Genomic DNA, 61,002 nt, shown 5'->3' on the forward strand with positions numbered 1-61,002 from the left:
CCCCCGGCACATGTCGGGCAATTCGTGCCCGTCAGCAGCGTCTAATCCAGCTGTAAGCCATCGAATGTCAGCCACAGACCAGTAGCAAGTGCAGCTAACCAGAGAGATTTGAGATAGTACATTGTACTCTCCGATAGTCAGGCTCTAGTTTGAGAGAAGAACGACTTGTGCGAGGAAAAGGAACAAAGGGAGAACGTAGATTTCCTTTCTATAGTTTCCTTCAGAATGACTACCTTAGGTCGGAGAGTTTCATGATTACTTATATACTACTTCTCCTTCCCTAGGGCATGCACGGGAGATGCAGTGATGTCCATGCCGCTGAGATAATTGGCATGAGAATCCGGGCATTCCATCGAGTACTTCACATTATGTAGAAAAGTAGGAATGAGCCGTAACCTCGAAAATATCTAGTGTGGGAGTCGGTACTGTGCCACTCAGCTCCATTTCAACCAGCTCGGTAGGAATTGGACATTATTACTTACATGACGGACATTTACATTTATAGAAAGGATACGACATGTGGTAGTACTTCGTTGAGAGTTGTAGGGGTTTGGAAATAACATAACTGGCTAGTAGATTATTGGAGCCCCTGTCGCATATGCATTGCATTGTTCGGGATTTCTGCATATGAACTTTATGTGTAACGTTTATGAGCTAATTTTATGGGGAAGTCATAGCAGACAGAGGCTGCGATATGTATATCCTTTTCTTTTCCCCCTTTTCACTATCTTTCTTTTTTGGGTTACAATGCTAGGGACAGCACAACCATACTCGTACGAGGCCTATCGGCATAACTGCGTAGTACTTGAGATGATCGTAGACTAACCACTACGCCTACACCACTTATAACAGTTAAAAGAAGAAGAGTAGGCTAAGAAAAAAAAAAAAAAAAAAAAAAAAAAAAAAAAAAAAAAAAAAAAAAAAGAAAGAAAGAAAAGAAAACAAAAAACCAGATGAAACACCAATAATCCTACGATACTTTGCATGATCACCATAATTTCGGGGAAAGCCGAAAGTGTGGAATAATGTCACAGCCTCCGCGGAGCCGCGCTGAGTTTCCGCTTCGGTATGCTTGGATTGTGGAAAGATCGTTTTATGCTGCAACATCTTGTGGATACATTTCAAGTCCGCGGATCCCAGTATTCTATACTCATATGCACCGACCAATGGTTACCAAGACTACTGAGATTGCATGTGCTAAAACGCCATCTCCAACAACATCCGAAAAGTATTCTCGTTTTCAATACCAGAGATATGCGAGTATGGCTGGTACATATGCATAGATCATGACTACTACGCGCTCGGATAAACTCCTGAATGTACCTGGTAAGTGATTTACTCGGCCTGGAGATCTGGTACAGATCCTAGTATTCCCCACGGATGCAACCCTAGACCAGCACGTTGCTTTGAGCATGAATAAGGGATGTTACATCGATCGAAAGAGCCACCCAAACATCTCACAGATCTGCATCGATACGAGTGGGTGCAAGTGTTACCCACATCGCTGTTTCTACTTTAACTACTTGGTCGTCTGTTCTAGTACCGTGGATATCATCGATGGATGATTGATCTGCCAAGATGCACATTCAATGCCCACGGAGGGTCTACACTGATGATGTACTACATCCGTCTCTTCAATAGAATATAGAAATAGGGTACTAATCCCATAGATCCTGCTCCCATCACTTCGTTTTCAAGAAATTGCATCTGATTCTGGAAACCCCATTACTGCTGCATCTGAAAGCAACCCATAATGAGAGCTCCCTCCATTGTATCGGCACTTCTGTCAGGAGTCCCACCTTCCAATAAAATCATTCCAGATGTACCATTGGCAGCCACAGAGCGTCCAGTCTTTGCGGAAGCAGACACGCACGATAAAGAGGCTTCTGCTCCCGATATGTCCATCGTGAGCCCGTCCGGATTATCCCATCTAGCGGAAGACTCTGTCCCGTTTGTGGCTCAAGCAGCTGCACATCTGCTGTTAATGGAAGCTATGTGGGTATGGAAGCAAAAGGCAACTAGTGGAGAGACTGCCATTGACCTGCTTGCCTTGCTCTCGGCGAACAGCATAGACCTGCAGCCAGACAATGTGAAAACTCCCAATCAGTTACTGGCTGGGCTTATGGAGATTGCTGTTCCTCGATTCTACGCGTGGTGGCACGCAGTTAACCAAAAACTTTCAAATACGATTCCTGAGGAAGGTTTCTTGGAGCTACCAGCCGATCTATTACCTCCTATGGGTAGCTGTTCCTATTTACAAAGACATGCTTTGCACAGGCCCCACTGATACTTGCTCTAGATGTTATGATAATCTGGCATGCGTATATGCTACAGCCTGTTATCTACGAGGACGACTGTTCTCGGCTGGACGTACCTCATATGCGCCGCGTTCTCTTCCCCTGGCAGGCAGTGGTAAGTAAGATGATAAAGAACCGTCTTGAAATGTTAATATTTAGGCTAATTATTCTAGGTTAATGCAATCGACATCAGGACGACCGAATACTGCATCCCTTCTGCTGCCAGAGACTTCTTCGAAAAGTCATCCGGACAATCAGCCGATCTACTTGAAGAGCTCTGTAACAAAACACATCCGCTAGTTTACGATATAAACTGCCCATACTGCCATACTACCAGAAACCTACCAATTATACCCACCGCTCAAACCGAAGATATCAACTATGGCTTCGAGCTAGAATGCGACTGCGGCTACGCACCGTCCGTGGACGCACTCCGCAGCGATCTTCTTCATCTTCGCCAAACCAGGGAGTCCCGACTACGGGGAACATATTCAAATCCTGCTCTCGCTCAAGCATTATATCCCCTATCAAGAGCACTACCACTGCCTATCCTAGAGTCCTGCACTACGCGCGAACGCTTCCTCCAAGCTATCCACACTGCAAGCTACGAAAGCAACACACCAAAATGGGCAGTAGAGACATTGCTATCACTCTACACACCAACCTCCCCAGTGACACAAGCATCATCAGCTCACTACTCCTCAGTACTGCGCGGAATGCGCTTCGTCGATGAGATGCACAAGCAATGCTGGCTGCGTTCACCGGCGCTCTGTGTTCAGTCTCCTACTAATCCATCAAAATTAGTCGGTACCCTGCCACGAGCACAGCAGAAATATCGAAGCTTTCTAAAATCAGCTCGTCCGTCAAGCAATCTATCCGTTACCCCAGCACCAGACGTGGATCTATTCTGGCACACGCATCAGCTCTCTCCGGAACCTTATCGCCGGTTCTGTATTCGACATGTAGGGAAGTCTATGGACTATAGCGATAAACTGATTCATGAAAACCTGAGTAGCTCGTTCAAAGCTACTCAGAAGGCTTACTCGGAGAAATTCAAAGGAGAGTATGATGCTTGTCTTTGTTGGTCGTGCGAGATAGAGCGGAATGACCAAGAGGTTGCTATGTCTGATGATGGGACACCATCAGCATCATCAAAGACACAGGACTACCAGGAATGGGCACGCCGAGTAGTTGTTATGTTCTGGCAGGGGGTCGAGGCCCGGCGCGAAAAGGGACTGCCGGGCCTGAAAAGGGAGAGTCTAGAGGAAGTTTTGGCGAAGGGACCCCGCAGACGGAATTTTTGGTCTCCCTATCTTCTCTCAAAGCATGGAAATATTAGCAAGCACAAGGTCAAAGCTGGCTAGGGAAAATCTTCCAGCCATAATAGATTAAGACCTACGGTTGGATCCCTAGCCTGTATGATCTAAGCAGCGTGAATGGCAATGAAATATGGAACAATATATGCATGTGGTATTAATATACATGGATCACATCAAGCTCGTCCGTCCTCCAATTTCTTGGCTGCCCTCGCCGTTGGGCATCTCACCGTTCCGTCCGAAGATGAACTCCCGGTAAATACCTTCCAAGCGGCGTCTTTCAGCTGGACTGAGGGAGCTACGCGTAGTGTTCAGAGAACGTTCCATGTGCTCCCACCGCACGATGATCTCCTCGCGCGGTTCCTCGTGCGCGGTCCCGTTGGGTACTGCGGTCTGAGTGTTGTTTGCTGTGCCTTGCTCCGACTGTCGCTGGCGTCGTCGTGCGCTCTTGATTGCGTCGAGCTTAGACGCGACAACAGCTGGAGAAGGCATCGATACCTTTCCGGCCTCCTGCTCGGAGGCGGAGTAAAGGAACTGGATGAATGACTTGGTGCTGGTGGCTGTTGATGAGGACTTGGTGCCATTCTTGGCCGTGGACTTGTCGTTTACGGAGTGGTCGCCCAGGGCATCGTGGACTGCCTCAAGATGGGCGTTGTATACGACAGCTTGCAGATCAGCTCCGGAGAAGCCCTCTGTACGGGTGGCCACTTCGTCCAGACGAGCAGCGACTTCCTCGTTCATTGCGAGCTTCTCGCTCACTGCTCGGATTATGTCGAGTCGGTCTGCGTGGTTGGGCATGTCGCAGATCAAAGACTTGTCGAGACGTCCTGGTCGGAGCAGTGCGGGATCGATGAGGTCTGGTCGGGATGTAGCTGCAAGGACGTACACTCCGGAGAGACCTTCGGCACCATCCATTTGTGTTAGAAGCTGGTTGACAACGCGATCGGTGACACCTGTAGAGTCGTGTCCACGCTTAGGTGCGATACTGTCGAACTCATCGAAGAAGAGGATACATGGTCGAGCAGCTTGCGCCCGTTCGAAAAGATCTCGGACACTCTTCTCACTCGCACCGATATACTTGTTCAAGATTTCAGGACCCTTGACGGAGATGAAGTTCAGGCCACACTCTCCGGCTACCGCACTGGCGAGCAATGTCTTTCCACATCCAGGGTATCCGTAAAGTAGCAGACCTGAGCGCAGACGCAAAGGACATTGTGCGAAGATAGGCGCGTACTTGGTGGGATACTGCAACGTCTCGAGGAGCATTTTACGAGTCTCCGTCAACCCACCGATGCCTGCAAAGGTCGTAGTAGACGAGGTGAGCGTAACGTTTCGAAGAGACGCGGGAGTAAAGCCCTTTATAGCGTTTTCGAAATCATCTGCCCCAAGCGTGATGGCTCTCGACGATGATGACATATCCTGAACAGAGCGAATAAGAGCCTCGTTTCGCGCGCGGGAGACTAGAAGGACCATATCGCCGGGCATGTACCCGTCTGTCTTGCCAGCAAGTTCCAAGAAATCCACATCCCTACCAAGCACGAACCCGTCAGCACCGGCTGAGCTGGGACGACTTCCTGGATTGGAAGGGTTTAGCCAGGAGTCTTGCGTAGAGGAACTGGAGTTCCGTGCATGACCGTTCAACGCAGGTGGGACACCCCTGTCCTGGCTGGTAAGTTGCTCCAGCACCTTCCGGCGACCTTCCTTGTCCGTAGCTCTCAAGTGGATAATCTCTCGGACAACGTGACCTCCGATAATGACATTGTTCAAGGACTCTTTCGACTGGGCCGTAGCCAGCAGAACCACCGAAGAGTTCATGGTGCAATACTCGCGCACCATCGAGCAGATTACTTCACTGTTCTGGCGGCTGCGGCCATTGTCCCCTCCAACCTGAAGCTCTGTCTCGACAGGACACAGCTTGTCAAGATCATCCAGAATCACAAGCGACTGTCCGCCAAGACGTGCGCACCAGGAAGCGGACATGAAAAGGCGGTTCAGCGTTTCTTTGATGTTTGAAATCCGGGTCTCGTCGGTAACCAGTTTCCGACAAGAGAAATACTTTACGTTGAACAGATAGTCCGTCCGCACACAGTGAGCTAGTAGATGGCTCAAAGCTGTCTTTCCAGACCCCAGACCGCCTGTGAGTAAGATAGAGGAGGATTTGGTCAGGTTATCGATAGACTGAGAAATAATGCGGTCGATCCCGACCAGTTCAGGAATAGTAAGCGGTATTGCGTCCTCAGATGGATGGGCGGAGGAGCTTGATTCCGCTGGACGGGGTATTTCAGCCTGCACTTCCAGCGACAGCTTAGCATCTGATCCCAAGAGCCAGTTTGTTGCTGGTTTTGCCGTTTCGGAACCATTCTTCAGCGGAGGGTCAAATCGGAGAATAGCACCGTCGAAACTGGGTCCTGTTGCCTGGTAGTCTGTATTTGGCAAAACCATCCCATCAGTCAAGGGCCCTGCTAGTAGCCCCTTATCCGATCCAGTACTCCCATAGATCATCTTGATACGCTCTGCCAATGCATCTCTCGCTGCCGCAGTATCGGACCCGAATTTCAATCCATCTTTCTTCTTTGTCGTATCAGCCATAAAAGGATGTATCTTGAGCGTTTTCACCGTGGACCGCTGTAGCGGCGGAGGGGCCGCCTCGACTCGAATAATACCACCCACCATACCCTCAGCACCGAGAGCAGCAGACAACAGAGTGGATACTGCAATATGCTGAGTGTCCGGAGCATCAGTCCACGGGATCAACCTTGCAACCAGCTTGGCCGCCGGTGTTCCGGCATCGCTACCTTTTTGTTCCGTTTGTTCTACCTGTTGCTGCGGGTCGGGTGGCGCCTTCAGGCCAGCAGGCTGGACAACCGAAATGCAAGCCCATCCTGCACCCCGAAGCTCGTTGGCGGCAAGCATGTCCGGATCAAGCCAAACACGGAACCCATCATTGTTGTCTTCCTCTGCCTCTTCATCAAAGTACTGCTCCGACAGTTGGCGGTCGATTCCCCGGAAGAAGAGGGAGCCCCTGCTCGTCGAGTCAGATCGACTGCCCTTTGCCCGGGCGGTGCTTCCACTACTCCGTCCCCCAACACTTCTTCTGCTGCTTCCAGTGACACTCCGGCTATCTCCCCGGGCGCCTCTGTTGGCCTTCGGACGAGTCTTCGGAGCAACAATGACTTCCGCATCTGGCGCTATCTTCGCGAAGGGCGAGGTATTTGGGGGAGCAGGAGTCAAAGATGTGATGACAATGTTGGCCGTGGATGTTGGAGATAAATGCAATGCAAGAGGGTGCATGTGATCAGGTTGAGGCGTCGTGTATGTGGGGTTGGGGAGAGCTCGGATCTGCGACAGAAGGTTAAGCTCGAGGAAGGTCGCGTGAAGCTCAATAACTGCAAATGATTAGACGAGCCGGTAAATCATAGAAGGGGACCCAAAACATACTCTCCCAATCTTCCGGAGTCAGAGGTTCAATATTAATGGTATGCGCAACGGGTGGATCAAGATGGATGTATATCCCGACCTAGGCGCATTAGCATCTGAGGGTCCTCGTCGCGACCGGCACACTTACCCTTTGGCCATCAGCAAGACCCAAGAGTCGCCCAAATGTTGTGTCCAGCTCTACAGTAGAGATGTCCTGCTCCCTGGCGGCAGAAGCACTGCTGATACCGTCCCTTCCCACGACGGGAGCCAGCTTCCGCTTACTCGGCATTCCAGTCCATCCCAGATAGCATGACCGCTGCGCGGGGTTGCCATTGGCCTTTCCCGTAGTTTGGCGATATTGTAGTTCGACAATTACATTTTGTGCAGCCTATTTTCATGTCAGCTGGGCTAGATTATCACCGTGCTCTGTTCAGGTGGAATGACTAGCTTACAGTATTGGCATTGACCAGCAGTGCGACCAGCGACGGTGGCAGGTTTACAAGACAGTTCTTCAAAGGTACCAGGGAAACTTCCGCGGTGGTGGAGGGCTTTCGGGGCGCCATTCTCAGGCGCAGGATCGCAAGCTCGTGCGGTCAGCGAACACAGCGAAAGAATTGGAGTCGGGGATCGGGAGATCTTGGGGAGAATGAGAGAAGACCAGACCTCAGCATCTCCCCGGACTCATTAGACTCGCATTGACTCCGCAAACCAACCAGATGCCGTTGGCCGAGGTGGCCCGCCGCCGATGTTCGGGCCGAGAGTTGTTCCTCTCCGAGAGCACGTGCTACACTGACCAATCTACGCTAGACCCGAACTGGCAATAAAGTAGAAATGGCATGAAAGACGCGAAATCGACGCGTTTCGCGACGTGTTGCTGCGGCAGCCGAAAAAGGCAATCCGCCAACTGGGAAGAAACTCCGCCAAGGGACGCTTTGGCCGAACCGCCGCCTTTCTTTTACCTTCTCGGCCCCAGGCAGTTTTAGCACCATCACAAACCCGCTTCATCGCCAGCTGTTGGTCAATTGAACTGGCTTGTTGCCCTACAGCATCATGGCTTTGAACGCTTACACCCTTAACGTCAACTACGAAGCGCAGCTCGATGCCTTCAAGGATTTTCTCAAGCACTTCAAAAGTTTTGAGTCTGCTTCGGAATCGGCTGCGACAGAAGCCATTGAAGACCTTCGCATTGACGAGGATGGCACAAGCGATGAATACGACTTTATGGATGATGTCGCCCAGGAGGGCAGCGCACAGCGCGCTGGTCGCAGACGTCGGGAGCCTAAGCTCAAATACATGCAGGTATTGCAGGAGGTCGCTGACCGGGAGCGCACAAACATTCTGATTGAGCTGGACGATCTCGCTACTGTGAGTGCTTCCTTATTGCGACTGATCTCCCGACCAAGACTGACCTGCTACAGTATGAGAAAGGCCTTTCGGATGACGTGGACCTGCGGCTTGTTGAATCCGTGCAGAAGAACACCTACCATTATATCGATCTTTTCTCTCGTGCGGTTGATGACTTGATGCCGAAGGAAAGCAAGGAGATCACGTAGGTCGAAAATACTATCCTTTGGGGCTTAAAGCTAATCGCGCACAGTTTCAAGGATGATGTACTCGATGTCATCATGTCGCAGCGTGAAAAGCGCAACGAGGCCATGAACATGGCTGCAGAGGCCAATGCCGACGCCGATGCCGCCCAGTCTATCTTTCCACCCGAGCTGACACGCCGGTACACCATGAACTTCAAGCCCCTCACCCCTTCCGGCTCGAGCAGCGACCGCCAATCCAAGGCCCTTGCAGTGCGCAACGTCCGCGCAGAGCACATTGGTGGCTTGATCACCGTTCGGGGTATTACAACCCGTGTCTCGGATGTCAAGCCAGCTGTTGAAATCAACGCCTACACTTGTGATCGCTGTGGATGTGAAGTGTTCCAGCCGGTTACTACGAAGCAGTTCCTTCCTATGTCCGAATGTGTGTCCGAAGAATGCAGGACGAACAACTCCAAGGGGCAGCTGTTCCTCTCCACTCGCGCTTCCAAATTCGTTCCTTTCCAAGAGGTCAAGATCCAAGAAATGGCCGATCAGGTGCCTGTTGGCCATATCCCGCGAACCATGACTATCCACTGCCATGGAAGTCTCACACGCCAGCTCAACCCGGGAGATGTTGTTGACATCGCAGGAATCTTCCTCCCCACGCCTTACACCGGTTTCAGAGCCATACGTGCGGGCTTGCTGACTGATACTTACATGGAAGCCCAGCATATCACGCAGCACAAGAAGTCATACAACGACACGGCCATGGACAGCCGAACTCTCCGCAAGATCGACCAGTACCAGAAGTCCGGAAATATGTACGAGTACTTGTCGCGATCAATTGCCCCTGAGATCTACGGACACCTTGATGTGAAGAAGGCACTGCTTTTGCTCCTGATTGGTGGTGTGACGAAAGAGATGGGCGACGGCCTGCACATTCGTGGTGACATCAACATCTGCCTCATGGGTGACCCTGGTGTTGCCAAGTCCCAGCTGTTGAAGTATATTGCCAAGGTTGCCCCTCGTGGTGTGTACACAACCGGTCGAGGAAGCAGTGGTGTTGGTCTCACTGCCGCTGTTATGCGGGACCCGGTGACAGATGAGATGGTTCTGGAGGGAGGTGCCCTGGTCCTGGCAGACAACGGTATCTGCTGTATCGATGAATTCGATAAGATGGATGACTCGGATCGTACGGCCATTCACGAAGTGATGGAACAGCAAACCATTTCCATCTCCAAGGCGGGAATCACGACCACCCTCAACGCTCGTACCTCTATCCTGGCAGCAGCCAACCCGCTTTACGGCCGTTACAACCCCCGAGTCTCCCCAGTTGAGAACATCAACCTTCCCGCGGCTCTCCTTTCGCGTTTCGATGTCATGTTCCTTATTCTCGATACCCCTTCGCGCGAAGCAGACGAGGAGCTGGCTAGCCACGTCACCTATGTCCACATGCACAACAAGCACCCTGAGCACGAGGATGCCGGCGTTATGTTCACGCCTCAGGAAGTCCGCCAGTACATTGCTAAGGCGCGTACCTTCCGTCCTGTTGTTCCCTCCGCTGTGTCCGATTACATGGTCGGAGCCTATGTAAGAATGAGGAAGCAGCAGAAGAAGGACGAGGCAGAGAAGAAGCAGTTCTCCCATGTGACGCCCCGTACGCTTCTCGGTGTTGTTCGTCTGTCGCAGGCCTTGGCGCGTCTCCGATTCAGCAACGAAGTTGTCACCGAGGATGTCGACGAGGCCCTGCGCCTGGTCGAGGTCAGCAAGGCTTCGCTGGCCAACGACGGCCAGTCAAGCTTGGACCAGAGCCCCACCAGCAAGATCTACTACCTCATCCGCAGCATGATGGAGAGTGGTGCTGCGGCTGTGGGCGATGGAGACGGAAGCGAATTGAGCATGAGGAGAATCCGGGAGAGAGTACTTGCCAAGGGATTCACGGAGGACCAGCTCAACGTGACGATTGACGAGTATGAGCATAACAACGTAAGTTCATCTGCTTTATACTACGTCTATATGAGCATCTGCTAATCATTCTATCTTATAGGTCTGGCAAGTTCTGGGCGGTGGTACCCGTCTCGTCTTTGTTGATGCTATGGACATGTAAACGGCTATTACTTAATTTAGCACGAGTCTGCAGTCATACGTTCCTGCTATCTTTCATCGATTATTTTTTAACTATTTTTCTTCATCCGAGAGACGTGCACGAGGCCATGTGAGATTCCTGTGGGAGGGTAGAACCCGGACCGGTGTTTGGTGTTTATTTCTTGATATCATCACAACTAAATGAATGGCATTGAATAATCAAGCAGTACAACATGCATCATATATCTAGTAAAGAGTGTAGTAGTACCCAAGTTGCAAACAATTCTCCAACACGAACACATCACCCAAATCCCTTCCTCCCCAAACCCCCCCAACTATCACACCCTCCCATTTCCCACCCAAACCTTCCACCTCCTCCAAAATGAATTCAATATCTCAAACCCCACACTGTCCATAAATCGGCACCTCAGAACACAACTGCGCACTCGCTCCATACGGATTATCGCACAGAGTATCACACTGGGTATATTCAGGCGTGAAGACCAGAAACTGATAGCCGGGGACATTCAAGCGGAACTGTTTAGTGATGTCGTTGTTCTGGTGGGAGGCTTTGTATCCCGCACGACAGGCGCAGTGGAAGCGCGTGCCGGTGTTGATGCATGAGGTTGTCACGTCGCAGTGGTTTTCGCCTGAGAGGGGGTTGCAGGTTCCGCATGTTGGGGGGGATGCTGGGGATGCGGATTGGGGAGCTGGAGCTGCAGCTGGGTTGGGGGAGGCGAGGGTTAGGGTGGTGGTGGTGGCTAGGAGGAAGGTGAGGGTGGTTGAGAAGTACATGTTGAGGTGTGGGTTTTGGATGTGCTGGTAACTATATTGGTAATGATAGTGGAGTTGATTTGAGGTTTTGATGGTGTGGATGAGAGGGGATGGGAGGGGATTTTATATCCATCTTCTAGTTATCTACCTAACTATCTGGAAGAAAGTAGATGTATAGTTAGTATGGACTAAAACTTGAAATAGAGTATTTAAACAAGTCTACTTCGTATAGATCTGACCATATCATCTGGGATCCTCGTTGCCGAAGGACGGAAAACATGGTGGCTGGTATCTCACTATCGCGACTACGACGTCACGAGGGATAACATCCAAGATTAGCTCAGTATGCGGTGATGGTTTGGTTTCTCTGAGACATACCAGGACATCGAAAATAGACCATTAAGCTCCCTGTTATATGGGCTGTGCCGGTGGTGGAGGGCGAATACGAGACAGCCCTGCGGACCCAGCATTGACGGGAGGCGATTGTTGCTTTCTTTAGCAAGGTTGGAAGTATGGATTCCCTCACTACGGATGGGTCAGAGTTATCTGGGAGATGAGTTGTGCTATTTTGAAAGGGTCTCATTCTTTTAGTTTTGATATCGCTCACGGTCAAGTGAGTGACAGGGCTAGTCTGGCAACAAGGACGTCATGTATGTGAAAATCTTCGATAGTGGAGGTCAAAGACAGGGTCTATGGTTTGGATGTCCGTTTGGTGGAGGCTGTGATGTTTCAGTTGGGCCAAATTGACTATTGAACGTTTATTATCAAGAGAGTCGAACTGTCCAAGATCGTAGAGTGTCGCATATACATTCATCCTATCTCGTGACATCCGAACATAAGACAATGGTTACCTTTTGATGTCTACCAGAGCATAAGCGGTGTAGATGTGACTGTTCGATCGGGCAATTTATCTAGTGTTCATATAGTAGGGTTAATGCCATCACTATGGCAAAAGCAACCCTTGGTGCTATTATCTGCTGACCGCTGTTGCAGAAGATACTCGCATCCAATGCTGGATCAACCTTGGAGAAAAGAAGTCACGGGCCCAATGCGACAGCAGAGATAGTAAAAGTGTGTGGTATGTCTCTAGACAAAGAACTTCCACTACCTAGTAGATATACTTTAAACCTATAAATAACCTTTCATTATGTCATTCCTATACATCTCGACACGAACATTCCGATCACTTCGTAAATAAACCCTACAAGCGCATTTTCGACGCCTCTGGTTCCCCAATCAGCTGCAGGAAGCTTTCATGGACCTCATCGGTGAGATCGCTAGCCTGCATACTCCGTCCCTTGGCCAAAAAAGCACGACGAGAGCACTCCCTCGTGATACTGCTTCCCGCGAACGCCGCAAGAAGCAATGTCGTGGCAGGGGACATCCTCTTGTTCTCGGACTCTAGCTCCGCCTGAACATCTTGCTTGGTCTCAGCCTCCTTCTTGTTGTCCTGCTCTCCCGAATCCCATAGTCCGTTATGGTAAGCCGCCCTCCAGGCCAAGAGGGTGCCCAGCGAGCCAGTAAGCGTATCTCCCTGGCCACCACTCCGCTTCAGTCCGCCCTGAATGTCGGAGACAATGCTGGTGACACCATTTGAGATAATATCATGAGGACCCTTCTGAATGATAGTAACGCCACCCAGAGCCTGAGAAAGCTGTTCACAAGCCCTAGTCTCCTCGCTAGTCTTGTCGCCGCCGCCAGACTTGGAGCCAATCTCGGCCTGACTGGGGACGTCAATGCCCAGGGCCTTCGCCAGACGACTGAACTCATTAACATTAGGTGTGAGAATGCACTCCTTGTAGCCCTTCACTAGATCCGGGTCCTCCGTGACAAGGAGCAGACCGTCCGCATCCAGTACAAACGGTATCGATCGGGACCGCGCTTCCTTCATCACCTCCGTGACCACCTTGAGTGTGACTCCGTCGCGACCTAGACCCGGTCCAATAACTAGGCAATGGAGGCGGGAAAGCATGGAGATGATGGGACTAGCGAGTGACGGGGCGTCAATAGACTCGGGATCTTTGACGTTGTCGCTGCTTGGCAGTATCGGGTGAACCATAAGGTTCGGAGAATAAGTTTTGATGACCTAGCCACGGTCAATGACAACAGACATGCTTGAGTCTAGCAGACTGCAAACTTACAACTGCAGCAGACTTGTCACAAATTACGTGACTCTGTGATCTGTCAGAAAGTGTATACAGCGGCTAACGTTCTGGTGAACAGCCTACCATATCGCATCCTGCAATGCCATGTCAGCTAAAAGCTAGCTATACTAGCATTGAATAAGTATCTTACCCAGTCTAGCCGACGCCATTGAAGAGAAGTAGGGAGCCCCTGTGTAACTTGGACACGTTCACAATCCGTTCGCATGAAGAGGAGCGGGGTGAACATACTCTATACTTCCTCCGATGACAGCAACACGTCCCTGTTGTCCTTTGATCTGTCAGAAGAAAATTCGTAAAGTGAAACACTGAACTGTAATGTCAAAGCCCACCTTTGTGGAATTTCTCAAGCATCGGAGGCACCAGATTGCGCGCCTTCTTCAGCAAAACCTTGGACGAGGTTGTAATGTGATGAACCGACGACTCCATGATGGCGAGCGAAATAGCGACCGATCAGTATGCTGAATCTGTAACTGTAGAATGGTATACTATGCGTTCTATAATAAAGAGCAGATCGACTGTGTAGCAATTGAAGAGAGAAGTAGTAAGTAGAGAGAAGAAGCAGCAGCAGCTGTAGGAGCAGAAGGAAGAGTGATGTCACCGCCTACGGGTGGGGCAGATGGGGTCATTTCTCGATAAGAATCCGGTCTTGATTGCTTTGCTCAATCCTTACTATATATTAATCACATTACCAGCAATGACGATGAGAGTGGTCAATATTTGCAGCTATCCAATCGCAATCAATGCTACCACGAGAACAGTGACAGTAACAGACACGCCCGCTATTGTATGTAACTAGCAATGTTAATATGTGAAGTGAAAATGAAGATAATCGCCCTCCATCTATCGACACCTTGACGCTCGCTGATGCTCATCCAAAATTGGTACAGAAATGAACAAATGAAAACAGAGAAGACCAGTAACGTCGTATGTAACGCACCCTCGGGGTATTCCTCGCTGATGCTCCGTATCCAAACAAGAAAACAATGAAAACAGAAGGGGAAATCCAAGAAATTTGTGTGAGTCCGGGTAAGTCGGCTTGCAGGGCTAGCAAAAAGCTTGATTAGGTAGGTATATCGTGGAAGCAAAGGACTTCTTCTTATCGTCGCGATGCCAACGAAGCGAGCTTCTTGCGACGCTCCAGTTTCTGCTGCTTGGCGGCAAGCTCTGCGCGCCATTCCTCCTCATCTTCCCGTCGGGCGGCCGCCAGTGCAGCAGCCTCCTCTTCCTCCACATCGTACAAGCCCGCCTCCATATCGGAGGATTCTGAATAGTAGTCGTCGTGGTCATCGGCATAATCACCCTCGTCTTCCTCATCAGTTCCCAGGTATTCATCCATCCGAGGCTTGGAACGAGACTGTGCTTTCCGGTCGCCAAGTGTTTTGCGTGGTGGCAGACCGGCGGTTCCTCGGTATTCGGGCTGGCCTGTAGACGGAGGCGGTCTTGCGGTTCCTTTGTAGGATAATGGCTCGGGTTCCCTCTTCTTGACGACCTTGCCGTCACCGGATTTCGTGCCTGCAGCTCCACCAGTAGTAACGCCTGCCTTCTTGGCCGACCGCACATCTTTGTCCTTGGTCTGCGCCTCCACTGCCTTCTTCTTGCGTTCGACTTTGCTGAGCTTCTCCTTGGGGGCAGATTGGTGTTTGAACATGCCAACTTGAGTCGGGGCCTTCTCTTGTAGTGCTTTAGCCTTGGCCATGAGATCCGCAAAGGAGCCTTTAGGGGGAGGCTTCGATGACACTGGAGGCGCCTTCTGCTGGGGGGTTGAAGAGCGGCTCTTGACTGCAGTGGTCGCTGTTGTAGAAGGCGCGCTCGGACGAGGTCTAGGAGCTGTAGATACGGTAGACTTCGCCGTGGTAGTGGTATTGGTTGTTGATGATGTTGCTGTCGCCCTGGTAGGTGCTGGAGTAACAGATTTTGCAGGACGAGCTAGCTGCTCCTCGGCCTTTCGCTTGATTCCAGAAACCAGAGGTTTGCGCTCTGAAGCGCCATCTCGAGAGACGTTAACCGGTTTGCGGACCTCGGTCTTAGCATTTGAAGAGGTTACAGGAGGCGACGGTGAGGCAGAGGTGGGGGGGATTGGAGACGGTTTACCCGTCTCGATAGACGAAAGAACGGAATCGAGAAACTGTCGTATGATCAGCAAAAGCCATCAAACAGCAACCATCCATAGAGACCTTACACTCATTTTGTCACCTCTTAGGCAAAGAAAGCGCCAAAAGCTATCGAATATGAGTAGTAACGAAGGGGGGTAGTTTCACCGTCGGTGGTTAGTATGACGGGGTACCTTCATGACTTGTTGCGGAACCACTAAAAATCGATCGTTTTCAGATTAGAGATAAGCCAAATTCACGTCTTAGTGCCAGGCATAAAGCACGACGTGAATTAAGGCCCAAAGCCGATGCCAACAAAGCGATAGCTGGATACAACGAGGTCGACCAGATAAAGCCGCCGGGCAAAAACGGTGCAAGAAGTCGCCATCCTGTCTTCTAGAAGCAGCGACCCCACGTGACCGGGGCCCAAGGCATGGGAGTTACCGCATGCGCCACGCCCGCTCGCTTAGCCGGAACTAGCACGATCTGCACTAGCCACAACCCACCAGCCGCATCGCACTTTTCTTGATTTTCAACTTCGGATTCCATTTCTCTCTTTTTCCGTCCATCACATCGCTCAACCCCCAGCGAACTCGACGTGTCAGTCTCCGCCCAACTTTGCGGTTAAATCGATTGATTCTCGTGTTCACCACCACAACTGTACGTTGCCCTCTTGATTGCTTCGTTGCGCATTTTCGACAGTACGACCACGATATTCCCGGCGCAGTTGTTCTGACAGGTTATTGTGCAGATTCAAAATGAAGTACCTCGCTGCCTACCTTCTGTTGGCCCTTGCTGGCAACAACACCCCCTCCGCTGAGGACATCAAGTCCGTCCTCTCCGCCGTCGGCATCGACGCTGAGGAGGAGCGCCTCCAGAAGCTCCTTGCTGAGCTCGAGGGCAAGGACCTCCAGGAGGTTAGTTAACGCCCATATAAATTTTACCAAGAATTGCGATTCACGAGATGGAATACTGACAATGATTTTTCAACTACAACAGCTCATCTCCGAGGGTTCCCAGAAGCTTGCTTCCGTTCCCTCCGGTGGTGCCGGTGCTGCTGCTGCTGCCCCCGCTGCCGGTGGCGCCGCTGCTGAGGCTCCCGCTGAGGAGAAGAAGGAGGAGGCCGCTGAGGAGTCCGATGAGGACATGGGCTTCGGTCTCTTCGACTAAGCGCCTTCACTCCGAACACCGAGAAAAACGTAACAGTTCGTGGGGGAACAGAAATCTGGCGGTTATTTTCAGTCTAGGGAGGAAAATTACCCATTGGTCCAGTCAAGCCGGTGTTTGCCAGGCTTTTCTGATGCAGTTACGAATTATGCATGCGTGAGCTGGAAAGAGCTTTAGCCAATACAGATTCTCTGACCTCCCGATTGATTGAGTGACATGACATTTCGTAGAACGTACGTAGTATGGGATTCTTTGCGCGGGTTTCTCTGTAACTACTAGATACGCTTTATAAAACTACTACCAAAAACGGTAAGTGCTGGTCAAAATTTATAGAAGAGACCATTGAAATCATTACAACAAGCCAATAAGCTCCAAAAGAACCATGATTTCAAGCCCAATCGATAATTGATCCATTGATAGTCCGTACATACCCCATATAAATCTTTAGGGCAGCTGGACCGGCGGCCCTATAGATGGGTTCCCAAAGCGGCCTAGTGTAGTAGGGTCGCAACCCTAGACGGGTCGCTTAGACGAGGCTCCAGCCCACCTCCCAACCCAGCGCAGAGGCACAAGAGACGCCCGACGTACGTTCATCAGCGACACGACACGACAACCCATCGTCCTTTCGCTTTTCGAGACCCGTTCGGAAAGCGACCTTGAGAGGAACACCGCAAAAATGGCTGACGAGCACTACGTGAGTTTTCCGATATCAGAATATATGTTAGAGAGGACTAGGAAGAGTTTGAACTAACGTTATCTTGCCTATAGAACGCCGAGGAGGCTGCCGGTACGTTTGAAATTTTCACCTGAATCACCTTTCCCTACCCTGGACCCCGGAAACAGAGACGAATTCGCGTTGTGGGATACGGTATTTGGTTGGACCCGCGATATAATATGGATATATTTCGATGATGCGACACTTGAGAAAATTTGAGGAAGGGATGGGGGGCAACGGACCGAATTCTCTGTCGACGTTTCTATTCTTGCTTTTTCCGCACACCAACTACGAGAACCACGCAACAATGAAGTGAAGGGAACATAAGGCGCTGACGTATCCGGGATACAGAGATCAAGAAGAGAAGACAGTTCCGCAAGTTCACCTACCGCGGAATTGACCTCGACCAGTACGTTTCACCATGAACATCTATCATACCCACACTGCACTCCGATCCGACGGCCTCGACTCCGACCGAGCGATATCAGCAATATGGACATCTATGGATATCTGCGGAATATCCTCGTGGGAGTCGACGGCCGAAGGACGGCACATGATCACGCTATCGAAAGAACCGAAAGGAAATGATATGGAATGGAAATCTGACCTGTTTATCTGCACAGGCTCCTCGACCTCTCCTCCGAACAGCTCCGTGATGTCGTTCACGCCCGCGCTCGTCGTCGCTTCAACCGCGGTCTGAAGCGTAAGCCCATGGGTCTCATCAAGAAGCTCCGCAAGGCCAAGCAGGAGGCTCGCCCCAACGAGAAGCCCGACCTCGTCAAGACCCACCTCCGTGACATGATCGTTGTCCCCGAGATGATCGGCAGCGTCATCGGTATCTACTCCGGTAAGGAGTTCAACCAGATCGAAGTCAAGCCCGAGATGGTTGGCCACTACCTGGGTGAATTCTCTATCTCCTAGTACGTACCCACAACTTTCTTCATCTTGCACACTCGCAAGAAAACTATACATATGAATAGATATGTCTAACAACCACACAGCAAGCCCGTCAAGCACGGTCGTCCCGGTATCGGTGCCACCCACTCTTCCCGTTTCATTCCCCTCAAGTAAAGAAGAAAAGCTTTATTGGATGGAGTGTCTCGTCGTGTGGAGGAGGAACTCGGGCGTACGGAATGTTGCTGGGAGGATCTACGGATAAAGGAAAAAAAGAATTCAAAATTGGATGGATACCCATATGGCATTTCTTTGGGTTCTCATCTTCTTACCTTGTATGTCCAAGTGCGGGTCAGCTGTTTGCATCTCAATATAAAGGTCTTGTCGGCAATCATGAGAACGAAAAAAGATACAAAAAACAAAGAAAGAAACCCAACCGGATCCTTCCTAAATGTTTTTACGATCCAAGCCCTGGGGATGGGAGAGAGGGGGGCGAGCGCAGAGGCTAAGTAGGCTTTGCTGTCTTCGGCAGTCAGTCTAATTTTAACGATTTCAACTTTTCATCATTTTCACTCGTTAAGGTACTCGTGTAGACATCACCACCCATCATACTATTATATATCCTATATACTAAACTCCAACTCCCTAACTACCTTATCCACCTTCCCCCACTCCCTCCCAATCTCCCTCTCCAACTCCTTCGAACCCCTCGGATCCAACCCCGCAGCAACAAATTCCCCCCTCACAGCCCGAAACTCCCTCTTCACCAACCTCCAAAACCCAGGCCCTGTTCCCCCGGTGCCTTCCATCCCAACCAACGCCGCCAACACCGACCAAATAATCAGATTGAAATTCAACTCGTACTTCTCCAACGCAACCTCCCCATCAACACCACCACCACCACCACCACCACCAGCAGCAGTAGATCCCACTTCAACGCCCTGCGACAAATGAATCGCCAACCTAGCCAACACCCACGCATGGAGCAACCGAATGGGATGGCCCTTGAGCGGGTACACCACGGGATCGACAGCACGGTATCGGGCCGCTGCGTAAGTGAAGGCAGATTTGTATTTCTGTTGGGCGAGGAGGGAGGTGATGAGTTCGTCGAGGAGGGAGATGGAGGGTTGGGTTGTTGGGGGGATGGGGGTGCTTTTGAGGGTAGTGAGCGCTTTAAGGATGGATTGGGTGGGGTTCTCTAAAGTAGATAGAGATTGGATGATGTCGTAGGCATCTTGCTGAGCTGGGTGGAGGGTCGTTGCTGTTGGCGAAGCTGCTTCGGAGGTACATTTCGAGCAGTGGCAGGTGAAGTAGTATCGGGATTGGAGGTTATGTTGGCGAATTGGATAGGGGTCTGTTACGTCTATGTAAGTGATGAAGATTTGCTCGCCCTTTTGGATGGGGCGGAGGGCTTTGATATGTAGATTGGGACCGTCGAAACTGACGGCGGCGTTGTGGTCGCAGCTGTGGTTGAAGATGGCGGCGTAGGGGTGGAGGTAGACGCCGAGGCGGTCGTAGACGGCGTTGGTGAGGTTGAAGGAGTTGAGGTCGAGCTGAAGAGGATGTGAGTTGTGTGTTCGAAGGGTATAAGTATAGCATTGTGTGTGGGTGTATGTATGTACGTACCTTAGCTCCCATAGCGGATATGACCTCTTCACTCATATCCGTACCAGAGTAGGCCTTGATCGCCTTCGAGGAAAGGGATATACGCTCCCATTGCGACGCATTCTTGTCACGAATGTCCTTGATATGAGTTTCAAGCTGTAGGAATTGGTCCAGCTCCTCGTCGGAGTACTTTTGGCGTTCGCTGCGCAAGACCATGCGGAGCACGGCTCGTGCGTTGATAGGTAAAATACGAGGCTTCAGTTTCTGATAGATGGTACATTCGAGAGAGTGGCCCAGTTTCCAGTCTTTTGCTTGACATGTCTGCGAGGAGAGTTAGTGATGGTGTTCTGAGAGTGGAGAGGGCAAGTTTTAACCTTATCACAGTACTTCACAACACCGCATCCTCTGCACCCTTTCAGAGCAATCCCTTCCTCTTCGAGCTGTCTTTGACCGAAGCAGCCGGAACATACTTCTCCTAGGTGTTCTGTGTCTAGGACTGCGACGAATGGAACGGGGAGGTGTAGCACTTCTTCGCCGACAGCAATGTCTGTCGAGGCGAAGAGGCCTCGTCCTAGACCACCTGGGGCGGGCTGGGGTGTGGTTTTTGTGTTCATTGGATCTTGTTGGTTTCCATGTACTAGTCTGGAGTATTGGTTAGATTACTCAAGGCAGGATAATTAGTTGGTAGGGTCCTGTGTTTGTATATCATTAAAGTTATAGAATTATTTCCCTTTTCGTCTAAGCTTGGCGTGGACGAGCTCGGAATGGAAAAATGTTTCTACTCGGGGGTTTCTTCTATACAATTAAACTGTGGTACGTTGCTGATCAAAACGTAATAAGATGGAATTTGAAGTAGTATGATGCTAACATAGGTTACGCATACTATGTCAAGCTCAAGGTTGTCTGAGACGCCAGAGACCGGGGTTTCTACTTGTGTGGCTGAGTCAACCGCCTCGCAGGCCAACTTTGGTGGATTACTTCTCTCAATTATGATGGCAGATAGCAGTAGTTTACAGTGTAGATCTATGATAATCACATCATAATGAAGCTGCTACAAGTACAAAGCACGGAATTGACCAAAATCATCTCAGAAATCGGAATTGGATATAATTGACAGGCTATACTACATACAACTAGAATCAAGAATAATTGACCTTTCGCTCAAGCACAAAGCCGGCCTACAAACCTATAGACTGCGAAGCAGAAGGCAACAGAAGGAATCATCCACAAGGCCAACAAACCAGAAAAGAATAACCACAGAGCGCATGACCGTATTCCTCATATCGTCTTTTTTTTAAAGACGGAGTAAAAAATATCTATCAACATGGAGCCTTATCCGCTACGCCAAACACGGCGGCTTTTCTGTGCCTGGAAAGATGAACGAATACAAAACCGTGATTATATCTATGAAATCAAACTTTTCGTCCTTTTGGTGGGTAAACTTGCGTTTACAGCAGCTTGCCGCCAGTGAAGTCGGACCAGGTGCGGACCTCGGAAGGAATGCCATCGGGACGGGGCAGCTTCTCGCTCATGGCCTGGGCGAAGAGGAGGGCAGTCTACAAAGAACAGTTAGCATCAAAACAAGTGGAGAGGAAGAGGAATGAGTTGCATACCTTGGTCTCCATGAAGAGAGGAACGCCGAAGTCAACGGCGTTACGTCTCATGACATAGTCCTCATCGAGGAGGGACTTGCCACGGGTCTTGGCAAGGTTGAAAGTACCACGGATGTTGTACTTCTGGAAGACTTCACGCAGAGCACGCTTGTCCTGCTTGGGGAACTCAATGACCTGCACGGGAACCTTGGTAGCAGCCTCAAGGTGCTCCTTGACAGCGGGGCTAGCAGCGAAGAACTGGAAGTCGAGGGGCTTGAGGTACTCGACGATCTGGGCCAGGGCAGGGTTGGTGATATCACCGCCGAGCAGGATACCCTCACCAGCCTCAGGGCAACGGAAGTTCATGGTAGCCTGCAGGGAAGCCCAGTAGGCCTCAACGACATCCTTACCGAAGCAAGCAATCTCACCAGTACTGGCCATCTCGACACCGAGGAAAGGATCGGCACCAGCAAGACGGGTCCAGCTGAACTGGGGAACCTTGGTAGCGAGGTAGTCGCGCTTGACCTTCATGAGGTCAACGGGCTCAGGGACGTCACGGCCAACCAGAGCCTTGGTAGCAACATCGATGAAGTTGGTACCCAGGACCTTGCTGACGAAGGGGAAGGAGCGGGAGGCACGAAGGTTGCACTCAATGACCTTCAGCTCAGGCTCAGCACCCTCCAGATCAGCCTTGATGATCTGCATGTTGAAGGGACCGGTGATGTTCCAGGCCTTGGCGACCTTCTCGGCAATGTCCTTAACGCGGCTCATGACAGACTCCTCCAGGTTGGCGGGGGGGAGGACGAGGGTGGCATCACCGGAGTGAACACCAGCAGGCTCAACGTGCTCACTGACGGCGTGGAGCAGAAGCTTGCCGTTGGAAGCGACAGCGTCAACGTCGATCTCCTGGGCACCCTCGATGAACTTGGTGATGACAACGGGGTGGTCGGGGGAGACGGCGCTAGCGTTGAGGAGCTTCTCCTTGAGCTCATCGACGCTGTAGATGACGTTCATGGCAGCACCAGACAGGACGTAACTGGGACGAACCAGGACAGGGTAGCCAACAGTCTCAGCGAAGCGCTCAGCCTCGGCGACGGAGGTAAGCTCCTTCCAGGCGGGCTGGTCAACACCAATGCTGTCCAGAATCTGAGAGAACTTGTGACGGTCCTCAGCACGGTCAATGTCCTTGGGGTCAGTTCCGAGAACGTGAGCACCACCAGTCTCCTGGAGGCGGAGAGCAATGTTCTGAGGAAGCTGACCACCGACAGAGACGACAACACCGCTGGCGCTCTCGAGCTCGTAGATATCCATGACACGCTCGTAGCTGAGTTCTTCGAAGTAGAGCTTGTCAGCGGTATCGAAGTCAGTGGAGTAGGTCTCGGGGTTGTAGTTGATCATGACAGTCTTCTTGCCCATGCCGCGCAGGGAAAGAGTGGCGTTGACAGCACACCAGTCAAACTCAACGGAGCTTCCAATACGGTAGACACCGCTTCCCAGAATGATGACACCGTGGTCATCGAAGCTGACGTCGTGGGAGGTAGCGTTGTAGGTGGTGTAAAGGTAGTTGGTGTCGGCAGGGAACTCGGCGGCGAGGGTGTCGATCTTCTTAACCCAGGGCCTGATACCGAAGGACTTGCGGCGGGCGCGAACGTCGTCCTCAGAGGCGCCAACGAGCTGAGAGATCTGCTTGTCAGAGAAACCAAGCTTCTTGGCTTTCAGCAGGATCTCCTTCTGGAGGCCGAAGAGGCTGCCGATGTCCTTGAGCTCGTGGTGGCAGTCAACGATGTTCTGGAGCTTGTACAGGAACCACTTGTCGATCTTGGTCAGCTCGTGAACCTTGTCAACGGAGTAGTTCTCGTGAAGCATGGCCTGGCCAACAGCCAACCAGCGGCGGTCGGTGGGGTTCTTCAGGACTTCGTCGAGGTTCTCGAAGTGGTCACCCTGGAAGCCAACGAAGCGGGGGTCAACCTGGCGGATAGCCTTCTGGAACGACTCCTCGAAAGTACGACCAATAGCCATGACTTCACCGACGGACTTCATGGCACTGCCAATGTCACGGTTGACATGCTGGAACTTGCTCAGATCCCACCGGGGGATCTTGGTAACGATGTAGTCCAGACTGGGCTCGAAGTTGGCAGTAGTGGTCTTGGTAACCGCGTTGGGAAGCTCGGGGAGGGTGTGTCCCAGACCGATCTTGGCAGCAGTGTAAGCCAGGGGGTAACCAGTGGCCTTGGAGGCCAGAGCCGAGGAACGAGAGAGACGAGCGTTGACCTCAATGACACGGTAGTCAAGGCCATCGGGCTGCAGAGCGTACTGGACGTTACATTCACCAACGACACCCAGGTGGCGGACAATCTTGATAGCAGCAGTACGGAGCATGTGGTACTCCTCATCAGACAGGGTCTGACTGGGAGCAACGACGATACTGTCACCGGTGTGGATACCAAGGGGGTCGAAGTTCTCCATGTTGCAAACAGTGATACAGTTGTTGTCAGCATCACGGACAACCTCATACTCGACTTCCTTCCAGCCACGGAGGGACTTCTCGACCAGAATCTGGGGAGAAAGAGTCAGGGAGCGAGAAGACAAGTTCTTCAGCTCCTCGGGGTTGGCAGCGAAACCGGAACCCAGACCACCCAGGGCGTAGGCAGAACGGACGATGATGGGGTATCCAACGGTCTCAGCAGCCTTCAGGGCCTCGTCGACGGTGCTGACCGCAATGGATTCGGCGATGGGGATGTTGATCTCATTCAGGGCCTTGGAGAAAAGATCACGGTCCTCACTGGTCTCCAGGGTCTTGATGCTGGTTCCCAGAACGCGAACACCGTAGCGCTCGAAGATACCCATGCGGTTCATCTGCACACCCAAGTTCAGGGCGGTCTGACCACCGAAAGAGAGGAAGATACCATCCGGTCTCTCCCGCTCAATGACATAGGTGACATACTCGGGGGTAACGGGGAGGTAGTACACTTCATCCGCGAGCTTGTGATCGGTCTGAATCGTCGCAATGTTGGGGTTGATCAGGACGGACTGGACACCGGCCTCCTTGAGGGCCTTGAGAGCCTGAGAACCTATTGAAGAAAATTAGAGTTAGCAACTGTCTCACAAAATTACCTTGACCAATTAAATTAAATCCCAATTCCGTTCTTTACCCCATGTAGTCATCGCTCGATTGATCGCGAAACACCAGGGAAAGGAGCAGGGAAATCATGATGGGAAAGCCAAGGTTCAGCGACTCGTCCAACTTACCGGAATAGTCGAACTCTCCGGCCTGGCCAATGCTCAGACCACCACTACCGATAACGAGGACCTTCTTGACATCGACCAACTTGCTGCCAGGCTTGACGAGTCCACTGGCGAGGTAGCTGTCAGCGGAGGGAGCGTTGGAGGTCTCGGAAGCCAAGCGACGAAGGGCGCTAGAGAAAGAGCGCAGCTGCTGCGGTCGCCACGGAGAAGGGGCCTTGGCCAATCTGAGACTCGAAGCCGTCGAGTGAGCGGTGGTCTGGGAGGAGAAGGGGCGCAAAGCGAGGGCGGAGCGACGAGACTCCGCCAGACAGCGCTGACGCAGGAGGGCGGACGTAGCCTGCCCGCAACGAGTAGCGAGAACCATTGCGCTCTGCGCTGGTAGCTGAAAGGACAGGGAAGAGAGAGAGAGGTGGGAAAATAAAGGAGATGAGTCAATTGAGAGGATGCACACTCTCTACTTTATGGCCTGGCAGAGTTCCGGAGAGGATAATCTGGAGACTCCGCTTTTGGTCCGGCTCTGTGGGAGATTTTTAAATTCCCTGCAAAGGCCAAGCAATTGAGTTCCTGGTGTATTCCACTTTATGCCACACGCCCACGACCAAAGGGGAGGACTTAAAGGGAGATAAATTGGCCAGGCGGACCTTTTTTGGATTCTGGGAAGAGGATTAGAATGAAGGAAGAAATGGCTAAAGAAGATGGAGAGGGGACGGGAAACGAAGAAGTAAAGAAAAGGTGCGGGAAACGGCGATGAGTCAATGCGGCACTTTTTTTCTGGAGACCAAGAACCAGCCAAAATGGAGCGCGGGCTGCCGACCGACCAGGAGGTTCAATGGGACTTCCGACTTTGCATTGAAAAAAAAAGATGCCCCAACCTTGGGAGGGCCGATAAGAGCTCCGGTGTGCGGAGCCCTTTTTTCCCTCTTTTCCCCTTTCAGTTGGCCCTCTGGATCGCTGGGACTCCAGAATTCCCCCAAAAGACCGGCCCGGCCACTCACCGCCTGGGCCATTGGCCAATGTGAGGGCATGGGGAATTGCAGGCTAACAGGTTCGGGGCCAAGTCTAAGTGGTGACTAAGTGGTGACTAGCGGCAGTAGTGGCAGAAATGGAGCCCGCGGTTAGCAATACCGATCACTAATTTACTGACTTGATAGCCCGTCCCAGTCTTTTCCCAGCTGTCCAGGGGCTGCTATCCCAACTGTAAAGCGTTATTATAGGATAATCATTATTCAATTGCTATTAGACACCCCCCTTCCAAAGCTTGTCTGACTCACAACTCCCTGCCAGGGAACGGACCACCAGTGCTCTCCTAGGCAGATCATGACTCCGTCGTCTGTTCATCATTGTTCATTTTCCAGGAAATTTCGATGGTTCGTCAAGCAGATCCATGCCTATCTAGTGTCCGCCCAGCCTGCAATGCTCGCTACTGCGCCAATCCCATTTCACCAGGCCAACACCGGCTATCGGAGGGTCTCCACGCGCCGGAATACACCTCCTGCCCATCCAAACGCTTTCCACTGTTCGTCTATGGTTCCTTGATAGAAGGAGCACTTATGCCGTGAGTCATCGGCATCTGAGCCTTCCAACTCAACTCTATTCAGTAGTGTCAACATTAATTTAGCCTATATGTGGTAGTCTCAACCTGTTGCTAAGTATGTACGTCCTCGCTTCCAAGCTACGCAGTTGGGGGTAGATAGTAGATCAACTCCCAACAGCCACTTGCCCATGTAATTCAACACATGGACCCTTGGCTGGCTGTTGGATCCGCCACATTTAGGTCCGTGGCCCGGTTTAACGTGCCTTGGACGCCCAGATATCGTTCTCTCATTCATCTTCCCGGTTATATAAAGCATCACCCAGGTATTGGTTGAGTATATAATATACGTCGTCCACCAGCTGTCGTGCATTCCGTGTCATTTCCTGTTGAGAAATATAGTCTAGACTTTGCATCCTGTCGACGGTTGCGGAGTCCGAGGATATTCTTGTAATCCCAACAGCGAATCCACCGATAATCCTTCCACTTTTGGTTTGCTCTTCTCGTTTTTATAGTGGCGTTCTCCACAACCAACTGGTGTTTTTCCTCGCAGGCACATTCGCTCGCAGCGCTTTCTGGTATTGTTTTCGCGGCCCTGTCAACTCTGGCGAGATCTGCTTCAAGTCAATGACTACTTGGTGAAATATTTATCACAAGACACGGGGCTGACACTGGTATTTCAGAGGCCCAGGGTCAATTCTCCGAGAATCAAGGCAGATATCAAGGCCCAACAGATCCAGAGAGCACTTTGACGGTACCTAACGTAAGCCTCATAGATCTGGCAATTGAGGTGATATGGGTGGGTGTCGCGTGACTCATGTCGTTGAACTGGGCCATGAGACCAGACTGAGTAGGCGCGGTGTTTGTAGGATGCGCTAGTCTTTGCAGAGACGCGGATACTGGAGCATCCGCCTTACAGTGTTGATTCGGCCCGACGCGGTGCCGCTTTTGGCGCATTGGCCGGGCACGCATGGGGGGAAGAGTCCCACTTGAAACAATTACTCCAGCATATGATCTCGACCAAGTACGATGATGTAGACTTTATGGGCATTAACTCCATACTGGTGATTAGACATGCTCTGTACGCAGTACACATGAATATATCATATGCGCACCGTTTGGCAGGCATGTATGATGTGCATTCCCACGATTGGCAGTTCTGCATAACCCAGGCTGGGCTTAGCGGATTATGATGATGAGTGCGCACTAATACAGTCAGTAGACCTTAGAGTCGTGTGCCTATAAATACTAGCAAAGAAGAATCCATCGCATTGATGATTCTGCATTGAGAGAGATCTGACAGAGCAGCTCAAGCAGTGCCTTAGAGTGGGCCTCACTCTAGCCTCAGGATGGGGACTCCGCCTTAGCTCTATGTATAGACGAGTTAGTACATAGTAGGTAGAAACTCATGCATGTGAGGAAGAATGCCGAGCCAATCTCGACCGAGCTTACTAGAGTAGGATAGCGCGGTAGAGCGGGAAAAGAAAATAGCAGACAGACAGCGTTAGTGTGCACATAATTATGCGGTCAGATGGGTTCAGATTACGACCTGCTGTGCCATGATGAGAGAATCTGGGAAACGGTGGATGTGGGACAACGACCAAGATCGTTGCGCCAACATCGCCTCCCTTGACTATTGGCGGGATTTCCGATCCAAATATAAACTTCAATCTTCCAACCGAATCACCCCTGTTCTGTGCATTCATAATCAGAAGCCTGGCTAAAGTTCCCTCGGACAGATAATTAAGCTCTGGACTCCCGGGGAGCAGCCCCAGGTCCATCCGGCCGAGCGTGAAGCAAAGCAACTAGTAAAGCTAGGAACTGGCAAAGGATGGATGATAGGTTCCATGCATGTCGGCTCCATTCAGCTGGAGAATTCGCGCACAATTCAGTGGTGGCTCAGTGGTTGGTATGCTTTAAAATTCCAGTCAGTCCAATCAAGGGGGGGAGCTGCAGCCTGTGCTTCATCTGTGGTCTGCCAAAAGTAATATTAGTCTGTCGGTAGTAAGAAGTTAAGAGTAAGTGGTAGTGCTGCTGCTGCTGCTGCTGCTGCTGCTGCTGCTTTCCTCCTACCGACAAACTAACGAAACTAACCTGAAAGACGACTGTCTCCGCCGGATTATACCTATCAATTCAGGGACTACTTCGGGTCCTACCTTTTACCATTCGTCCACCCCACCAGTCAATACCCTTGGTCGTCCTGCATCTTCCTTCAAAGTCTGGTATATATGGCGTCCGGACTAAACCCCGGTTCTCTTTCTTCTCCCAGATTACGACCTCGGGCTGCCACAACAATGCAACCGACCACCACGTCGACATTATCCTCACGTCGCTCGTCGCAAGTCATGGCTCCTTCAGTCGCTGCATCTCTACCGAGCACTCATACAGCTGCAATCCCAACCGTCAGCGACCAGACAAACTACATGTCTACGTCGGGTAAGCCAATGACCATGTAGACAAAGAAAGCTGGAGAGCAACTTGACTGACCAGCTCAAGGTCCACTTCGTCATCCCAAACCGCTCACTCCCTCCGACATCCATTCAATGCTCGAGCAAGAGCAGGAGGCAATGGTACAACACGTTGGATCCTTCCTTTATTGAGTCTATGCTTACTCTATCCTACTCTAGGTGAATCGCTTGTCGCGAGAGCTTTCCCTCCTTCGTCAACAAACGAACTCGGTCGCATCGACAGCCTCCTCGACATCCACCACCCTTAACGACTCGGTAGATGGGCTCCATGTATCGCCATACATTATCAGCACTGCGCACCCCACATCATCGCGAAGACACCGCTCATCCTCCAGCTTGAGCTCTTCCTACATCCCAGCGGTGCAAGGCTCGAGAGCGGGAAGTGTTTCCGGCATTGCACCTGCGCGAGAGGCATACCTTCCTTCGACCCGTCCTGATCCCTCGCGACCGGGCCGAAGCAGGGAATCATCGCTCACCTCTCATCGGCAATCGGAAGGGGCGTTGCCATCAACGCCAGGATCTCATCATCAGACACAACCGACTGACCACCCAGTCCATCATGCGGGCAGCTATCCGCACCGCAGCTCGCTGTCCCAGCAGAAGACGCCCAGTATTAGTTCTACAAGCCGCCATGAAGAGGTCTTGCAGCAGCGCGGAGAAGTCGATTCGCTCAAACGCGAGAACGAGATGCTACGCCGACGTGTCCGAGACCTTGAGTCTGTCATCTCAAAGATTCAATTAACGGAGTCGAATCCTTCTCATCTGAGAGACGACAACTCCCCATCTACACCTACCCCAGACTCAAAAGAGCCATCCGGTACGGAGACTAAGGAATGAGATGGAGATGTCGAAAAGCTTCTTTGGCTATAGGTTGGATGCTATGGATGAATTACGGAAAGCAGGTTCTTTCAGCCGTTATTTGCTTCGCTTTGCTTTGCCATTTTTGGGTCAGATTTATTTATTTACTGCTAGGTTGTTCGGGCGCACATCTCGGTTTTTCTTTTTCCGGCTTTGCTTTTGCTTCTGCGATTAGACGCTTTGGGCCTCTGGGGAAAATGCTACTGCCTGCCAGGGCGGACCTATAGGGGGAAGACACTGGTACCATCTAGATAGATCATAGTCCAAGGATGGTAACACTAAGAATGTTTCAGTTTCACTCTGCACTCCTCCCTCCCACTTTCACATGTTGTCTTTGAATGGCCAACGCGGCCGTGGCCCACTGTGGCTGTGCGCGAGACTGGCTGCCCCTCGCGACGTCATCTGTGGCGCCTCCAGGCCCGCCCCCTAAACACGAAACATTATCCAGTCTTCTTAAATAACAGCTCTCCTCTTCTCCTCCTTTCTCTCTCTTCTCTTCAGACTTATAACTCTACTCTCTGAATATTATACCATCTACATCTATCCCTCTTTACCTTCTTCCAAAACACACCTCATATATCATGTCTGAACGCTCCACCGTCCACGTCGAGGGCATTGCGCCCGCAACCACCGACAAGGAGGTCCAGGACTTCTTTAGCTTCTGGTATGCAATGCAGGCATTTCAAACCCACCCCTTGCATGAACTGCACAGCTGACAACCTTACAGCGGAAAGATCACCCACATTTCCGTTACCCCCGTTTCAGGCGAAGCTGAAGCCCAAAAGTCGGCCACCGTCACTTTCGAAAAGGAAGCGTAAGTTACCCCGCACCTTACCCGTCATTGTCGCCAATGACACCATCACTGCCTCTTCCTCCCAGAGAACCAAAGCTAACCAAATATCCCCTGCAATAGTGCTGCTAAGACCGCTCTCCTTCTCGACAACACCCAGCTTGGTTCCTCCCTTGTGCACGTCAAGGCGGCCCAGACCCTTGACGACATCGCCGGCGACCAGGCCGCCAGCGCCGGACAGGCCAAGGACGAGCACAACCACGACCTCGAGCAGGAGGACAAGCCCCGTTCTCGCATTGTAGCTGAGTACCTGGCCCACGGCTACACCCTCAGTGACACTGCCATCCAGAAGGCCATCGCCCTGGACAACAAGCACGGGTTCTCGTCGCGCTTCACCAGCGCTCTGTCCACCTTCGACCAGAAGTACCACGCCACGGACCGTGCTCGTGGTCTGGACGAGAACTACAAGCTCAGCGACAAGGCGACCACTGGCTGGCGTAATCTGAACCACTACTTCGAGAAGGCCCTCGACACTCCCTCTGGCAGGAAGTTGCGGGACTTTTACTCCCAGACCAACAAGCAGGTGCAGGATATCCACACCGAGGCTCGCAGACTTGCAGACCTGAAGAGCGGCAAGTCCACTACTGAGGGTGGTGAGGCTCCTGCCCCTAGCACGGCACCTGCTACTCAGCCGGCGGGTACTGCTGCTCCTGCTGAGCAGGCGTAAGCAAAGCCAAATTCCAATTGGAAATCTGAAGAAAACAGGATTAGGGGTAGTAATGAGCAACGAGGGTGTGGTTTCTGTCTGTATGCCATAATGACTTGACCTTTATTCAGTTCATGTAATGCTTCAGTGACAAACATCTTCATTTTTTGCGATAGCTAGCTGTCTGGAACAAGCGATACCTCAATACCAATACCAATCAATTTGATGCCATCCTCCTCATCCCCTCTTCCTTCTCTCTTTGTAATCCAACAATACAACCTCAAAAAAGTAAACTCATTTCACTCATCCCAATACTATACCGTACTACACTACACTACACTACACCACCGAACCCCATAAAAAGAAAGTAAAATCACAAAAAATAATATCATATCATAACCATATCATAAATACATTCATTTATTTCACTTCCCAGTTCTTTACCCCCATCCCTAAATATCTTCCAGAAGAAGAAAGAGAAAGAAAGGCTAGGTTAAGCCACACCCCCCTTCGAAAACTTCGCACTCTCTATATCCTCCAACGGATGCTTAGGGTTACTCGACAAATTCGCCGTCTGGGCCGCCTGATCCTGGACGTCATGTTCGGGCGGCGCATATTGAGGCTGGGCTTTGCCCTGCGAGGGAGGGTCTTGTTGCTGGGCGCCGGATTGGCGCTCGGGAGAGGGGGATTGGCGGCCGGGATTGGGGGCGGACATTTTCTTTAATCCCTTTATTTATTGTTTGGTTGGTTGGGAGGACTGGGGTGGGTTAGTTAGAGTTTTTAAGATTATGGGAGTGGAAAGAGGGGGAGGGAGCTCACTGTATGTAGGAGGTATGAGTTCAAGTAGATAGGAAGTGTATGTATGTAGGTAAGTATGTAGATATGGGAAGAATTGGAACGAGAGAAAAGGGTTTAAATATCAATTTCCTCAGGGTCCAGATTTTCCAGCTTCAGTCAGCTATGATATAAACCCAGGCCAGTCAAGATTATGTGGCATTGGGGTGGTGGATAAAGTGGATGGATGTGGTTCTGGGAAGCATCATCATGACGTGTAGGTAGATGGTGATGGATGGATATGGTGGTTACGTAGATACTTTGTTTCATCGTGTGGAGGTGTACATAGTAGTAGTATGTCTGTTATTTATAATATTGAGTATTAATTCAATTGTCTCTGTTTATTTGGTCTGAGTATTAGAACAGCTAGAACGCTATTCTATTGTATATCAAATGGCAGCTTCAATTAATGATCGATGATGAAGATGATCAGTCTTGCAGGCGATGATGTCATTTCTTTACTCTCTATCACGTGATATTAATGCTTATGTAATGATATACCGGGTGCTGGAATAATCCTGGTAAATATGCATCATGGTCTGTGATGTTTGATTGACATTAGTCCCCTATGGTGGAGTAGTTCTGTTGGATGATTCTGGCTTAGCCTTACGAAAAGAACGTTGTTATGTATAGTTGGACTGCGGGGTCTACGCACTGTAGTCATATTAGAAGAGTGTTGTGTTGGTACAATGAATAAATATATATACAGACCCTGAGTGTGTATGTATATACCGCTAATTGACTATTCTACGTAAGTCCGTGAGGTTCGTAGAGCTAACATGCCTGGTTTTTATTTGTCAATAGTTATTAAATAACAGGTCTCTTATTATCAAGCTATCGTGGATAAAGGGCATTCATTGTATGTATGTAGCTATATCAGTAGGAGGATATGGTGATGGCGAGATCATCACAAGTATTGTGGAACTATACTGTGATGGCAATACACTTCGCTTTGAATTAATTAAAAGCCGGATACAGCAGTTCACTGTTTCGATTATATCAATACATGTATGGCACCGTTTGTAAAGCCTAACAGCTGAATACCGTCAGGTTACTATGTAGTAGAGATCGACTTCTAACATATGTCTGGCTGGCAGTTTCATGGCCAAGAATTTGAAAGGCCAGTAGCTTTATATCGCAGGCTTTTAAAGAGCAACTTGCTTCATGCTAAGCCAAATGGCAATCATTCACAGGAGTATCACAGTATTTACACATTTCTAAATGCCTCACAAGGCACGGACTCAAATTACTGCAAAAAAGCACGCGCTGCCCATCGGCCACCATACAAAGAGCATTGATCATTCATACTCAGCTGTAGGTTGGCAGAATGCATAGATATAGCCTTCACGTTGTCCGACATTATAACCATAAGTCAATTGACAGGATTAATTGGGGGGAATCGATTCTCTTCGGATTTGCAGCACCACTGCACTCGAACATTGGGGGGTAAAAGGAACTTTTGGGAAAATAACCGGGGACATCACCAGAGGGTTAGTAAAAACGTCAACGGAACAGGAGACAGAAAAAAAGAAATTGTTCTAAATGACAAAGGAAAAGAAAATAAGAAAAGGCATAGATGGCGTTATAACGTATCCAGCAGGCCGCTCGACAACACTAGCCGTCGCCACGACAGATGTGAAGATTTACAAGCCTGCCAAAACAGACATCCAACCTGGGATGGCATTTTTTCTTTTTCTTCTTTTTTGAATTTCGTTGCGATGTTCGTTGCCTCGAAGAGACCGACTGGCTCGTTTCGTCAGCCCTCCGGGTTCATCGTAGCGCTTCTAGTTCCCATTGGTCTGGACACCAGCCGCCTCGGCATTGGCCGCCGCCAAAGCCTTCGCTTCAGCCTCGTGGAACACGGACTGGAGAACTTGCTGTTCCTCTTGGCTCAGGATCTTCGCAAGGTTTTCGTAGAGCTGGGGCTGTTCTTGTTGGAGACCTATTTCATTGTCAGTGGCCGTACACTCCAAATAGTCGAACATGGACGTACTCATAAGAACGTGCTTGAACATGCCGTAAGGCTCAACCTTGTCCAGAGGGGTCTCCAGCAGGCTCTCCTCATCAAGGTCATCCTCGTCTTCATCGGCAAAAGAGCCGAACTTCTGGGCCTATATAATGTGTCAATGGTGATCAACCGAATGCTGATTCGATATAACTCACCTCCTTGTTAAGGAAGTCAAGGTAAGCGGCACTGTCATCGGGGACATCGCCCTCCAAGAGCGCCTCAGCCTCATCCTGCTCGGTCCACTCAACCTCGCCATCCCAGTCGTTCTCCTCATCACCTTCGTCCTCTTCCTCATCGAAGGTGAAGTCCGACTCCTTGGTGGCATCCTCACGATCTATAACAAAATTAGTACACATATTGACATAGTTAGGCTCAGGAAACATACGCTTGATGGCTGCCGGCAGGGTCTGGAAGAGCCTGGTCACTCCCTGGAGCAATCTGGGCCAGCCTTGCTGCACGCTAGCCGGGACATCATTGGCATTCAAGGTCAGCAGAGAGCTGATTGCGGCAATCGACAGCTTCTTGTCGTGGACTCTGCGGAAGTTGTCGATGTTGGAGAACCAAGTGCTGAAGAACTTGTTCGTCCAGCCCTTGGCTTCCAGAACCTGAAGACTGAGAACGGGGTTGTAGTAGATGGCGTTGATGACCATCTCCATCAAGTGGATGCGGTAAGACTTCGTCCGGGCCTCGCCGGCGTCGATGACGCGCATCGCCAGCTCAATGAACACGGGGATGTATTGATCGATACCACCGCGAAGGTTCAGCATCAGCGTCTCCGCGAGCTTGCAGCCGCAAATCCGATCGACACCGCCGACCTTCTCATCTTGGAAGATGTCCTCAACCATGCTGACAACAGCGGCAAGGTAAGCAGGAGTCTGGACCATCGTTTGCGAGCCGTAGGCAACATAGTTGTCCAGGGCGGGAAGCATGTCTTCCAGGTACAGCTCAGCGCCAGCCTTGAAGGTCTTGTGGATGAGCTCAAAGGCCTGCCACATCGTGGGAGAGATGGACTTGGAAGCGAAAGTGCAGCTGTCAATGATCTCAAAGACCTCATTGTAAAGGTCATAGAGCTTGTTCTCAAGGGTGATGCTGATGACAGGCATGAGGATCGTCTCGAGGTGGAGAAGGACATCGGGTGTGCTCTCCAAGGTCAGGATCAGGGTTCCGATCGTTTGCAAGACACCCAGAGCGGTGATGCTCTTGTCATCCAGGAAATCACCGTACGCGTCCTCGTCACCCTTGGCCGCATTGCGCTCCAAGAGCTCACCGACGATACGCATGTAGGTGTCACGAAGCTGCTCGCTGAGTGCCACAGCGAAGGGAGTGAGTTCGGCGGAGAAGACCTCGACAAAGTCCTCCATGACATTGGCCAGAGCATCCACATCAACCTCGTTCGCGAGCTTGAGCAGCTGCTGCATGATCTGGGGAATGTTCTGCTGCATGGAAGTCCTGATGATGTCGTGACGAATAAGGGGCTGCAGAGCGAGCGCGGCCTCGACTCTGACGGGCAGTTCGGAGTCAGTCATAGACTCAAGGATGTTACGGTAGATGATCATCAGATTGTTGGGATCCTGGAAGTCCAGAGCTTCGAACTTCTCCAGAGTGTCACAGGCACGAGCCCTGAGGAAACCGTGGGGACTGCGGAACTCGGGGAAAACATGGCGGACGAAGAAATATTCCACCTGGTCCGCGATGGGGCTCTTCTTGCCAAGGATGACAGAAGCCAGAGAGCCAATCATGCGCAGAGCACCCTCCTTCTCCCTGGGCAGCTTCTGGTCATCGGGAGCAGACTCGTACTTGCTGACGACGCTGTTGACGAACGTAAGGATGGAGAAGGTTTGCTTCTTGCGGTTCTTGGTAAGGGCCACCAGGAAGTTGGTAGCGGCAACGTCGGGGGCCGAAACTTCCTCGTAGAAGTTCAACTTGCGGTGAAGGTACTCGGAGGGATCGGTCTCGAACAATTCAATGTCCTCATCGGACTGGCACAGGATGGGGAAGATGAAGTGAGCGATCAAGTTTTCCATGTGAGGCTTCAGGTGCTCCCACATAGCCTTCGGCTTGACACACTCCTCGAGGAAGATCATGGTGTAAGCAAGCGCGGGGTTGCTGAGCCACTGTCCCTTGGACACCCACTTGTCGATTTCCTGCAGGTATCCCTTGAGAATTTCGGGGGCGAAAGTAGTGATGAAAGCCTTGCCGTACTGGGTGTAGTCGGGAGTGCTCGACTTGCTCATCGTCGTAGGGTTTCCGTACCTGCGAAGTGTGATTAGATGAATGCCCCACGCACACACTGCGCGCAATCTACATACCTGATGAAGAGACGGTTCAGGTTGGCATACGACCACTTCTTGCACTTCCACCAGTGGTTGAGCTCTCTCTCCTCCTTCGACTCGTTCATGGCGCTGGCAGGAGGCTCCTTAGCGATGATACGCAGGAAGAGCGTGCACCAATCCACCGTCGCTTGTTGTGTTTGAAGGTGCGGCGAGAGTTCGAACTATACCACCATCGCATTAGTCTCATTAAGCCACCCATATTGGAAATCTCTCATCTCTTCTTGGTTCACCCACGTAGATAGCATGCTTGTAGGACTTGACCACGATGCGGAGCATTTCCGCCGCCTCCAGACTCTCTTCATCGACAAGCTTCAGACCGATGCTCAACAGCTGAGGGAACGAGTGCTCGACGATCTTATCGAATTCCTCCCTCTTCTCTCCGGCCTTGAATCGGTATACACGGCAGATGGCCAGCAGGCACTGCAAACCAGCGTAGACGGAGTTGGCATCGTTCATGCCCAGCAACTGGAGAGTGATGTCCAGGAAACCGGGCCACTGCTCGGGGAAATCATGCTGAAGGATTTTCTGAAGAAGAGGAACCAGTTGAGCCCGAACATTCGGCGGCGTGGATGCCAGGGCGGGAATCAGCCTCTCACGGAACCCCGGTTTCTCCTCCTCGGGAATCGGTGTGCGCAGCGGACTTTCTTCGACAGGGGACCAACCACGGTTGATGCGGTTCTTCAGGTAAACACCGGCTAGAGAAAATCATCGTTACGTTAGATTATTAACTCTCTTTTGTTGTTTGAGGGTGTTGAATAGAAAAAAAAAAAAAAGGGCGGTGGGTGATCGCCCGGACGGTCACCACAAAAAAAAAACCTACCCGACAGTTGGACGGCATTGTTCTGTTCCCCCTGCAAAATATCCAAGAGCGCATTTATGAATCCAGGTTGCGTCTCGGCCTAGAGAGAAATATGATATGAGTATGATGCCACACCGAGCAGATCTGACACTCTATTCCCACACATACATATTTCAAGTCCAATTCAGCTTGGCGTCGATTGTCCGCATTGGGGTCGAGGGTAGACTGTATACGGTCTCGTAAAGCGGCAACATCCATCTCGCACCAGCAAGGGCCCCCGGTAATAGAAAATCAAGCTGGAAGAATAAAATAAAAGACCCCGTTACGCGGTGTGTGAGCCGGGAGGTGTGAGGGGAGGAGGAGGGGGCGAGATGAGGGCGATAAAGTAGGCGGGGGGGGGGGGAAGGAGGAGAAGGAGGGATTGATAGTCAAATAATGTGCAGAGAGACAGCAAAAGTGCCCTTTGGGTTTGTTGGGTTTGGTTTTCTCTCGTGGTTTTTCAAATAAGCGTGCCCGCCCCGCGCCTATGGCAGCTAATCAGAGGCCTCGCCGCCACGCGCGGTAACAGAATTTTGCTTTTCTCCTGAGCCTGAGGCCTCGGGATTGGGGGCAATCTAAGGCGGAATTTTTCCTGGTCCAAGCTTGGAGCGACTTTTTAAATTCTTAGTATTCTTACAAAAGAGGGTCTATTGATTCGAGTCTGGGGTTCGGTTCCTTTATATGTGTGCTTCTAGCAGCCGCCTCAGGCAAGGAGAAGGGGAACTAATGAAACGCACTGGAAACAACAATAACAAAAGGCAAAGATAAAAAAAGTATAGTATCTAGTGGGAAAAAAAAAGGAAAGAGTAATTCCCCACGTGGTTTCCCCTCTCCTCCCCCCAAACAACAACCATCCCTCCAGCACTGACCAGTTGCTCTGCTTCCCACTACTAGTACTCCGTAGTAGTAGCTTCACATGTACAAAGAGGCCGCAAAAATCACATCTCTCTTGATCTGCTCTTGTGCCTGTTGCATCTTCGTATACAACGTCGGATCACCCACCAACTTCGCCGCATTCTTCACCTCCCGACATGTTTCGTCTAAACGCGTAATGGTCCGTACAATGGTGCCTTCCATCACATCAGTAAGGTCGGTGATACGGTTAAAGGACATTCCCTTCGCCCATTCGTAGACAACCTCGGCTAGACCAAACCGTGGCTGACTAGCGAAATCATTGCTGTCTTCGCTGGTTTGGATCACCTGGTGCTGAATCTGGAAATCATTGACACGGTCGGAGATCCTCACAATGGCTTCCTTGCCCTTCTCAAGACGAGGAGTCAATGTGGGAACGTTCTCTGTCTTTTCTTGGAAAACGAATGCGGATAACAAGGCAACAATCTCCTCGGGTTCATATTCAGCCAGAACGTTCTCGAGGATCAACTCGGTCAGAACGAGCTCATCGGCGGAGTGAATCTGTTCGGTGATTAGCGTTTGAATTGAACGAGGAGAATTGGAGAACTTACCTCACATGCTACCTTTCCTTTCAGCTGCACGCGAGACTGCTCGTCCACGAAACCCAGCTCCTTTAGCACCTGGATACGCTGCTCATAATCAGGCAGCAGAGCAAGGTTCTGATCGGACATGAGCTGTTTCAACTGAGTGATATTCTCTTTAACCTGCCATTCATCGTGTTGCATTTCGAACTGCCGCGTGTAAGCATTACGGTCGAGCGTGTTTTGGGACAGAAAGTCACTTACATGTTTCAAGAAGCTGGGACACTGCAAGCATTTGCACCCTTGCGCAATGGAGGCCTGCTTTTGCCGCTTCTCTAATATATCTCTGACCTGTAATTCCTTGATTCGGGCCCAGTCTATCTCATCCCAGACTGAACTGGTCCACGAAGCGCAATGCTTGGTGAGCTCCTTGTCTGCGAATTTGCTTGCCTCTGTCCACGACGTTAGTAACACTGATCTCCACAAAGCGTCCGCAAAACTCACCCTTCTTGATGTTAAGGTACCATGTAGGACCACCAAGCTTAACTATCGTATTTGTGACGCACTCAAGGTCCAACAGGGGCACCTTGTACGCTTTCAACGCCATATCGGCGGCGCGGGTGGGCAAAGTCTGCAACAAGTGTCTAAACTTTGGGAGGAAGGGAAGAATATCGCTGGGATGGCGCTTGTGTCCGAGCCTTCCTATCTCAAGAACTTGAATACTAGGTGTCTGACCGCCGCTAACACCCTCGCGAACAATGACACCTGCGGTTCGGAAACCCTCCTGTAGGACAGTTAGCTGGACTCCTCGATCATCGGTAATGGGCCATGTCTACCTTTCTGTACACGATCAATCGCTTCGGCACAAAGAGGCGTTTCCCAACGGGGGAAGAAAGCAGTCCCACGTGGAGCTCACTTGTAAGTTTCTCATATTCAATAGAGGCAGCATGGCAGGCCGCAAGGTCAATATCACATATGTCACAAGGCTCTCGCTTGATTTTCGCCAAGCTGGCCTCCGAAAGCTGCACCTGCTTCTCGTGCTCTGGTAGCAGTGCCTGAGTGGCATTCTCACTAAAACTTCTCTTGATCATTTCTTCAATCTTCAGGGCCTCCACGCGCAAGAGGTTCAAGATCATGTTGTATGTGAGCCTGAATTGAGACCGCAGTTTAGTCGGATCACCAAGAATCATCCTTCTCAAAGCGCCGGCCGGAGGAGCTTCATCTCGACCCGCATTGACGATAATGACGTATCCTACATTGTCAAGACCTCTACGTCCAGCACGTCCAGCCATCTGAGTGTACTCTCCGGGTAGCAAATCTCGGAAGCCTTTGCCATCATGCTTGCGGAATCCGGAAAATACGACTGTTCGCGTTGGCAGGTTGAGCCCCATGGCAAATGTCTCTGTAGCGAAAAGAACCTTGACCAATGACTTAGCGAAAAGAATCTCGACAATCTCTTTCATGATCGGTAGAAGACCACCATGGTGGACAGCAATTCCTCGACTCAACAATTCGCGAAGACGAAGGATCTGTGGGAGAGTACGGTCCTCTGGCTTAAGTCTTGTGAGAGACTTTTCAATGAACATATGAATCAGACTCTTCTCGGAAGCAGTGGAAAAGTCTTGGTTGGACAGTGAGTCGGCATTCTGTTCACAGCGCTTTTTGGAGAAGACGAAGATACAGCCAGGCAGCAGATTCTCTTTGCGAAGGTGCCCAACGAGCTGCACCCAGACTGTCTTGTCCTGCGCGGCTGTGGTCCGTCCACCACCTCTTCCTGTACGGGCAATGTTTCCAGTGCCTCTGTTTGCAGGCTGCCCCCGGCCACGAGGGGCTCCTCCGCGTTGTCCATTGCCACGTGCACCACCTCTTCCACCGGCTTGTCCACGTCCTCGTCCCTGAGGAGCTCCTCCTCTGCTCGCTTGGGATTGAGCTTGAGCCTCGGCCGCTTTTTGAGCCTTGACTTTGTCTCTTCCGGAGATGATCTCATCAGCTTCTTTCCAGCCGTTCTCGAGGAACCGCTTGTTGGAATCCACGATCTTGTACTTCCCTTTGCCGGCCCAGAGATAATGCTCGAGGGGAACAGGTCTCTTCGCAGTTGAGATAACGTAGATGTCCTTCTTCTTCGTGCGACCAACCCAGGATGCAAACTCATAAGTGTTAGGAACGGTGGCAGACAAGAGAATCAGAGTAACATGTTCGGGAAGCATAATGATGACTTCTTCCCAAACAACACCTCTTTCGAGATCGTTAACATAATGCACTTCATCGAAAATCACGAACTCCACGTCTCGGATCAGGTCAGCGCCTCTGTATAGCATGCTTCGTAAGATTTCAGTAGTCATGATAAGGCAGCTTGCTTCCGGATTAATCTGAACATCACCGGTCAAAATACCAACATCATCGAACTCTGTTCTAAAGTCTCTGAACTTTTGGTTACTCAACGCCTTGATGGGTGATGTATAAATAGCCTTCGTCATATGCTTCGCGGCAAGAGAAATGGCATATTCGGCGACGACAGTTTTACCGGCTGACGTATGAGCAGCAACGAACACGGAGTCGCCACATTCAAGATGATAGACAGCCTCCTTTTGGAAAGTATCCAGTTCGAATGGCCACTCCCGAGCCATGTCAGGAACCAAGTCGCGGAAGTTCGGGATCTCTTTGTTGACGTCGACGACATGAGCCCATTCTTTACCGGCTTTCCGTTGCTGCATGCCTGCGAGCAGCGGCGCATGGGGTTCCAGCGCTGGGAACTCGACAGGCAGCAAAGAGTCAATGTCTTCCTCATCGCTGAGCTCCGCCTCATCATCGATCTTGACGCCTCCGGCATCTGACGCTGTCTCCTCTTGTTCAACATGCAGATCGGTCTCTTCCTGCTGAAGAGCGTGCTCCACTTCCTCGTCTCCTTCTGCGGCCTCTTTAGTCTTTGCTTCCTCGAACTTCAATCCCCGAGAGAAACCAGGAGCGATCTCCAACAGGCCACCTTCAGCACCAAAGTTGATGATCCGATCGAGGCCTGATTGCTTGCCGCTGGCTCTGGAGTGCTCCGGCGTCTGAGCTTCAGATTCCATTTCAGCAATTGCCTCGACACCATCCAGCCCACCTGGAGCAAACGGGAAGAAGCCAGCTGCGCCTCTTACAAAGTCCGCACGACCAGCTGGCCGGCGAAGAAGTGACGTTGAATTTTTGGCATTTGCACTAGTGGCGGGAACGGTTACCTCGTGGTAGCCAGTAACGCGGCCTTCCAGGCCATCCCGATCAAATCGGACGATAGTGCGTGTCTGTGTACCAGCGACCTCGAACAGATCAGTGTAATCCGTCGGGACATCCCATTTCCTGTACCATATCAGTATCCGAAACACATGAGTATGCTAGCGAATGTCAGGTATCGAACCTTTGTAGACGGTTCAGCCATTCAGGACTAAATGTGGATGAAGGGGTTAGGAACTCCTGCTCTAGCTCCTGCTTGAGATCAGCAGCATCCTGCCGAGCCTTTTGACGAGGTTTGAAGTCCTGGTAGACACCATCCTCCTCTTCGGCCAGCCTTGCGTCGAAAGCCGATGCGCTAAGGTTTTGCGAGTTTAGACTTAACTCGGCCAGCGCCGATGTCAGAGTCTCCGCCATTTTCTATAACTTCTAGCCAAAGGTGTAAAGAAAGCTCTGAAGGTACGCGATCTACTTCAGCATCGCACGACACGTCTGAGCAGAGATCTAACAGAGAGCCCCGCAAGGTAGCGTGACGGGAGGAAGATCTTATCAAAGCGGTAAGCCAAGGTTAATTAAGACCTATGAAAAGCCTGCTGGCAGAATCCAGCATTCACAGGGTAGTAAATTGACAATGGACCCTATGCCAGTAGTAGCTTTGAGATGGAAAGAATAGCTAGCACCGGTGGTTATTCGATGTGTTTGGCGGCGGGAAGTTCGCTGGCGCCAGAACCAACCAGCTCTGGCTCTGACGTCGTGTGGGGACTGCAGCTTCCGCCCACCGGTGGGATGAATAATGTTAATTCACATCCGGATGAACTAAAGCCATTTGGGAGTAAAACAGAGGGGAATCGGAAAATCTCAACGATCAGCTTCTTCCCCACAGATTTTCCTCCAGGGGGTTGTGGTCTTGCACAAATTCTGCTTTCCCCAGAGTGGTGAATGGGAAGGCACCCAAAGCCAGTCGGCACAGGATATCACAACTTTTTATTCCTGTTCATGTGCCCTACTACTAACAATACAAGGTAGTGTGGTCCTTGTACAATGAGTAATCCATCATGTACAGTCACCAGAACGCCAAAAGCAAATGCGAAACGATGATTTGAACCCAGTGTTACAATCGGAATGCTCCCGAAACAAACGCGCAAATACCCGTGCTGGAAAGGGGATGCCAGGGAACAAGCAGGCGTCCATCGTTGTGGACAGTCCCAATCCCCCCTCAAAACATCAAAAAATTGTGTTCTATCTCCAGTCGTCCAATCTCGTATGCTGAATGCCAATTATCCGTCACACCCTGCGCCCTTTCATATACCCGCGCAAATTGAAGAATATCACACAGTCCAAATAGGATTTAGTAAGAATAAGAGTATGGGGGCGTTGGATGAACCGCTCACCCTTGAGGCGAAAGTCATGCTCAGCAACTATCCCAGAACTTACCCATGACAGGGCTAATGAATTACTCGCTAACGATAGGTGATGACAGGGAAGGTCTTCCTGTCTGTTACATTGACCTGGTATTCGAAGATCCCGTCCACAGTGGCGACGTATCTATACAGTCAGCTGGAGTTTACCCTAAAATCAGAGCAAGACATGGCACCTACAATGTCCGGCCATCTGCACCCCAACCAATACCAGCTGTGCTACCCGGTTCCTGGTCTCGACCAATGCCCAGGCTACGGTCAGGAAGTTCATTCAACACGTTACGAATCCATCGAGGTGAACGAGCTTGTTCGTAATCCCACTGTGTCTGCCGATACCGCAGGTGACTTTGCCGGCTGTGTGGTAACATGGCATTCTGTCGCTGTTGCCGTCGAAGGCGTTCCACGGCCACGCTGGCTCTCAATTCAGTGCCGGAAAGCCGCGGTGTATCTTGCAAAACCTCTGGCGTGCCGTCCTGACCCTCAAGCCGTCTGTGGCCTGAACGGGATCGCTGGTGGTTTCTTGGCGGGGGCAACAAGTCTGCTGTGGTATTAGAATAATCAAAATTGGCCGACGGACGGTTCATTGTGCCATGAAGCCGAGCCGTAGAGCCCTGTTCGTTACCGGAACTGTTAGGCTCACTGGAGCTGGAATCTGCAGCATGCGCAGGGGTGTCCGAACGATTAGGGTATATCTCTGAGGGCGAAGCAGTCCAGCTGAGTGTAATACTAGGCTGCGGATCGGGGTTTACCAGTCCCGTTTCGGGAGTCCTACTGCTGGCTTCATTATGGCTAGGAGTCAGTAGGACAGAGCCCTGGCGTCTCGCATGTTGGCTGCGATCACCAGTTCCCGTTTGCGAGTCCTCTTGGTACAGTTCTCGGTTTGGATGGCTGCGTGGTGGAGGCGGAGTAGGGCCGGAGGCTCGACTGGCCTCATCCGTGGGACCGTGGAATCGGGGGCGCACTGTAGGGTGAGGATGAGCATTAGCTCTAGCTCGCCGCTCTGCTAACCCGTCCTCCATCCTCGACGTCCATCGTGCTGTATTCAAAAATTCAACAATCAGCCTCTCTCTTTCTGTGAGGTCCTGTATCAGGCTCTCACTTAGTGGCGAATTGCCCGAACCCGTCGCGCCTCGGTTATGGAGTGATTCATCTAATGCGTCAATCGCTCGCTGTGATGCGTCGAGCTCATGCCGTGTGTCCGGGGAGGCTCGACTATCAAGTTCGAATAATAAGTCATCCAGCAATGGCTCCGTACGGACTTCCTGCAAGTTGGGCTCATTCATATCCAGTTCCAGTATCTGTCTGCGAACGAAACCGCGACGGACATCGGCAATCCCAGCTCGCCCCTTGTCTTCAAGCCATACCAGGAGATCCCAGGGCTCAGGTGCAAACGCCATACATCGTACAGCGCCTCCATTGCAGCAAGCTCTTGACGAGTTGAAGCGACAAATTATCGCATTTTGGCCCTGAGGCTGGCGTATAATATCGCGGATAGTCCCAACGTCAAAGATGGTGATAACTCCAGACTGCGAACCAATCGCGCATAATCGACTAAATTGAGAAAAGGCGACAGTGAAACAGCATCCATCGTCAAAGCGTGTGCCTATGTCCATTTCTATACAACGAAGGAGGTCCCAGTTCCATCCACAAACTTTGTCACCATCATCCGTCACAGTCACTGCATCGAGGTCGCGGGTAACATCATAGAAATATGCACGTGTCTCATCACCAACCGCGGCAAGGACAGTTGAATCGGGTGACATGATTGCATAGTTCATGCACGCCGGATGATGAAGTACCTTGAGGACTTTTGACCGGGCCAGGGAGTAGACGGTAACGGTCTTATCGTTATTACTGCAAAAGCGATCAGCATCTCAGGTGACCCAAAAATTGCCGTGCCCATACCTGAGAATGGCTATATCTTCCTCCGCTAGCTCCTTTCCATCCCCGGGCAGACGATGGATCGTCACCGAGTTGACGATGCTGCCTCCGAACTTGTGCAATTGCACCTCCGGAACCTGCCTACTATTACCATGGCGAGCTGGTCCAGGCTCGTCGCCAGGCATCCAAGGCGGTGATATCCTCGCAGGCGGTTCAAGATCGATTGGCAAAGCACTGTCCACGTCCGACGGCTGGAAAGCCGGTGTATCGGCACGGGCGCGCGGACTCCGATCGGACGATAGCCCAACAAATGCGCATTCCCCATTATCGGCGCCCCCCACCCCAATCCAACCGTGACCAGCAGCGAGACATTTTGGCTCGAACGGAATAACGGCAATGGTCTCCCGCTTTTGTGATGAAATGTGAATCGAGTATATGACTCGCTCGACGACAACGTAGATCCTGTCCGGGTCCGCGGTGCTAATGTAGTTGCGAAGTTGTTGATGGCTATCATACGATTAGCACTGATCAGCCAGCTTTTCTGCGAGCTCAATGTACAGACAAGTTGGGAATTTTGAAGGGGAAGAAGCGGCGCTTGTTGGGAAGGATAAGAGACTCCGTCGGATGATGCCTGCAGATTGATGTGACTTTAGCAATCGGCCAGTGAAATTCATTATCTAAGTGGAAGGGGAAGCAGGAGACTGACGCGAGCGAATCCGTAGTCATTGTGAAGGAACGTCGATATAATATTTTAAGGTGACATGGTCGGAAGTACAGCTATGGCGGAGCTCCGATGTTGCGGGAAAACGACGGACAACGCAGAGGGAGCAAAAGAGTCGATGTTGAGTAGTAGAGACGACGAAAAAGAAAAGAGGTAATGGGAAGGGAAACAGCTGAAAAGGAGGCCGGTGTCGCAGGGTATTATTGAAAACAGGGTCTAGCCTGAGAGTGGGAGTTTGAAAACTAGAGCTTGTTCGAGTAAAGTAGGTAAAGCAGAGGGAGCACACCACACCAGCACCAGATACCTCCTCTCTCTCTGTCTTGTCTGCTTCTGCTCCCACATCGCTTTCTCTCCCAACTGATCCGCCCCTTCACTGTTTGGACGATTTCGGAGGGTGCGAACGGATGACGTAAGACTTAGCCGGACCCAATCCGGGGAACCTCCAGCGGCGAATGCGGTCGAGTTCAATTCGAGTCCACCGCTTCCAGCCTGCCTTACATTCTTCTCTCTAGACGGTAAGGAAGAAAGATCCTCAAGTCTTTATTTGGTGTACCTAGGTAATTATCGGATCCTGTAAGATCATACTATCGCTTTTGCCTGCACGCAGCATGCCATTCAAAGCCATCCCCCTGTGGTGTCTCAAATTTCTGTAGCACGCCTAGTCCTAAGTAGACCGAGGTCTCGTGAGGATTTCCCGTCTAGGTTCACTGGCAGCTTAACGGGAAGCAGTGTTTCGACACACCACTGTCTAGCATCCATGGATTCAAACTCGGACGGGTTATCAATTGCCCGTATAACTTTCTATTCCATAGTTTCTTCATGACGTTGACTGAAATAGGGCTTCTTGAAGATATTGACACTGACTAGTAATTCTTGATGTTAGTTTTTTGCAATAAAGCTACGGAACATATTCTGCTTGGCGATGATGACTCATGACATGTCCATGTATGTCTCTTCTAAGTCTATCCTGGTCGATTTCTTTCGACGAATTGGCCAATGGTGAGGACTATGCATTTCGCAACATTTTTCGATCGCAGTTTGCAGCCTTAGTTCAGACAAAAGGGATAGTAGAGGATGCAGAAAGTGTAGCCAGACATACTAGCACTAGCTATTATTCTTCGCTGAGATATAAATTGTACCTAGCTGGCCAGTGTAAAGGTGCCGAGGCATCTAGTTGATGACAGAAAAGCAATAATATTGACCACTATTGAAATACTTTTATGTACTCATATCAACCTGACTTGCTATGACAACTATGGATCGAGGTGCCATCAATGGATATGGCCTAGAAATGTGTAATGCGGGACTTAATATCAATGGAATTGAATCTATTCAGTTTCAACTTGGACGTATTGCTACAAGTGACGTGTATATAGCAACATCTTATTTTTACAATCAGACTGACTAGTATTTCATCCGAAGCCATTGACTTTTGACTCATACTGACACCTGAGCAGTTAGGGGAAAGAGAAAAGAGAGCGATGGAAAAGTATTCAAGCCACAGTGGCAATGAGTAGAGGACACTGGTAGCTTCTGCGAGCTTTTGCAATGGAAAGAAGAGACCGGCCGGGGCAGTGGCTCGGCAACTCAGCTTGAGCGGTCAAAAGGATCGCTGAGCTGCGATTGGATGGCACGCGGTGTTGCCGTGATTCTACCAAGTTCGACGACGGGCCGAAGCTCTCCGGGACGATTTTTACTAGTCCTGGCAGCCGGCGTCCTCCCTTCTTTTCAAGTTTCTTCCTCCCCAGAAAGAGCTGAAAAATTCTTGTTCTCCTTCAACTCTCCTCCTCCCTCCTGTCTCCATCTTATACCCTCCCTCCTATATCCTCCGGCCCTTCGATTGAATCGACTGGCCCATTTCTATATTTCTCTTTTTAATTAGTTGTATTATTTTGTTCTTCTAATCACATCTCACAATGCTGTCCTCTCGCATCACCCGCGCGGTAAGTCCTGCATCCCCATCATTGTTGATGCTAGAATGTCGTTCCTAACATCACATTCTGTGAATCAGCTCCCGCGCACCACTCCTTTCGCTCGCGCTCCCGCTTTCAGAGTCCCCGGTGCTGCCGCTCGCAGATGGAACTCCACCGAGGGTGGTGAGGAGAAGGTGAAGGGCCAGGTCATCGGTATTGACTTGGGTAGGTTGAGAATCCCTGTGCTCGTGATGTAATCAACACAGTATCTAATACGGTCACACAGGTACCACCAACTCCGCTGTTGCCGTCATGGAGGGCAAGACCCCCAAGATCATTGAGAACACCGAAGGTACGCGAAAAATTTTTCATCCGCCGCGCCAGTTCCGCAGTGACTCCGAAATCGGAGCTACACGCAGAATCTCGCTGGTATCATGCAGTTCGAGCGATAGGTGGCTGACTTGAGATGCAAATAGGTGCCAGAACCACTCCTTCCGTTGTTGCTTTCGCCCAGGACGGTGAGCGTCTGGTCGGTATTGCCGCCAAGCGTCAGGCCGTTGTCAACCCCGAGAACACTCTCTTCGCCACCAAGCGTCTCATCGGTCGCAAGTTCACCGACGCTGAGGTCCAGCGTGACATCAAGGAGGTCCCCTACAAGATCGTTCAGCACACCAACGGCGATGCCTGGGTTGAGGCTCGTGGCCAGAAGTACTCTCCTTCCCAGATTGGTGGTTTCGTCCTCAACAAGATGAAGGAGACTGCCGAGAACTACCTCAGCAAGCCCGTTAAGAACGCTGTCGTCACTGTCCCCGCCTACTTCAACGACTCCCAGCGTCAGGCCACCAAGGACGCCGGTCAGATCGCTGGTCTCAACGTTCTCCGTGTCGTTAACGAGCCCACTGCCGCCGCTCTTGCCTACGGTCTTGAGAAGGAAGCCGACCGCGTTGTCGCCGTCTACGATCTTGGTGGTGGTACTTTCGATATCTCCGTTCTGGAGATCCAGAAGGGTGTTTTCGAGGTCAAGTCCACCAACGGTGACACCCACCTTGGTGGTGAGGACTTCGATATTGCCCTTGTCCGCCAGATTGTCCAGCAGTTCAAGAAGGAGTCCGGCCTGGACCTCTCCGGTGACCGCATGGCTATCCAGCGTATCCGTGAGGCTGCTGAGAAGGCCAAGATTGAGCTGTCTTCTTCTCTGCAGACTGAGATCAACCTTCCTTTCATCACTGCTGATGCCAGCGGTGCCAAGCACATCAACCACAAGATGACCCGTGCCAGCCTCGAGTCCCTGGTTGACCCTCTCATCAGCCGCACCGTTGAGCCCGTCCGCAAGGCCCTCAAGGATGCCAACCTGCAGTCCGGTGACATCCAGGACATCATCCTGGTCGGTGGTATGACCCGTATGCCCAAGGTCACCGAGTCCGTCAAGTCCATGTTCGGCCGTGACCCCGCCAAGTCCGTCAACCCCGATGAGGCTGTCGCCATCGGTGCTGCCATCCAGGGTGCCGTCCTTGCTGGTGAGGTCACTGACGTCCTTCTGCTCGATGTCACTCCCCTCTCTCTCGGTATCGAGACCCTTGGTGGTGTCTTCACCCGTCTGATCAACCGCAACACCACCATCCCCACCAAGAAGTCCCAGACCTTCTCCACCGCCGCTGATTTCCAGACCGCTGTCGAGATCAAGGTCTTCCAGGGTGAGCGTGAGCTCGTCAAGGACAACAAGCTCCTCGGAAACTTCCAGCTTGTTGGTATCCCCCCTGCCCACCGTGGTGTTCCCCAGGTCGAGGTTACCTTCGACATTGATGCCGACTCCATCGTCCACGTTGCCGCCAAGGACAAGTCCACCGGCAAGGACCAGTCCATCACCATTGCCTCCGGCTCCGGTCTCTCCGACTCTGAGATCCAGTCCATGGTCGAGGATGCTGAGAAGTACGGTGCTCAGGACAAGGAGCGCAAGGCTGCTATTGAGGCTGCCAACCGCGCCGACAGCGTCGTGAACGACACTGAGAAGGCTCTCAAGGAGTTCGAGGACCGCCTTGACAAGGCCGAGGCCGACCAGATCCGCGAGAAGATTGCCACTCTCCGCGAGTTCATTGCCCAGAACCAGTCCGGTGAGGGCACTGCCACCGCTGAGGAATTCAAGCAGAAGACCGACGAGCTCCAGAACGCCAGCTTGACCCTCTTCGACAAGATGCACAAGGCTCAGTCCGAGCAGCAGCAGCAGCAGCAGAGCGGTGAGGGCGAGAACAAGGCCTAAATGTACAACCACTGAACTCCCCATGACTTGAACAAGCCATGGGTGTTTCCTGTATTTCACCTTTGCGTTATTCCCTAGAGCCTTTCCTCTTTTTTCTCTCCGATGTTTTAACACGCATGATATGTATACATACCTGATAGCTCTGACTGATCTATCCCTGTTCCGGTGTATTGGTGTTTTTATTTACTCTTTCTCATGTTCATTTCCCTTCTGTATTCTGATTTCTCTTTTCTCCAATCCCCTCTTCATACCTTTTTGGGCCGGGTGAGCGTTTGCACTTCTTTGACAGGAGGGCCATCCGTTGGAACGGATGCATGGAGTTTACATTTTGTAACTTAATGACATTACGGCTGGGAGACCACGAAAAAAAGGATGTGGTGGGCTGGAATCTGTGACAATAGAATATGAAATTCTCCTCTCGATTTAACAACTGTGCTGTGCTGGACCTGATACAATGTGTAGAACTTGGCTGTATACAAAGACAAGAGAACATACGTAGACACATACGTAGCCATGTTCTGTGAAACACGACCAATTTCATCACCCAACTACTAGCTAGTCTACTAGTCTAATCACTATGACTAGTGAGTCAGTGAGTGACCACCATACCAACATTCTGGAAATCGCCCCGAAAAAAAAACCAGCTGGGAAAAGAGAAGTGGGCCAGGCAGGGCAGAGCAGGGCAGGGCAAAAGGCGCGGCCGCCGCGTACACACAAAACAAGTCTGTCTGTTAGACTAGTAGACTATTAGTAGCTTGACTGACTGAACCTGGCTGGCAGACACACCCTGGTCCAACTACTATCTAACTATCTAGTTAGTGGATTCCCCATCTATCTATTTATTTTTCTTCTGTTTTCTGTGGGTGGATTCCATACTATCCAGTACCCATTCAATTCAGTCATTCGCATGTAATGAGTAATATTATCCAATCAACCCAAGCTTCGAAGATGGGAAACCCACTGCTCCCTTCCTGTGGTTAATTTTAAGACTAAGGGAGTGTTCCAAGAAATGATTATAATTAATATTATTAAAGTCATTGTTTTGGTACGTAGTAGTGTCTACTATTGTGCTCTGGTGAGAAAGTTGATAGCCTCGTTTTCGGTGCCATGAAAGTTAGCGGGTCGTGGTTTGTCTGGGACAGAGGATGATACTTTGGTTGTTGGTGTTAGATTATGTTTGTGTATATTAGACTAAATCTGGGTTAAGTACTTCGTATACTCTGTAGGGTGTTTGGCTTTGGCTTGCCAGCTGTTCATACATACATAGATACATTCATTTATTAATTATGTTGTGCTGTGTTGTGTGTGATGTGATGAGGATCGCAGGAGGTAGGGAGGGAGGGAGGGAAGGAGGGAAGGATGTCATTAGATGATGTGATTAATTAATTTAATTGACATGGTAATAAGTGGCTGCTGCGAATCAGGTTGAAGGTCTGGGGTGAAACATACATTGTGTACTTATCCTCATCTGGGATTGACTATGTTGTAAATGTTTGTTGTTAACTACTATAGTTATTAATATTATTGTTTTTGTTTAGTATACATTGTTGTAAATGTCGTGATAGATTGATCAATCCTCCTTTTTACGGAGTATTTCTTCTTATCATTGAAGGGGGTTGGATGGATTCTCACTAGGAGTGATGAACCTTGCATTGACATCTACAAAGAGAGAAAAGGAAAGAGTACACAGTAAGAAGAAGTGGATTGAAACGAGGAATGAAAACCTGCCACGAGTTCCCTGCAAAGATTCCGATGATGCCTTGAGAGGAGAGGACCTGTTCTGGGTGCAAGTTATTTTTCCTTGTTCTGACGATCCTTCCGCTAGATCGAAGCTTCTAGCACGCACAGATTATAATTTCATAAGGGCAACAGAAGAGAGGGAGAGTTGAACTGTGTGAAAAAGAGGGGCGGAAGTCACTTCCAGAGTCCGTGAGCAGGGAAAAGAAAGGTAAAAAAAAAGACTAAGAAAAAAAAATAATTCTTTCTTCTGACTGGAATGTGAGCAAAGAAACACAGAGAGATGGTGTGCTTGGGGCTACTCTCGTCCATCCATTAAGGGACGACGAAACAACCGGGGAGCAGGAAGCAGCGTTCCAGAAGTGGAGCCAGTGATATGCAGGATGGACAGAAAAATAAAAATTGGACTTATCATCATATTGATCTAATATAGTTCAATGGTGACGGCAGGCCAGAACATCACAAGTTCTGAACACACACACACACACACACACACACACAGTACGTAGTAGTATGGGGTAAGGGGACTATAGTAGGGGTTGTTAAGAGTTTAAGAGACCTGTTTGTTGTCTCTCCCTATCAGGATGTGCGATCGAGACCCCAATCAACACACCACATCGATGGACGGTCGAATCAGATTAATAGCGATGAGGTCGGTACAACTTACTACTTTATTACTTACTGCGTAGTAGTAGTAGTACTTATTGGTTATGAGTAAGTGCTAGTAGTAGGCACGGGGAGAAAGTGCAGGACGTACTTTGGTTCTTATCGGTAGTAAGCCCCAACTGCAACCAATCGCCGCTGGAAGACTTGCAGGAGCGTTGCAGATGAAGGAACAAATCATCGATGTACACACATGCAGTGAGGAGCTCTGGCCAAGGAATCTCTCATTCTTCTACACAGTAGGGTGGGCAAGGAAAACATTATGGAGATTGGCAAGTGGACTGAATGGAGGGTGAGTGGATGAGACGAAGGGAGGGGGGCATTAGAGCGCAAGTAAATCCTGTGTTGTTCTTTGGTCAATCAATGAAGAAGAAGAAGAGAAGATGACGATCCTGGCAGTAGTAGTACTATCTAGTTGTGGTCTGACATGGCCGGTAACAACGCTCTCCAATAATCTGACAAACCTTTGAGGGTGGATTCCTACGGAGTCATTCCTCTCCTCCAGGATAACTTGTGACTAATGAATCAATCTGTGTCACAGATGATTCTGGCAAAACATCCTGATGAGAGCTGTTATTTTCTGCTTGTGTTTCGGCTGGTACCAAAAGGCCAAAAAGCCTGGATCTCTTTTGCTGGAACGCCCCATTTTTCTGCCCTGACTTGGACCAAACGGGCACTCCTCACGTCCAGCCTAATTTGAGAACCATTTGGAACGAGTCTATTTATTTAGACTGGATAAATTGCGTCTGGCTACAAAAAATCTCCCCTTCCATCATTTGTCGATCACCGTGTTAACTAATAATGTACCTTGTTCCAGGAATGATCCAGTCAGTGGTGTTTTTTCGGGGGGGGAGAGGGAGGGAGGGTGGAAGGATGAGAGGGATGCCCCGCTCGGTTGATTATTTATTGTTGTTATAATTATGAATTTTATTATTTTGATTATAATTAGTTTTTATCATTATTTATTAGTATTTGTTACTACTACTACTACTACTGTGGTTGTGTGGATGAAGGACTTGAACTGCCCTGGCTGGCCCTCATGGATCCAATCCCACAGGAATCCACAGTTAGTTAGTTAGCTGGGTTGTGTGTGTGTGTGTGTGTGTGTCTCTTTTTTACCAGTGGAAAGGCGGGTATCTTCCCACTTTCCTTCACATTTGCCCCTTGGAACACTCAACCCAGCGAACCAATCTTTGCCCTTTCCCAACCCGTGTCCTCCTCTCGTCTTCAGTTTCTCCCGTATTCAGGGCGGGGACCTTTTTCTTTTTTCCCACCATTCTCATTGCTCTTTCCAATTAACTTCCCCCCTGTCAATTTGTCTACGTAGCTGGTTGGGGAACTCCGGCTTTCGTCAGTGCGAAATAGTAGTAAAAATTTGATAACCTTGACACGCTGTAATACCCTTGTAATCCACTCTGGCCATGAGCACAAAACCCCCGATCTTCCATGATCTTCTACTTTCCTTCTCATTAAATTGTGTTACAAAGAAGTAGTAGATCAGCCGGTCCTCATTGGTCACTTTCCTTTAGTAGCTAAAAATAAACATTACCAACTCCAGCCAGACAAAACTGGAAGTGAACGAAGGAGACTAAAAGGGGATGAGTGAAAAAAATATTTTACGACTGTTTCTTGGACCGATGAAACAAAAAGGCCACAGAATGCTTTTGGTACATTAACACGACAATTCCTAGTAGACAAAAAAAATACTTCTACAGTATATGCAATCATCCAGGTTTCTTTATCAATTGTTGAGATCAGGTCAAAGTTAATATGTTGGCGCATTACCTTTATGGTCATGGTACATATCGACCCTGGTCTAAACCGATGGTTTTTGCTTTTGCTTCGGCAGAATAACACTACTAAAAAGTACACATCTCAGATCCCAGATAGACCCGGGGGGGATCCGATAAATAATAGAATTTAATATAGATTACTTGGGTTGGTTTGTGTTTGTCACTAGTGTGACAGTAGTGGATTTCTATCGGAGGGGCAGGCTAGTGTACAACACAGAGGCATGATTTTCGGGGGAGACTGAAGGATTTTGGCACATAATAATCAGTCCAGTGAGGGCAAGAAAGTGAGTGAGTAATTACAATGATGCTCATGGTTCATTTTCAGGGATGGCGCGAAGACCACCACCACCACTGGGCCTACTTTTGGTACTACTAATCTGAGATCGATCTATCTATTTATCTCAAGCAGGATGTTAATTTAATTTAAGATAGAAGAATAAATGAATTAATAAGTAAATAAAAAAAAGAAAAAGAAAAAGAAAAGAAAGAAAAGGATTGAAATGAGATTGTCGAAGTTATGATAGAAAAGAGAGAGAAGCAAAACAATAAACAGAAAAGAAAATGGATCTGAATTGGCCATCCCACAAGTCGGAATTCCATTCAGGTTGCAGAAACGGGCAATGAACCAGACAAGTTGTGCAGTCTGTACTACATCGTACTAAGGGCATTATTGTCAATTATTACTACATCTGACACTGGAGCTCACTAGTGCTGTTGCAGGTCCCAGACTTTATCCATGGACTTGTTTGTTTCCAAGGTCCAACTGACCGTAAAATCACTACTTACTATCTACTGACTAGTTTTATTAGCTGCTAGCGTACCTCTCTAGTGGTTGTCTAGAGCTGTCCCATTCGATCTGGTTTAATTACTTTGACCAGTATTGTTCCAATCTTGCTCTCGCCCTCGCTCGCTCTTCTGTGATTAGTATTCCTTCTGCTCTCTCTCTCCCTCTCTCCCCTTCTCTTGCTTTTCTTTTTAAATTTATTATTTTTGTTTCCTTTTTTCTTCTTCCCTTTCCCTTTTACTCTATTTACATTTACTCTTCTTTTTTTTTTTCTTTTCCCTTTTTCTTCCCCCCTTGGTTTAAACTTTCATGCAAACCTTCCATTAGGATCGCTGCCCGCTAGAACTATCTCTTTTGCGCGCGCGCTTCTCAACAAACAGGCACCACTTGTGACAGTCTTGCCTGCTTTCCTCCTTCAATCCATTGGATCCCTTGCTTAACCGTTAACCACTCTGCATTTGTCCCTCAACTCTAGTGGGTTGACAACCATCTCAACCGAACATTCGAGGGAAAAACCGCGGGAAATTTCCTGGTGAGAGAAAACAAAAAAACGGGCAAGGTGCATCGCACTAGCGGCCTCTTTTTCTTCTCTGCTTGGTGGAAGTAGTCCTTGGCTGCGTTTGACATTCTATTCTTCTGATTATTTGCTGCAAGTGTAAGTCCCTCTCTTTCTCTTTTGCTACTTGCTCTCGTCAATACCCCAAACTCTACATCTGCCACGCATTCTGGTCCTTCTCCACGAAGCCTTGGCCTCTTTCTCCCTCTGCCAACTAGCCCATTGTATCCTCTTCTTATCATCCAGTCATAAACTTCTTCCCTTTTTTGTCCTCTCTCCTTCGACTCCCTCTCGCATCTCCCTTTCTCACCCTGCCTTACACACTTTGTACTCCTTCGTTCCTCTCTTTCTCCCTCTCCCCTCTTTCATCTTATTCAGCCATTCCTCAGATCTCATTTCCTGCTGCTTTTTCTTCCGCTCCATCCCCCCTCTCCGAGTCATATCATCTGCACTCTCCAACAAAGTTTCCATGTGCATGCCAGGACTCAAAAGCGGTAGATTGGATCAACTAATTCTCTGACTGGATTTCTCTTCTTCAGTCTTCTCTACCATGACAGTTGCAGCACCTCCTGTAGCACCCGTGCACGAGAATGGCATGAACGGAGGTGCCCCCGGACATCATGTCAACACTATGAGCCTCCCCCGTTTCCATCCAATCGCAATGAATCCGCCGCAACCAATCCCGCCAGAACATATGATGCCTGCCCATCATCAATTTCGTCCTTTTCACCCCCCTCCACTGCAGGAACAGGGTCCGCCTGCACCTGGTCCGCCGGGTCAACCATTTCAGATAGATCATATTGAGGCTCGCCTCAGGCAACTGGAACATGAAGAGGCGGCTCGCATGGCGGCCCGTAGTCATCTTCTCGCCATCCGGAAGCGAGAGGACGAGGAGTTTCGTAGGATGACTGAAAATGCGGAAGCAGAAGAAGAGGTATGGTTATTAGGTTGTGATATAAAATTTCCCCACCGTTTCAACTCTGACATGGATTCTTTTGCCTACAAATCAGGAACTGCGTAGGCAACGGAAACGAATTAAGCGGGAGTCAATGGGACTGGGATTTAATGCAAGTCTGGACTCTCCGCCGCTTCGACCAACGCCGCCTCGCCGATTATCGGAAACCAATGCAGCGACCACCCTTGCATTCTTCAAGCAACAGAGCCCTCCGGAGCCTCGTCCAATTCCCCCGCCAGCACAAGCGGCACCGCCCCATCCTCCACCGCAACACATTCACCATGATCCTACCGGTGCCACGTCGATCAGACGGAAACAAAAATATACCATAAAGAACGTTGAAGCTTGGGGGGAGCGTCATGGACGTCCGGCCGCGCATGACCCTTCTGGACGGGCGCTCTGGAAGCGGCCGTCGGACGGCAGCTTGGTGTATCTCACATGCCCTGTTACGGGCTGCGGCAAGGCCGACTTCGTGACCTTGCATGGCTTCATGTGCCATTTGACCAAAAAGCACAAGGATCGTAGCCTGGGCAGTCAATCCCGGGCGCTTGAGGTGTGCGGTATAGTGTTTGATCCTAACGCTCCGCTGCCACCCGTGGCTACCGTGAACCGGGCATCTACTGAAGAAAGTCGCCTGGAATCGGGACCTGCGGATGGCGAGGGATATCAGCAGGAGATGGAATATTCTTCTGCGTCAGATGAGGAGGAGAGTCGGGAGGTCCCTGTGAAAACGGAGGCCTCAGATAGGACACTGCCTGCGCCGCCGGTGACTATGCCTCCGGCGCCGGAGCAAATACCAGTGCCGAGAATGAACGGCTCAACTAAGCAATCCATCTCGTCGATTATCGATCGCGACCCGGAGGATGAACCCCGGGGGCGACTAAGCTCAATCCCGCCTCGGCCGGCTGAGGCACCAATCCAGGCGTCCCCGGATCAAAAGCCCTCGATCAAGGACGAGGCCGAGTTCCCTCGGCCACATGAGACCGAGAAAGAGAATACTGACCCTAAAGACACAACCGAGGCAAAGTAATATATACAAATACATCATAATTACTGGTTATTTTCATTGCGTTAGCCTGTGACCAGGCAAAACTTACATTTTTATCACCTTGCATAGTCCGAGCATGCTTTTCTGATTCTGTTCATATGCAGCTCTTGCGTCAATACCCTCTTTTCTATTTGTGGGAGGCCTTGTGCACGTTCATTAATAATGTAATGTCTTACTCTTGTCGCAATGATTGACCCTCTTTCCATGTATGCTTGGATTGATGGGGATTCTCTCTTCTACACATGCCCATCCATGCCTATGCCTCCAATCACTAGTACATTCTATACCCTTTATAATCCCCAGTCAAAGATGATATCTTGAACCCCGGGTGCACAGTTATTGTGTCTGTTATTTTCTTGCTCTTGCTTCCCACAAGAATGTCCATACTGCTTTGGGATGTTTATACATGCATAGCTGTTTAGCTTCTGGCCGGAACGATGCAGTTTGAGAGACATGAGTCTCGTTTCAAAATAGTTCCACAGCCCAGGCCATGTCCATAGTCCATGAAAGACATATCATTCAGTCCATCTCCAGTCTAGATCTACCTCAAAACCAAAACATGCACCAAATACCCACTCCCAGACATCAACTTCTCCCCCAACATCTCATCACTCACCCTCCACACGCGAAACACCCTCAACGTCTCCCGTAACCACGCCTCAAACACCTCCGGCGACCGCTGCTGCTGCGCAATCACACACACCGTCGGCGTCCTCCCCCCACTTCCTGTTCCACTAGAGCCCCTCCCCTCAGTACCAGCGGGAGTATACACCGGCCTCAGCCGACACAAATCCGCACACGTGCGCACGAACGGCGCTACCAACGCATCGTTGTAGATACAATCGCATGATACCACCACGTCGAAGCCTTTATCTTCCTCCCCCCCACCCTCTTCACTACCATCCACAGTAGTGGTAGTACATAATCCCAACCCCTCCTTAAGCGATCCCGCAACATCCAACTCCCAATCTAGGGATGTGAATATCACATTCCCATTCCCATTACCGTTCCCAGATCCAGTCGCATGTCCCTGGTGGGATTTCCGAGCTGCTGAGGAGGCTGACGCTTTGGTGGATTTCTTCCCCGACTTGGAAGATTTACTACTACCTCCAGCGGTAGAAGAAGAAGTGGTAATGGTGTTCTCATCCAGATTCTGGCGGAATAATCTCTGCACGTATTCCTGGTCTGTGGCGATGTAGTGGGCTATCTTTGGTGAGAGGGATAGGGCTAGGAGGGCGGAGATGCCGCTGCCTAGTTCGACGATGGTGGAGGTGGGGGTTAGGATGTTGTGTGTCCAGAGGGGGTTGGGGGTGGTATTCTTGGTGGTTGTGGTGTTGTTGGAGAGCCATTCTGCGATGAGGGGGGTGATTTTCCAGAGGACTGTTTTATATCATATCATATTAGATTGGTTGGTTTTGGGGTATTGCTGTGATGATGAAGATGATGATGAGGGAGGGTAATGGTGAATGGTTTACTTACCTGCACCGGTTGTACCACCTGCTCTGGAAGATGATAGCAGAGTTGGAGATTGATGAATGGTATAGTCTTGGTCGTGGATGGTCAGGTCGATGGTTGTGGCGCGGGAGTCGACGAACCCTAGGTTGGCGGAGGGGATGTCTTGGGAGAAGAGGAGGAAGGATTCTATTTGTTTGAAAATGGTTTTTGGTCTCAATGGTTATTATGTGTGGTATACGGGGTGTTCATAGTAGCTTATATAGGTATACACGCTATGATGATATTGCAATCGAGCATGGCATGGGAACATACCCTCTTCTGCGTCTTCGACTTCTTCGCCGATGGTGGTGAGGAAGTTTGTGAGGAGATCCATGGTTTCTTCAGATAGAATGTGTGTCTGTCTGTCTAGTGTCTACTAGGTATACAGAGGGTATGTGTTTTGAGTGTTTCAGTTCCCACTTAGGGTAGGCTTGTTTGCTTCTATTATTGGCTGTCCTGGTCAGTTAATAGTAATCATGTACTCTGTCAATCGAAATTTCATCTGTAGTGTCGGGCGTTGTACAACGGAGATCAACCAGGGTGTGAAACGGGGGAATTGAAGTTTTGACTGCAACAAGGGCTTGCAATGGATGAAGAATTGTGATGATACTGAATTTGCGGTGGTTCTGACCGACGGGAAGTTTTCCAGCATTGTAACGGCTGGCATTCTGATTGGTTGGCGGGAAGGGGGTCTCACAGTCACACCGCAGAGATCCCTAAAACGTTTCTTCATGTATGCTGCGACTGCATAAGGGGGTTGATGCATAAGTGGATGAAGGAGGTCATGACAAAGTTAATTGCCAATAGTCTTTGGACTGAATGTCTGGTGCCTGAGTACGTCCTAGATAGCTAATAGTTATTTGTAGGGTGACGATGGGAATCCCAACAAAAGCGGAACTGGGCTTAGCCCGCGACCGAGACTTTCCGATCGCTTTTCTTGAATCATGAACTGCGAATCCCTTGAACTCTAGAGGCTTCTTATGCCGTCATCTGGGCGGGAATCTCTGGAATTGTGGATTCAATTAGTTCATATATCTCTCCTTGGCTATAGGTACGTAGTAAATCTAGTCTGCTTACTGTACTAACTGCTGTCATGTCGGGGCAGCTTGACAAGCTCCATAGTTTGTGTTTGTGTTTGTGTCTGTCCCTATGATCCCCTGCTCTTCCCCGTGTGTGTGTGTCAGAACCTTGAAGCTGTCGGCTGTCGCGCTGGACCGCGGCTAGTACTTTATGATGTTGCATTCAGATTCCCGACCGATCTAGACGATGCATGAGCCTAGTAGTAGTAGGCGAGGTACTACTGGTAGTCTGGTACAGTAGTCGTGGCCTCAAGGGGAGAGCGTTGTCACGATCGCAACCATTGTAGCGCATTGCGAGAGCGGAGAAATCAGTTGAATAGCCAGTAAAACCAGACCATATCATAGAACCAAGGAACACGATGTGCAGGGGAAGAAGAAGGATCGCAAAAAGGGACTTTGACCCATCCGTCATTGTAACCGGAGGTGGCGGACGAGCCAGAGAAAGCAACTTAACTTAATAACTGGGGGGACCGCCTTGACCTTCCGTCCAGCCACAACAAATACTCTCTCTCGCTCTGACTTCATTTCCGATCTGCAGCTTCATCTTCTCCTCTTCTGGTGCTGCTGCTACTTCTCCTCCTCCACTACCTCCTCCTCTTCTCCAACTTCCCTTTCTATTCCCCCCCCCCCCTCTTCTTCTCTTCCCTTTTTACCCCCATCTCATTCGGGTCCCTTTTCATCTACCGCCCGTATTTTCTCCCCGCAATATCTCCCGCCTTGGAAGGCTTCTTGTCTTTCTTGCTAAAGGCTCCACCTGCAACCTCATCCACCCCCGGTTTGCAGTCCGTCAGTGTGGTTCTGCACT

The 61,002-nt window shown here is 50.3% G+C and overlaps 20 protein-coding genes across 20 annotated transcripts in view; 9 read left to right on the top strand and 11 right to left on the bottom strand.

Moving 5' to 3' along the window:
* Positions 1-1,753: 1,753 nt before the first annotated feature.
* Positions 1,754-3,661, top strand: BO79DRAFT_226185 (uncharacterized protein; the record flags this gene model as incomplete). The annotated part of the gene is made up of 4 exons (XM_025683773.1): positions 1,754-2,240; positions 2,300-2,412; positions 2,471-3,600; positions 3,637-3,661. 4 exons carry the CDS (start codon positions 1,754-1,756, stop codon positions 3,659-3,661), a joined length of 1,755 nt encoding a protein of 584 aa, XP_025541856.1.
* Positions 3,662-3,760: 99 nt separating this feature from the next.
* On the bottom strand, positions 3,761-7,699 carry pex1 (AAA family ATPase peroxin 1). The gene is made up of 4 exons (XM_025680772.1): positions 7,483-7,699; positions 7,179-7,418; positions 7,052-7,130; positions 3,761-6,999 (listed from the first exon to the last, which is right to left on the bottom strand). The coding sequence occupies exons 1-4, from the start codon at positions 7,591-7,593 to the stop codon at positions 3,785-3,787; spliced, it is 3,645 nt and encodes a 1,214-aa protein (XP_025541857.1). The 5' UTR covers positions 7,594-7,699; the 3' UTR covers positions 3,761-3,784.
* A 325-nt stretch (positions 7,700-8,024) lies between these two features.
* On the top strand, positions 8,025-10,868 carry BO79DRAFT_243965 (DNA replication licensing factor MCM7). Its single transcript, XM_025685333.1, has 4 exons — positions 8,025-8,395; positions 8,449-8,579; positions 8,628-10,545; positions 10,607-10,868. The coding sequence occupies exons 1-4, from the start codon at positions 8,081-8,083 to the stop codon at positions 10,664-10,666; spliced, it is 2,424 nt and encodes an 807-aa protein (XP_025541858.1). The 5' UTR covers positions 8,025-8,080; the 3' UTR covers positions 10,667-10,868.
* On the bottom strand, positions 10,825-11,698 carry BO79DRAFT_280158 (putative adhesin; the record flags this gene model as incomplete). Its single annotated transcript, XM_025688033.1, has 3 exons — positions 10,825-11,366; positions 11,567-11,570; positions 11,642-11,698. The coding sequence occupies 3 exons, from the start codon at positions 11,696-11,698 to the stop codon at positions 11,041-11,043; spliced, it is 387 nt and encodes a 128-aa protein (XP_025541859.1). The 3' UTR covers positions 10,825-11,040.
* Positions 11,699-12,504: 806 nt separating this feature from the next.
* Positions 12,505-14,100, bottom strand: BO79DRAFT_285988 (ATP-dependent (S)-NAD(P)H-hydrate dehydratase). The gene is made up of 6 exons (XM_025688421.1): positions 13,913-14,100; positions 13,812-13,851; positions 13,714-13,760; positions 13,647-13,657; positions 13,560-13,592; positions 12,505-13,504 (listed from the first exon to the last, which is right to left on the bottom strand). The coding sequence occupies exons 1-6, from the start codon at positions 14,007-14,009 to the stop codon at positions 12,620-12,622; spliced, it is 1,113 nt and encodes a 370-aa protein (XP_025541860.1). The 5' UTR covers positions 14,010-14,100; the 3' UTR covers positions 12,505-12,619.
* Positions 14,101-14,228: 128 nt separating this feature from the next.
* BO79DRAFT_207979 (uncharacterized protein) lies at positions 14,229-16,014 on the bottom strand. Its single transcript, XM_025682288.1, has 2 exons — positions 15,763-16,014; positions 14,229-15,708 (listed from the first exon to the last, which is right to left on the bottom strand). Exons 1-2 carry the CDS (start codon positions 15,766-15,768, stop codon positions 14,680-14,682), a joined length of 1,035 nt encoding a protein of 344 aa, XP_025541861.1. The 5' UTR covers positions 15,769-16,014; the 3' UTR covers positions 14,229-14,679.
* A 205-nt stretch (positions 16,015-16,219) lies between these two features.
* On the top strand, positions 16,220-17,046 carry aspf8 (ribosomal protein P2). Its single transcript, XM_025682289.1, has 3 exons — positions 16,220-16,333; positions 16,425-16,590; positions 16,673-17,046. Exons 2-3 carry the CDS (start codon positions 16,432-16,434, stop codon positions 16,841-16,843), a joined length of 330 nt encoding a protein of 109 aa, XP_025541862.1. The 5' UTR covers positions 16,220-16,333; positions 16,425-16,431; the 3' UTR covers positions 16,844-17,046.
* A 361-nt stretch (positions 17,047-17,407) lies between these two features.
* BO79DRAFT_207982 (40S ribosomal protein uS19) lies at positions 17,408-18,956 on the top strand. The gene is made up of 5 exons (XM_025682290.1): positions 17,408-17,534; positions 17,609-17,627; positions 17,907-17,964; positions 18,179-18,475; positions 18,557-18,956. Exons 1-5 carry the CDS (start codon positions 17,517-17,519, stop codon positions 18,624-18,626), a joined length of 462 nt encoding a protein of 153 aa, XP_025541863.1. The 5' UTR covers positions 17,408-17,516; the 3' UTR covers positions 18,627-18,956.
* A 108-nt stretch (positions 18,957-19,064) lies between these two features.
* Positions 19,065-20,738, bottom strand: BO79DRAFT_280164 (S-adenosylmethionine-dependent methyltransferase). Its single transcript, XM_025688034.1, has 3 exons — positions 20,429-20,738; positions 20,076-20,375; positions 19,065-20,002 (listed from the first exon to the last, which is right to left on the bottom strand). The coding sequence occupies exons 1-3, from the start codon at positions 20,666-20,668 to the stop codon at positions 19,073-19,075; spliced, it is 1,470 nt and encodes a 489-aa protein (XP_025541864.1). The 5' UTR covers positions 20,669-20,738; the 3' UTR covers positions 19,065-19,072.
* Positions 20,739-21,140: 402 nt separating this feature from the next.
* On the bottom strand, positions 21,141-25,629 carry BO79DRAFT_190853 (carbamoyl-phosphate synthase (glutamine-hydrolyzing) CPA2). The gene is made up of 3 exons (XM_025680773.1): positions 24,896-25,629; positions 21,668-24,717; positions 21,141-21,610 (listed from the first exon to the last, which is right to left on the bottom strand). Exons 1-3 carry the CDS (start codon positions 25,254-25,256, stop codon positions 21,503-21,505), a joined length of 3,519 nt encoding a protein of 1,172 aa, XP_025541865.1. The 5' UTR covers positions 25,257-25,629; the 3' UTR covers positions 21,141-21,502.
* A 2,896-nt stretch (positions 25,630-28,525) lies between these two features.
* On the top strand, positions 28,526-29,968 carry BO79DRAFT_169107 (uncharacterized protein). Its single transcript, XM_025679462.1, has 3 exons — positions 28,526-28,859; positions 28,920-28,993; positions 29,051-29,968. Exons 1-3 carry the CDS (start codon positions 28,652-28,654, stop codon positions 29,726-29,728), a joined length of 960 nt encoding a protein of 319 aa, XP_025541866.1. The 5' UTR covers positions 28,526-28,651; the 3' UTR covers positions 29,729-29,968.
* Positions 29,969-30,229: 261 nt separating this feature from the next.
* vip1 (putative actin cytoskeleton protein (VIP1)) lies at positions 30,230-31,481 on the top strand. The gene is made up of 3 exons (XM_025679463.1): positions 30,230-30,413; positions 30,477-30,563; positions 30,663-31,481. The coding sequence occupies exons 1-3, from the start codon at positions 30,331-30,333 to the stop codon at positions 31,264-31,266; spliced, it is 774 nt and encodes a 257-aa protein (XP_025541867.1). The 5' UTR covers positions 30,230-30,330; the 3' UTR covers positions 31,267-31,481.
* A 169-nt stretch (positions 31,482-31,650) lies between these two features.
* BO79DRAFT_207986 (uncharacterized protein) lies at positions 31,651-32,110 on the bottom strand. The gene is made up of 2 exons (XM_025682291.1): positions 32,065-32,110; positions 31,651-32,002 (listed from the first exon to the last, which is right to left on the bottom strand). The coding sequence occupies exon 2, from the start codon at positions 31,958-31,960 to the stop codon at positions 31,739-31,741; it is 222 nt and encodes a 73-aa protein (XP_025541868.1). The 5' UTR covers positions 31,961-32,002; positions 32,065-32,110; the 3' UTR covers positions 31,651-31,738.
* A 1,487-nt stretch (positions 32,111-33,597) lies between these two features.
* Positions 33,598-37,618, bottom strand: BO79DRAFT_78590 (putative nonsense-mediated mRNA decay protein (Nmd5)). The gene is made up of 8 exons (XM_025689743.1): positions 37,388-37,618; positions 37,241-37,319; positions 36,655-37,115; positions 36,397-36,581; positions 34,473-36,340; positions 34,243-34,421; positions 34,073-34,190; positions 33,598-34,021 (listed from the first exon to the last, which is right to left on the bottom strand). The coding sequence occupies exons 1-8, from the start codon at positions 37,475-37,477 to the stop codon at positions 33,864-33,866; spliced, it is 3,138 nt and encodes a 1,045-aa protein (XP_025541869.1). The 5' UTR covers positions 37,478-37,618; the 3' UTR covers positions 33,598-33,863.
* Positions 37,619-37,884: 266 nt separating this feature from the next.
* BO79DRAFT_236234 (SKI complex RNA helicase subunit SKI2) lies at positions 37,885-42,354 on the bottom strand. Its single transcript, XM_025684556.1, has 6 exons — positions 42,086-42,354; positions 39,528-42,027; positions 39,196-39,475; positions 38,956-39,143; positions 38,722-38,901; positions 37,885-38,671 (listed from the first exon to the last, which is right to left on the bottom strand). Exons 1-6 carry the CDS (start codon positions 42,313-42,315, stop codon positions 38,171-38,173), a joined length of 3,879 nt encoding a protein of 1,292 aa, XP_025541870.1. The 5' UTR covers positions 42,316-42,354; the 3' UTR covers positions 37,885-38,170.
* A 550-nt stretch (positions 42,355-42,904) lies between these two features.
* BO79DRAFT_243975 (uncharacterized protein) lies at positions 42,905-46,423 on the bottom strand. Its single transcript, XM_025685334.1, has 5 exons — positions 45,904-46,423; positions 45,760-45,828; positions 45,222-45,704; positions 43,497-45,170; positions 42,905-43,443 (listed from the first exon to the last, which is right to left on the bottom strand). The coding sequence occupies exons 1-5, from the start codon at positions 45,921-45,923 to the stop codon at positions 43,359-43,361; spliced, it is 2,331 nt and encodes a 776-aa protein (XP_025541871.1). The 5' UTR covers positions 45,924-46,423; the 3' UTR covers positions 42,905-43,358.
* A 1,240-nt stretch (positions 46,424-47,663) lies between these two features.
* On the top strand, positions 47,664-50,515 carry BO79DRAFT_207989 (Hsp70 family protein). The gene is made up of 4 exons (XM_025682292.1): positions 47,664-47,861; positions 47,930-48,056; positions 48,118-48,183; positions 48,308-50,515. Exons 1-4 carry the CDS (start codon positions 47,835-47,837, stop codon positions 50,086-50,088), a joined length of 2,001 nt encoding a protein of 666 aa, XP_025541872.1. The 5' UTR covers positions 47,664-47,834; the 3' UTR covers positions 50,089-50,515.
* Positions 50,516-56,171: 5,656 nt separating this feature from the next.
* On the top strand, positions 56,172-57,606 carry BO79DRAFT_141821 (uncharacterized protein; the record flags this gene model as incomplete). The annotated part of the gene is made up of 2 exons (XM_025678263.1): positions 56,172-56,555; positions 56,632-57,606. 2 exons carry the CDS (start codon positions 56,172-56,174, stop codon positions 57,604-57,606), a joined length of 1,359 nt encoding a protein of 452 aa, XP_025541873.1.
* A 559-nt stretch (positions 57,607-58,165) lies between these two features.
* On the bottom strand, positions 58,166-59,452 carry BO79DRAFT_226201 (S-adenosylmethionine-dependent methyltransferase; the record flags this gene model as incomplete). Its single annotated transcript, XM_025683774.1, has 3 exons — positions 58,166-59,004; positions 59,104-59,265; positions 59,392-59,452. The coding sequence occupies 3 exons, from the start codon at positions 59,450-59,452 to the stop codon at positions 58,166-58,168; spliced, it is 1,062 nt and encodes a 353-aa protein (XP_025541874.1).
* Positions 59,453-60,813: 1,361 nt separating this feature from the next.
* faa4 (long-chain fatty acid-CoA ligase FAA1) overlaps positions 60,814-61,002 on the top strand; it is a 3,050-nt gene continuing 2,861 nt past the window's right edge. Inside the window, exon 1 of the mRNA XM_025679464.1 lies at positions 60,814-61,002. This exon is cut by the window's right edge and continues 3 nt beyond it. The gene's annotated coding sequence lies outside the window, so the exon portion shown is untranslated.

This window comes from Aspergillus costaricaensis, assembly GCF_003184835.1.
Source record: "Aspergillus costaricaensis CBS 115574 unplaced genomic scaffold BO79scaffold_8, whole genome shotgun sequence".
Lineage (NCBI taxonomy): Eukaryota > Fungi > Ascomycota > Eurotiomycetes > Eurotiales > Aspergillaceae > Aspergillus > Aspergillus costaricensis.

What these genes read in the sequence shown, in the direction of transcription:
- pex1 (XM_025680772.1), bottom strand. Translation starts at nt 7,593, where the DNA reads ATGGCGCCCCGAAAGCCCTCCACCACCGCGGAAGTTTCCCTGGTACCT. An exon ending in TGCTGGTCAATGCCAATACT is followed by an intron (nt 7,419 to 7,482) that starts GTAAGCTAGTCA and finishes ACATGAAAATAG; the next exon opens with GCTGCACAAAATGTAATTGT. An exon ending in GTCTTGCTGATGGCCAAAGG is followed by an intron (nt 7,131 to 7,178) that starts GTAAGTGTGCCG and finishes TAATGCGCCTAG; the next exon opens with GTCGGGATATACATCCATCT.
- BO79DRAFT_243965 (XM_025685333.1), top strand. Translation starts at nt 8,081, where the DNA reads ATGGCTTTGAACGCTTACACCCTTAACGTCAACTACGAAGCGCAGCTC. An exon ending in AAGGAAAGCAAGGAGATCAC is followed by an intron (nt 8,580 to 8,627) that starts GTAGGTCGAAAA and finishes AATCGCGCACAG; the next exon opens with TTTCAAGGATGATGTACTCG. An exon ending in ACGAGTATGAGCATAACAAC is followed by an intron (nt 10,546 to 10,606) that starts GTAAGTTCATCT and finishes TCTATCTTATAG; the next exon opens with GTCTGGCAAGTTCTGGGCGG.
- BO79DRAFT_285988 (XM_025688421.1), bottom strand. Translation starts at nt 14,009, where the DNA reads ATGGAGTCGTCGGTTCATCACATTACAACCTCGTCCAAGGTTTTGCTG. An exon ending in GTCATCGGAGGAAGTATAGA is followed by an intron (nt 13,761 to 13,811) that starts GTATGTTCACCC and finishes AACGTGTCCAAG; the next exon opens with TTACACAGGGGCTCCCTACT. An exon ending in GTGACAAGTCTGCTGCAGTT is followed by an intron (nt 13,505 to 13,559) that starts GTAAGTTTGCAG and finishes GACCGTGGCTAG; the next exon opens with GTCATCAAAACTTATTCTCC.
- aspf8 (XM_025682289.1), top strand. Translation starts at nt 16,432, where the DNA reads ATGAAGTACCTCGCTGCCTACCTTCTGTTGGCCCTTGCTGGCAACAAC. An exon ending in AGGGCAAGGACCTCCAGGAG is followed by an intron (nt 16,591 to 16,672) that starts GTTAGTTAACGC and finishes CAACTACAACAG; the next exon opens with CTCATCTCCGAGGGTTCCCA.
- BO79DRAFT_207982 (XM_025682290.1), top strand. An exon ending in CGCGGAATTGACCTCGACCA is followed by an intron (nt 17,965 to 18,178) that starts GTACGTTTCACC and finishes TTATCTGCACAG; the next exon opens with GCTCCTCGACCTCTCCTCCG. An exon ending in GGTGAATTCTCTATCTCCTA is followed by an intron (nt 18,476 to 18,556) that starts GTACGTACCCAC and finishes ACAACCACACAG; the next exon opens with CAAGCCCGTCAAGCACGGTC.
- BO79DRAFT_280164 (XM_025688034.1), bottom strand. Translation starts at nt 20,668, where the DNA reads ATGAACACAAAAACCACACCCCAGCCCGCCCCAGGTGGTCTAGGACGA. An exon ending in TTGTGAAGTACTGTGATAAG is followed by an intron (nt 20,376 to 20,428) that starts GTTAAAACTTGC and finishes CTCTCCTCGCAG; the next exon opens with ACATGTCAAGCAAAAGACTG. An exon ending in TATCCGCTATGGGAGCTAAG is followed by an intron (nt 20,003 to 20,075) that starts GTACGTACATAC and finishes CATCCTCTTCAG; the next exon opens with CTCGACCTCAACTCCTTCAA.
- BO79DRAFT_190853 (XM_025680773.1), bottom strand. Translation starts at nt 25,256, where the DNA reads ATGGTTCTCGCTACTCGTTGCGGGCAGGCTACGTCCGCCCTCCTGCGT. An exon ending in CGGAGAGTTCGACTATTCCG is followed by an intron (nt 24,718 to 24,895) that starts GTAAGTTGGACG and finishes TTTCTTCAATAG; the next exon opens with GTTCTCAGGCTCTCAAGGCC. An exon ending in CTCTCTTCATGGAGACCAAG is followed by an intron (nt 21,611 to 21,667) that starts GTATGCAACTCA and finishes TGTTCTTTGTAG; the next exon opens with ACTGCCCTCCTCTTCGCCCA.
- BO79DRAFT_169107 (XM_025679462.1), top strand. Translation starts at nt 28,652, where the DNA reads ATGGCGTCCGGACTAAACCCCGGTTCTCTTTCTTCTCCCAGATTACGA. An exon ending in AAACTACATGTCTACGTCGG is followed by an intron (nt 28,860 to 28,919) that starts GTAAGCCAATGA and finishes GACCAGCTCAAG; the next exon opens with GTCCACTTCGTCATCCCAAA. An exon ending in AGCAAGAGCAGGAGGCAATG is followed by an intron (nt 28,994 to 29,050) that starts GTACAACACGTT and finishes ATCCTACTCTAG; the next exon opens with GTGAATCGCTTGTCGCGAGA.
- vip1 (XM_025679463.1), top strand. Translation starts at nt 30,331, where the DNA reads ATGTCTGAACGCTCCACCGTCCACGTCGAGGGCATTGCGCCCGCAACC. An exon ending in CAGGACTTCTTTAGCTTCTG is followed by an intron (nt 30,414 to 30,476) that starts GTATGCAATGCA and finishes ACAACCTTACAG; the next exon opens with CGGAAAGATCACCCACATTT. An exon ending in GTCACTTTCGAAAAGGAAGC is followed by an intron (nt 30,564 to 30,662) that starts GTAAGTTACCCC and finishes CCCCTGCAATAG; the next exon opens with TGCTGCTAAGACCGCTCTCC.
- BO79DRAFT_207986 (XM_025682291.1), bottom strand. Translation starts at nt 31,960, where the DNA reads ATGTCCGCCCCCAATCCCGGCCGCCAATCCCCCTCTCCCGAGCGCCAA.
- BO79DRAFT_78590 (XM_025689743.1), bottom strand. Translation starts at nt 37,477, where the DNA reads ATGGATGTTGCCGCTTTACGAGACCGTATACAGTCTACCCTCGACCCC. An exon ending in TTGACTTCCTTAACAAGGAG is followed by an intron (nt 34,191 to 34,242) that starts GTGAGTTATATC and finishes CACATTATATAG; the next exon opens with GCCCAGAAGTTCGGCTCTTT. An exon ending in GTTCAAGCACGTTCTTATGA is followed by an intron (nt 34,022 to 34,072) that starts GTACGTCCATGT and finishes ACAATGAAATAG; the next exon opens with GTCTCCAACAAGAACAGCCC.
- BO79DRAFT_236234 (XM_025684556.1), bottom strand. Translation starts at nt 42,315, where the DNA reads ATGGCGGAGACTCTGACATCGGCGCTGGCCGAGTTAAGTCTAAACTCG. An exon ending in TGGCTGAACCGTCTACAAAG is followed by an intron (nt 42,028 to 42,085) that starts GTTCGATACCTG and finishes GATATGGTACAG; the next exon opens with GAAATGGGATGTCCCGACGG. An exon ending in GTCCCAGCTTCTTGAAACAT is followed by an intron (nt 38,902 to 38,955) that starts GTAAGTGACTTT and finishes TACACGCGGCAG; the next exon opens with TTCGAAATGCAACACGATGA.
- BO79DRAFT_243975 (XM_025685334.1), bottom strand. Translation starts at nt 45,923, where the DNA reads ATGACTACGGATTCGCTCGC. An exon ending in CCCTTCAAAATTCCCAACTT is followed by an intron (nt 45,705 to 45,759) that starts GTCTGTACATTG and finishes ATCGTATGATAG; the next exon opens with CCATCAACAACTTCGCAACT. An exon ending in GGTGCAGATGGCCGGACATT is followed by an intron (nt 43,444 to 43,496) that starts GTAGGTGCCATG and finishes CTGACTGTATAG; the next exon opens with ATACGTCGCCACTGTGGACG.
- BO79DRAFT_207989 (XM_025682292.1), top strand. Translation starts at nt 47,835, where the DNA reads ATGCTGTCCTCTCGCATCACCCGCGCG. An exon ending in GGTCATCGGTATTGACTTGG is followed by an intron (nt 48,057 to 48,117) that starts GTAGGTTGAGAA and finishes ACGGTCACACAG; the next exon opens with GTACCACCAACTCCGCTGTT. An exon ending in GATCATTGAGAACACCGAAG is followed by an intron (nt 48,184 to 48,307) that starts GTACGCGAAAAA and finishes AGATGCAAATAG; the next exon opens with GTGCCAGAACCACTCCTTCC.